The 68138-nt window shown below is 58.6% G+C and overlaps 1 protein-coding gene across 2 annotated transcripts; it reads left to right on the top strand.

Moving 5' to 3' along the window:
* The first annotated feature begins 8060 nt into the window (after positions 1-8060).
* Positions 8061-52716, top strand: GRM4 (glutamate metabotropic receptor 4). Of its 2 annotated transcripts, none has more exons than XM_064173860.1 (11): positions 8061-8298; positions 16154-16916; positions 24532-24748; positions 33001-33136; positions 35875-36029; positions 36307-36447; positions 41138-41338; positions 42136-42272; positions 42922-43857; positions 49594-49840; positions 51768-52716. In XM_064173860.1, exons 2-11 carry the CDS (start codon positions 16398-16400, stop codon positions 51815-51817), a joined length of 2739 nt encoding a protein of 912 aa, XP_064029930.1. In that variant the 5' UTR covers positions 8061-8298; positions 16154-16397; the 3' UTR covers positions 51818-52716. The 2 variants fall into 2 exon arrangements, with proteins under 2 accessions (XP_064029930.1, XP_064029932.1); XM_064173862.1 differs by lacking the exon at positions 8061-8298 and adding an exon at positions 10257-10575.
* The last annotated feature ends 15422 nt before the right edge of the window (positions 52717-68138 follow it).

The following is a 68138-nucleotide window of genomic DNA, read 5'->3' as shown; positions in this document are numbered from 1 at the left end:
AGTCCTGTCCCAGCTTGGCTTTTGATCCTTGCTGCACACACTTCTCCAGATCAGTTTTCTCATCAGCCAGTGCTAAGCCCCCTCCTCATAACCCCATCCCCAGATGCTGGCTTCCCCTTTCCCCCCAGGGTCCTGCAGCCCCCTTCTCTCCTTCCCACTACCAATCCCCCTCAGAGCTGAGCCACCCTCACCTTCCCACCTTGGCCTAGGGCAAGGGGGCATTGCTGGACTTGGTACAGCCAGCACACAGGAGAACCCCCCTGAGACCCCTTCCCTGGGGTGCAGGGAGCTGTGCCCCCCAGCATGGCTCGGGGTGAGCTGTGGCTGCTGCGGGGCCCTGCTGCAGTGTGTGTCCCCATCTGCCCCAGCACAGCCTGCCAGTGGCTGGGGAGGTGTCCCTCCTGCACCAGAAGGGACCTGTCCCAGAGGTTTGGTGCTTAGTGGTTGCTGAGCGCATCTGGGTGCACATCTGGGTGCCAGAGCCTCCAGCAGGAGCCTGGTCTGAGGCAGTGCTGGGGGTGTGGGTGAGGACTGTTTGTTAATTTGGACAGCCAGGTCAGAGCAGCTCCTCTGGGGGAAGCTGTCACCAACAGCACCTCCAGCTGATGGTGCCAGCCTGAAATTCCCCAGTGGAAAGGGCTGTGGCTGCTGTGGCTTCAGCAAAGCCATTGACAGCAGCTCCTGCTGGGCTGAGGCAGCAAAGGACAGAAGTGCTGCCATAGGGAGACTGCTGCCAGGCTGAGCACCAGGACCAGGGGGAGATGATGCCACTGCTATGAGCAGGGTACTGGGCTGGGGATGTGGGACCCTCACTGCCCCAGAATGGTGCTCCGAACCCTCTGTAACATGGCCCCACCACACTGTGCCCTCCTGGGGTCTTGTAAGCAGAGCTTGTGGTGCTGCCCATGCTAGGAAAGAGCAGAGGCAAGCAAAAGTTATTCTTAATAGTAGTGATGGGAATAAGTTGTTGCATATCGGACAGCCAAATGGGGCCAAGGCCCCCAGCTGAGCTCTGCCCATGGTGTGAAATCCAAAAGAGGCTTTATCCAAATTGTGAGTAGAAAGAAGCTGGGGGGGGGCTGCTGGTGGCAGGTATGGGACTGAGTGTCTGACAGGGATGGTGGGCACAGCTGGCATGGGGCTGGATTGGATCTGAGGTGATGCTGAGTGAGGTGGTTCCCCCTGGGGTGGCTTTGCTGGTGCAAAGGGATGCAGCCACGAGGCTGAGAAGCCTCTTGGGATGATGCTTCCTGGTGCAGGACCCACCCCACATCTTCTCAAGCCCTTTCATGCTCCTTTTGAAGTGTAATTTCTTGCATGGGGGGGCACCCCCTGGTACCTGCCCAGTGCAGCCCCTCTGCTCACAGCACCGATCAATGAGGGACATCATTACTCCTGCAAAGGCAAATCTGTGCTGGCCTTGGCTGCTTGGTCACGCTCCGGGGAAGGCAGAGTTTCCCTGCAAAGGATGAGGCCATGAATGTTTTATGTCCAAGGAGGATATTTCTTTCAGGAGGTTGTTGCATGAATTATGGAGCAGTCAGGAGGAGATGCTGCTGCCGTGGGGTCGGCTCCGTGCCGCAGCCTGCCCTGGCACCGCAGGGCTCTGCTTGCCCTGGGTCCCTTTTGCCTGGGTGGAGGACGAGGTCTGCCCCACCACAGCAGCAAGTAGAGGGTGCTGGAGGAGCCCTTGGTGTAAATCCATCCCAGTTTGGGGCAGTTCAGTGCACGCAGAGTGAATGGGGGTGGGTGCAAGATGGGTGCTGGGGGCTGTCAGAGCTGTGCTGGCTCCGCTTGGTGCTCGGAGCGGAGCAGCGAGGCGATGGCAGCTTCACTGCCCTGCTGCAGGCTCTCCTTCCTGCATCTCCTGTGCACTGCCTGGCTCGAGGTGCTGCTGCCCATCCAGAATCCCACAGCTTTACGGTGCTGCTCCTGGCTCCCTGGGGCTGGGAGCTCACAGGATGTTAAGGGTTGGAAGGGACCCAAGGAGCTCATCCAGTCCAACCCCCTGCCAGAGCAGGACCATCCAGTCTAGCTCAGGTCACACAGGAACACATCCAGACAGTCCTGGAAAGGCTCCAGAGAAGGAGACTCCACAGCCTCTCTGGGCAGCCTGTGCCAGAGCTTTGGGACCCTTCCAGTCAAGAAGTTCCCCCTTGTGCTGAGCTGGAACCTCCTGTGCTGCAGCTTCCATCCATTGCTGCTTTCCTGTCCCAGGGAGCAGTGAGCAGAGCCTGTCCCCCCCCTGCTGACCCCCAGCCCTCAGATATCGATAATGATGCTCTTCTCCAGGCTAATTAGCCCCAGGGCTCTCAGCTGTTCCTCCTCAGTCCCTTTGTCACCCTGGTACCCTCTGTTGGACTCTCTCCAGTATGTCCCTGTCCCTCTTGATCTGGGGACCCCAGAACTAGAACCAAAGCCACACCCCCAGAACTTCTAAACCTGTTCTGCATCTCCAGTGCTGTGCTGAGGGATGTGGGGTGACCTGAGCACGGGCATGAGGAGCTTGAACCACCTCTTTGCCAGTCTAGAGGAAGGTCCTGTGCATTCTGGAGCATCAGCAACAAAAAGATGCTGAAGATGCACAAGAAGAGATTGGCAATGTGCTGCTGCTGCTCAGCTCTCCCTGTTCTCTATTGTTTAGACCCAAAATCCAGAGTAATCTCTTGCCCAAAATAGCCTCCCCTGGCTCCACGTGAGCCCCTGTGCTCCCACACAGAGCAGCTCCCCCAGCGCTGAGCCTGCCACGGCTATTTTGGGTTTAAAGAGTGGTGGGAAGGGTTTTAGTGTTGAGGAGGGATGGCTGGAGATGAGTGGGAGGGGAGAGAAGGAAGGTGCTGCAGGGCATCAGCTGGAGAAGCTTCAAGGCTGCTTCATGCCAGGCTGGATCCTGCTGGAGGGAGCTGCTCGCGGGACAGGAAGCCTGCTCCTGCCTTTGCTCCATCGTCTTCCTCAGGGGGATGGGAGAAGCTTGGCAGGGGGGGCTGGGCTCACCTCCAGTTTTCCTTGTCTTCAGGTGTCTCATTCAGCCACAGATCCTGGCAGGGAGGTGGGGAAAATTAAATCAGTCATTAAGATTGGAGAAGACCTCCGATGTCAAGGCCACAAGGCAGAGGCAGTCCTGAGGGCAGAGGTCCGAACTCCACCAGTGCACGGAGCTGTGTTGGCCTCTGCGCGGTGCCTCTGTGGGGTGAGTGGTCCTAGTGCTGGTGGTCCTGGTGCTGGCGGCTGCCTCCGCTGCCTCTCCTGCCGTTAGGTGGAAGTGTTGTAGAGGAGAAGATGCTCAGTGCCGTGCGGCGGAAGGCAGGAGTGAATTCTTTGTCCCTGCATACGGAAGCAGTGAGGTAAAAGGGGGAATTTTAAGGCTGGATTCACCAGGAAAAAGGGATAAATCCTAGACAGGAGGCTCTGGTGTTGCAGCTGGAGGAGGTTTGGTCCGGGATGGGTATTGCCATGAAGCAGAGGGATTTGCTGCTGCCCTTGGCTGCTCCTGGGGAAGCAGGGCTGGATCCTCAGCTGCATCCCCTCATTGATTCACAGGATCACAGGATATTAGGGGTTGGAAGGGACCCAAGGAGATCATCCAGTCCAACCTCCCTGCCAGAGCAGGACAGCACTATCTGACACAGATCACAGAGGAACACATCCAGACAGGCCTTGAAAGGCTCCAGAGAAGGAGACTCCACAGCCTCTGGAGACTCCACAGCCAGTGCTGTGACCCATGCAGTAAAGAAGTTCCTCCTTGTGTTGAGGCAGAACCTCTTTTGCTGCAATTTACACCCATTGCTCCTTGTCCTGTCCCAGGGAGCAGTGAGCAGAGCCTGCCCCCCCCCCCCCCTCCCCCGCTCCTGGCAGCCTTCAGATACTTATAAACATTGCTCAAATCCCCTCCCAGTCTTCTCCAGACTAAGCAGCCCCAGGGCCCTCAGCCTCTCCTCACCAGGCACTGCTCCAGTCCCCTCATCACCCTCATAGCCCTCCACTGGACCCTCTCCAGCAGATCCCTGTCCCTCTTCAACTGGGGACCCCCAAACTGAACACAGTGCTCAAGATGAGGTCTCAGCAGGGCAGAGTAGAGAGGGAGGAGAACCTCCCTGGATCTGCTGGACACACTCCATTGTCCTTCTTGACCCCAGGGGCACATTGCTGTGCCATGGCTAACCTTCCCTCAGGGAAAAGCCCACACCAGGAAAGCTCAGCTGCTACCCCTCTCCCTGGTGGCCTCCAAGAGGCAGATCTGGCTGCTGGGTCTCAGTCAGGGCTTTGCTAGGGATCCTGCAGCAGCCAAGTGGATGTGGGTGCCAGGCAGGACTCAAAGCTGCAGGAAAGGCACTGGTGGGGGCTTGACAGCCCCAACATAGAGCCATAAAGGTTGGAAAGGACCTCCAAGGTCCTCAGGTCCAACCATCAACTCAAGACCACCGTGTGCTAGAGAACACAACCAAGCAGCAAGGGTCATCCTGCTCCACACCCAGCCTGCAGCACCCTGCGAGCTTCCAGCAGAGACCTTTCCCATTCCACATCCTGCTGAGGCTCTTCTCCACCTTCTGGTGGAGTGAAAACCTTCCCTCTGCTGCAGAGGAACCCGAGGAGCTGGGCAGAAGTGTCCACATGCTCCTCTCTCCTTCTTTATCCCTCTTAAATCCTTTTCCTCCTCTTCTCTTTTGCTTCCCCTGAGTCACCAGCACTGGTCAGGAGCCCTTGACCCGCTGGAGCCTGTGTCCCTTTGCTGCTCTTGCTCCTGGCCACCTTTCTCCCTGAGACAAGTGGGACACCAGAGAAAACCATCCCCAGCTCCCCCCTCCCCTGCAAACTGATTTCTTCCCTTTAAATACACATGAAAATGGCTCTTGCTGGGACTCTGCTTTTTAATTGTGTGGATATTACAGCTAATTGCAGTGCTATTAATATTTCACTTTGAATTAAAGGTTGGTTCTCCCCACCCTTCCATCGAGAGGGAATTACATCCACACCCAAGGCAACTGCAAGAGCAGACAAGGAAACCCAGAGAGGAAAAGGACCATTCGTGAGCTGTGAGTGACCCAAGAAGAGGAAGGAGGAGGAGGAGGCCATAAATTATTCAAAGCCCTTTTGCAGATGCGAGCTGCAAAGTCCAGTCCCTGAGATACAGTTTGGTGTTTTGCTGTGTTATAAACCCCCCAGGCTGCAGGCAGCACAGCTCCACCGTGGGGCTTCAGCAGTGGATGTGGTGACCTTCCTCACTGGAGCAGGCCAGAGCAGTGGGATGCTGGGTCTGGATGTGAAACAGCTGGAGCTGTATTGGGCTGAGGCGGTCTGGGATGTGCCAGAGCCTCCTGCCCGGGGGTCTGCATGCCCTGGAGGTTCAGGAAGAGGCCCTGGGGGCCCCAGAGTTGCTGGAGCACCCTGGATGGACATGAACACAGGGCTGGAAATAGACTCGAGGTGCAGCCATGCCTCTGGGGTGGGAGAAGCAGAGACTTGGTCAGTTCCTCCTGTCTGGAGCCTGCTGAAGCTGTATCGATCCTGGGGAGGATGCTGCTGTTTCCATTTGCTGATGGTATCGAACCCTCCCAGAGTGTTTGGCCAGCTCCTGGCCCACGTGCTGACGAGCAGTGCTGCCCACAGCAGCAGTGACCTTCCTGGGATGTGCTGAACTGCACTTGGGATAACCACGTGCAGGAGCTGCTTGCTGCCATCGCTGGGGCACCTCCTGCCCATGCCCGTCCCTGTGCCCTCCCACCTGTCCTGCTCAGCTGCCACCGTGGGGCCTTTCCTGTCTCACTGTGGGCATCAGCCTGAGCTGGGCTTCTGAGTGCCAGTTGTGCTTTGACCTTCTTGATGTTGGCAGAAGTGTGGTGATGATATCCTGGTGTCTGGCTGGTGACAGGGAGAGGAGCAGGAGTAGAGATGTGGGACCTGATTCACAACAGAGAGCTTGGCCTTGGGGTGCCTCTGAGAGCTGCCTTTGGCCAAGGGATCTGTGCCCAGCTTACCCTGTGGAGTCTCCTCAGTCTTGGCTTGTGGGTGACCCATCAGCGTGGGGCACTGGCTGGTGCCCCTGGTGTGCCCTAAGGCTTTTGGGGGCTTGGGGCACACAGAGGAGCTCCTCTGCTCCCAGGGTCTTGGTGGCACAGATCCTCCTGCCTCCCCTGCCCATGACTTTCTGCCCTGCATCATGCCAACCCAAACAGCCCCTTTGAGTCAGCAGATGTTCCCAGATATGGGTCCAGAGCTGGGTTCTGGGGAGCTCTCCCAACCCTGTTGCTGCCCATGGTGGGGATGAGGCAGCCCCTTGACATTTGGATGCCCAGCAGCTGCTCTGCTCTCTGTGCAGAAGGCCCAGGTGAGTCCTCACACCCTGAGAGCCTTCTGGAAACAAACCATAAACCCTGAGACAGTCAGAACTGGGTAGAAGCTGCTGCCCTGGAGCCCTCCCTGGGGACAGGGCTGCTCCTCGTGAGGCAGATGGCATTTAAGAGCTGGGCTGTCACCATCACACATCCTTGTGCCCCTCCCCACAGTGCAGAGCTCCTTTTGCTTCGCTCCCTGGCGTGGATGGGTCATGGCAGGGGGGGTGCTGGACGAGGCTGTGTTCCCCCACCCTGGGGCCTACCTTCCCCTGCAGCAGAGCAGGATAACAAGGGGAGCAGTCCTGGCTCTGGCTGTAAATGGAGTCACTGCAGCAGTGCCCTGGGTGTGATCCTGTGAGCATCTCAATCCATGGAATGCTGCTGCTCTCCTCTCAGTGGCAGGAGGGCTGCTGGGCAGCTGCTGGATGGAGCTTGCAGCCCCTTCAAAGGCCTGGATGGGGCGTGTGCTGCAGCTGAACCATCCCGAGTGCCTCTGGAAAACCAGCTCGTCCCCAGGGTCTGAGAGACAGGGCTGGGATCACCAGCGCCAAGCCCCTGGCAGCAGCACCACCCTGCTGGCACTTCAGCGGCTCCACAGCGGTGTTGGCATTTTGCTGCTCCAAGCAAGAGAAGTCAGCCCTCAGAGGAGAGCCCTTAGGAAGGCGAGGCTGGAAATGTGTGTTGGAAGGGCTGGGCTCTGTTTTTGGGGCTCGGAGGGGTAGGGAGAGGTGCAGAGAGCTCTCCCCACGGCCAGGCCCCTGCTTGGTGTGCGTGGGACTGGGGTCCTGGCGCGGGCTCGGTGTTCGGTGGCAGGCGGCTGGGGCCGGCTCCGGTGGCAGATATCTCCGAGCCATTACCGTGATGGATCGGAGCAGTTAAAGTGTCAATGGCCGCTCCTGGGGGCTGTGTTTTCTCTGGATTAATGAATCGACACATCTGAGCCGCTGCGGCCCTGGGGGGTGGCTTGGCGGCTAAGGGAGGTGGCGCAGAAGCCATGCGCTGAGGGCACGTGTGCGGAGCAGGCTGCGGGCACCGCTCCGTGGGACGCTGCGGAGATGGGCAACGGTTTGGGGCAGCGTGGCTCTGGAGAGGGGAAGTTTGGGGATGGCTCTTACTGGGAACTGGGCTCTCAGCAGCCTGGTGTGGGGGACCCTTCCTGTGCCCCTGCCATGCACCACGCTCCTTGCAGGGCTTGGCAGAGGCTGGTGCACTGGCACCCGTGGGAGCCGTGGGGAGCCTCTGCTTCTGCAGATGGCGAAAGTGGGGGATGAGAGCTGTGGGAAGCTCTTTAGCACCGAGGGGGCTGGAGGCCTGGACTGGTATCAGTCCTGCTGCTGTGCTCATGGCCGCGGTGGTGGCAGGGACAGAAGGGCAAGTAGGAGCAAAACACAACCAGGAGGGGAGAGGTGCTGGGGGGGGAGGCATGAGAGGGACCATGCCCATCCCTCCTCCCACCCACTGGGGCTTTTGCAGCCCTTCGTGCCCGGTGTCGCTCGGCCTGGGGAGCGGGGATTGGGGGTGTGTGTCTTACGGGCCCGCGGCCGTGCTCCCGCAGACGAGAGCCGGGGTGGGGAGGGCGCGGGGGTTCCCCGCCGCGATGCTCTGGTGCTTTAAAAGGCTGGAAAAGCCTGCGGCGGGCTTCCCAGCGCCTCTTCATGCAAAACTTCCCCAGTCCCAGCCCTCCTCCTCCTCTTCCTCCTCCTTCTTCTCCTCCTCCTCCTCCTCCTCCTCCTCCTCCTCCTCCTCCTTCTCGTCGCGGTTGCGGAGCGCGGCAGGTCCCGCCCGGCTGCGGCTCGCTCGGCTCCCCGGGCCGGGGCCGGGGCTGGGGGGGCTGGTGGGCAGCCCCCACCAGATGCCGCAGGGCCCCCCCGGGGTGCCCGAGCCCCCCCGGGACCGGAGACGGATCGTGGCACCGAGCACCGGCTGGAGACGAGGACCGCCGCCGCCAACTTCGCGCTGCCCGCGGGTAAGTGCGGAAAAGCGCGGAAAGGGTGCGGAGCATCCCCGGGACCCCCTGCGACGAAAATCCTTCCCCGAGGGGCCGGGGAGCCCCTTCCTCTTCCTCCTCGCTGCAGCCCCACTGTTCTCCGCTGCCCCTCCCCAGCTCCAGCCAATTTTCCACCTTTCCTCCTTTTTATTAGGGGGGCTGCGACAGGGGAGGCTGCAGCATGGACCCCTCCCCGATCCCGAGCCTCAGCCTGTGTCGTCCCCCCCGCGGCAGCTCCCCCCGCCGCCTTTTCCCACTCATTGCATTATTCACAGTTGTGGATCTGCGGAACCCTCCCGTGGGGAGCGGACACGGAGAGGGTGGCACGACGTGACACCTCCTGCCCCAGCCCCCAGGCTTGACACCTTTGTCCCCAGAGGTGCCCATCACCCTGGTGTGGGCTAGGGGAGGGGAGCTGGAGGGGGGGCCTTGTCTTGCGGGAGGGGGCTGGGAAGGCATTTGGGGGCAGAAGGCGGCAGGCAGGGGCTGAGGGGGGTGCCGTGGGCTCGCCAACCTGAAGCGGGCAGTGCCCGCACAGCCCGCCGCAGGGCAGGGGCACAGGGAGCTGGGAGCTAGAAATGGGCTGCCCCTTAGAGCTCGGACGGGTTTTGAGGGGTAGGAACCTCGCCCGGAGCTGCGGGGGTGTTCCTGGTCTGGGGCAGGCCGATTCCGGTTTGTTCTTCTCTCGGGGGAGTTCGGGAGAGCGGATCCGGGAGCCTTCGGGAGCTGCCGGGGAAGTTGGCAGCCGTGGGGAAAAAACGGAGAAGTCTCCCACCAGCTGCCGGGGAGCAGCCCCACTTCATCCGTCCTTCCTCCTCCTCCTTCCGATCCTCCTCCTGCTGCTGTGACGAGCTGCCCATGCTCTGCCAGCCAGGTTATTTTCCCGTGGGCTGCTTCAGGTTTGGTGGGGGGATGCCCGCTGTCTTCAGCGGCGGCTGCGACGGAGGAGCTGTGGCGTGAGTCACTGGCACCGTTTGCTGCTGGGCGACCCATGGCTTGGGGCTTGATGGGGAGAAGGACGGCGTGAAGCAGGGCTGGGGTGACTGGAGGAACTCGGCAGCAGCGGCCACTCTCCCGGGAGGGAAGAGGCTGAGCAGATCTGTTGAATGCAGTGAGGAGCTGGGGGGAATGCCAAGAGAGGCGCCAGCAGAGCAAGCTCCCCTCCTTCCTTTCTTTCTCTCGCTGTAAGATCGGCTTTATGCATGGGCGAGGAGGATGTGCTGGGCACGGCTGCAGTTGTGGGGAGAGCTGGGAAAAGCGCCCCCCGCCCCCGACCTGCCGCTCCGTGCCGAGGGCTGGGGTCCGATGGGATGTGCAGGGAGCCTGGCCGAGCTGAAGGGATGCAGTGCTGGGGCCGTGGCGAAGATGTTTCATCTTTGTGAGGGTGCTGGGTTCCTGTGTGCAGCACGGGGCTCTGGCTGCCCTGGGCTGGCGGGGCACAGGCAAGGCCGTTTTGGGGATAGCAGCAGATACAGGGCTGGTGGTGCTGACCTGCAGCCTAGGGTGTGGAGGCAGCTGAGGGGCGAGATTCAGGGCGATTTTACAGCAGGACCTGAAGCTTGGATGCAGCCACAGCCATGGCCCAGCCCCGCGTCCCGGGGGACTGACATCGCCTGGCAGAGGAGCCTACTGGCTCCCCAAAAAAGAGCATCACGTTTCAACTTTGGCACCAGGCAGGAGGGGGATGGATTTGTCAGCTCAGCCACCCCCTCCCAGCTCTTCCCAGAAAGGCTGGAAGATGTGGCAGGTCTTAATTATAACACACGCAAACCTGCTCCTGCTGCCCGCCCCGGCTCCTGCGCCCGCTGCGGGCACCGTCTCGTCCTCTCGGGCTTTGCATCCAGTGGAGGAGTTTCCTTCGGGGGTAGGGGCCCAATTGCCTAAGCCCCTGTGCTGTGGATGGCCCCGCGCAAAGCCTGGCTCAGGATGGGGGTTCTCAGCCCCGACTGGGGCTTTCCCGTGCTGGGCACGGACAGGGGCTCACACTGCTGGATCCCAGTCTCAGGGCGCAGATGTGATGGGAGCAGAAGCACCGGGCAGTGCCGCAGGCACCGCTGGGCACCGGCACTCAGGCTGCGCTCCTGCTCCGAGCCGGCGCCGTCCCAGTTTGCAGAAGGTGATCAAAAATTAATTGTTGGATTGTGCTGCACACGGCAGGAGCGGGGCTGAGCGTCGGCTCCTTCCCTGCCTCCGGCCTCTCCCGGCTGGAGCTCTGAGCGCGTCTGCCAGCAGAATCCCGGCGCTGCCTCCCGCAAGGTGAGCTGCTGCCAGCCAGCTCCGCTCGCTCCGCGGCCGCATCCTTGCTCCCTTCCCCTCCCCGCACCTTCCGGTCCTTCAAAGTGAGGAATTAGCCCTGGCCTGCCTGGCAGCGGGGAGGGGAGGGGGAAGGAGGGAGCCTGCCTGCAGTTCAGGATGTGTGCGTCTATCTATAGCATGATAAATATTCCCTGGCTCTGGTCCATGCCTGGTGGGAGCATTTTTTCCTTGGGTTTAGCATCCTTCGGGGGCTGCTCTGGGACAGCGAGGAGGGTGGTGGCACTCGGCTTTGCCCCCATGGGGCTCCGAGCTGGGTGGCTGCAGAGAGGTCGAGCTGGCACCGTGGGGATGGGCTTCAGCTTATGCAAACGCTGTGATATGGCCTCGTGCGTCCATAAGAGGGACTGCCGGGGGGGGAGCTGCATCTCGGAGTGGGTTTCGATGGTAGAATCCGGGGTCTGCTGCCCGCTGAGCCGTGGCCCTGCGCTTCCTCCGAGCGAGCGCTCGGGTACTTGACCTGAATACTTAAGGTTTCGGCTGTGGAGAGAGAACTTAACCTGGCGTCCCCCCCTCCCCGGCTGAACTCCGCTGTACTTCAGGAGCAAAGCGAAGCTCCCTGATGACCGCTGGCGAGCAGGGGAGGGAGCTTGAGCACTGACTGGGACGTTGTGCTGACCGCTTGGCCCCACACGCCGAGGGAAGAGCAGGTGGAGAAAGAAATGGCCTGAGTGTGCAGAAAGCTGCTGCTGAGCTGGTGGCAGGAGCTGGCAGAGCCCTCCCAGTGCTGGGGCTGGACTGGGAAGGTCTTACAGAATCATAGGATTGCTTTGGTTGAAAAAGCCCTCTAAGATCATGGGGTTCAACCATCAGCCTAGCACCACCATGGCCACTAAACCATGTCCCCAGGTGCCATGTTTCTTGGATGCCCTCAGGGATGGTGGCTCCATCAGCTCAGCCTTTGCCTGGTTTAAACAAGCCCTGATGCAATGGGATAGGCTCAGTGCAAAACCAGAAAGTGCCTTGGCTCTGAACTGGGAGCAAACAGGTCCTGCACAGCTGAAGGACCTGCAGGCATGAGAGTGGATCAGCTGGGAGAGGGGTGGGATGCTCAGGCTGCCCTGTCTGAGATCCAGAGACCTCACCTCTCGGCTTCACCTGCTGCCAGTGCTGGTGATGGTGCAGTGAACAGCACTTAGCCAGTGCCTGGGTGGTGGCATATGAGATGGGAATGTGCCTGCCAGTAGTGGCTTGAGCTCCAAGGAGCTAAGGGCAGCCAAAGGACTTGGTTTTGACTGTGAATCCTGCAGGGAGTGGAGTGAGGGAGAGAAATGGGCCATTGTTCCTGATTGATTTATCTCCCCTTCCTGAAGGAGCTTTTTCACAGCTGCAGAATCCCTTCAGCAAGGGACAGGCTCTGGGGGGTTGTCCAGCAAAGAGCATCGCTGTGCTGTGCAGCTGAGATGGGCCAAGGGTCCTCTGGCCTCAGTTGTTGGGGTAGGTTCATACAACTCAGGGCTCCCTCTGGACTATTCCTGGGGCTTTGGCAGTGCTAGGCTGGGGAAGGGAAATGGTTTGGACAAGCCCCAGGTGACGAGTGCAGGGAGTCCTGCTGTCTCTCCTGGAGATGTACCAGCCTCTAGGAGTGAGCACAACTGCTTTCCTTGGCTCCAAAGCCCTGGGGTGCAGACCCCCATGGTGGGATGGAGCATGTGTCCAGCAGTGCAGCTGGGGATGTGTCCCGGTGCCCACCAGCATCTCTGGGCTCTGTGGAATGTGGTGAGTCCAGATTGTGTCTCACTGCAGCCCCATGGGCACTGGTGCAGCCCTTGCAGGAATGCATGGAGAAAGAGCTGTGAGAAGATGCTGCAGAGGTGAAGCTTGGGGTGGTCTCTTCTCCAGACATGGGGTCTCCTCTGGGACAGGAGAAGGCTTTGCCTTTTGGATGGGAATTTTCAACTGGCGCTGGATGTCTCCTGCCCAGAGACCTTCCTGGATGGTGAGGATGGAGTCCAGAGGATGGGGATGGTGCTGGCCGATGACTCAGTGGCACTGCCACCGCTAGAGGGCGACAGGATGCCACAGTGCAGCACCAGCCCGGGGTGCTGGGGAGCGTCAGGGCGGGAGCACAGCCTGGGAGCTGACTGCTGCCCATGACCCCGCAGGTTCCTCCTGCCCCTGGGCAGCAGCAGCCTCACTGTGCACTTCTGCAGCTTCTGACATTCCTTAGATCGGTCTGGCTCTGGCTGGGCAATAACCTGTGTCCAGGGTCTGGAGATCGACTTGGTTTGGTAGTCCTTGCATTGCTTTCCAGATGTTGGATCCAGCTGTGGCATAGCTGGGATGAACGTGGTGGAAAGGTTTGATCCTCATCAAAGCCCTGCCTGTGGGGAATGGAAGGAAGCAGCATTGCTCCTTCCACAGGTGCTGTGATAACTGCCATACTGGGCAAGATGCCACCCATTTATCACCACCCTCGGGGGTAGGTACCTGTTCCTGGCTTGCTGATTTCCTCCCAGGCTGTGGCAATGGGGCAAGAAGGTGACTCAATGCCTGCAGTATGAGGGTAAAGCTGTTCCCAGCTCCACAAGCACATGCTGTAGGCAGGCATCTCCCTCCAGATGTGCAGAACCAGCCTCATGGTGGAAAGGCTGCTCTGGGGAGGTGCAGGATCTGGGCTCCCTGGGGCTGCAGAGGCTGGTCCTACACCTTGCAGGAAGGACGGGTTTGCCTCCTTCCCCTTAAGCTGAGGGCCTGGGCTCCTGCCTGCTGGTGCAGCCCTGCATGCTGCCCACCCCTCCTGGCAGTACCCCCGGCAGGGCTGGGGACATGATTTGGGCTGTGTGGGAAGCAGCAGCTTGCATATGGCCCTGGGGGTGCTTGAGGCAGGTGGAGGGGGACGGAGGGAAGGGGATGCTCATCCCCTACTCCTTCCTGGGGATCACTTGGGCCCTTGGCAGCAGAGGGTAACTCGGACTGCCTGTCCCCGATGATTCAGCAAGGGATTCAAACCAGCTCCCTGCTCCCCTCCCTGCTATTTGCGCTTTCTTCTCGCCTGCCGTGATATTTTTACCTTCAGCTGGTTCAGATTGTGTGATCAAAGCAGGCACAAAGGGGAGAGAACAGAGGAAAAGGCTTCAGTGAAGAAAGGGAGAGGCTGTGGGCTCCGGGGGCACTGCCAGCTCTGCGGGAGCTGCTGTGGAGCGGCTCTGTGTGCTGACCCCATGGCGCCTTCTCTGCTGGGAGCAAATGTGGTAGCTCCAGGGGTGAGGGTGTGAGAAGTGACCTGATTTCGGCGGGCGTGGGGCTGCGTGGGGGGTTCTGCAGTGTTTGAGCATCTCTGGGGCTCCTCATCACCTGCCTCCTGGCTCTAGGCAGAGCCTGACCTGCTTCCAGGCTGGAGCAGGAGCTGCTTTCCCCTGCTCTCCTCCCGCAGCGGCTGGGATGGTTCTTGCAAGGGAGACAGGACCATGCAGGGGATTTGATCCCTGTCCTTGACTGCTGCCCTTGATCCCATCCGAGCAGGGCTGTGTTCCTGGGGGCCCTCCCGGCAGCGGGTCAGGGTGAGGGGGGTGGGTGTCATGCCGCAGCGCTCCCAAGCTCCTGCCTTTGGAAGCAAAGAGCTCGGCGCTGGGTAATTCTGGTTGTTTAAAAGCTCTGCCTGTCAGAAAGGCTTTGGAGATCGCCCTTCAAGTGGCTCCGACGGGCAGGGACGTGCATAATTTATGGAGCTGAGTTGAGGCGAGGGCCATCCTGGCTGGGGCGGCTGCGGAGCTGGGGATCTCCTCCGTGGTGTAAAGCGACTCAGCATGGCTGGCTCCGGCAGGCACCAGCCCTCGGGGCAGGCTCAGGATCTGGCCCAGCAGGTGCAGACTTGGATGCTGGGCTCTGGGCTGGAGTGAAATTAATTGAAGCTGTTTCTTTGGTCTGGTTGCTGCAGTTTGCCCTGCCTGGGGAATGCATTTGCCTGCCTGACTCTGCTCTGCTTTTTGGTGCCTTGCATTAATCATGCACTGCCCTTGCAGCATCCATCAGCAATGGGCTGCAGGGGAGAACTTTATCCCAGAGGGGAAACTGAGGCAGGGAGCTGAGCTGCAGGGCAGCTCCAAGGCATGGGGAGGGGGACAAAGGGCTGTCCTGCAGTGACCTCACAGCCAAAACGATGGCAGCACCCAGTTCCCACCCGAGCGGCTCTGTGGTGAAAGAGAAAGAAATGAGGGCACAGGGGTTTGTGAGAGGGTGGTGAGAGCTAAGAATGCCCTGGGCTCCCCTCTAGGTGTGGGTCAGAAGGCTCCCACAAGGATGTGGGGCTGAGATGGAGGGACTGGGATGGGCTGATCCCTCTCTGCCAGCTCCAGTGTTGGTTCTGGGGGAGATGGCACTTCTGAGGTACAGAGTGGGCACTGGTGTGCTGGGCAGCAGGGCAGTTAGCAAGATCAAGTGGGTGCTTCTAACTTGGTGAGAGGAGCAAGTCTCACCCTGTGCTGTCTGATGGTTAATCAGGACCCAAGGGTGCTTTGTCCTCCTCATGCCATGCTGCAGGACATGCCGTGCTCTTCCGTTGCTGCTCCTCAGGGCAGGGCAGCTGGTGATGCCAAAACTCTCCCCCAGGGCTGTGTTTGGTGCTGGGGCTGCTGATGGGGAGGTCTTGGGATGAAGGTCAGGATGCAGCATGTGTCTGTGGGCACAGCCTGGGCATCACCCAGGCACCACTCCCAGTGCTTTCACCACCAGTTGTGCTCCCAGTTTCCCTCCTTCCTTCCCCATGGGCACATGGCTGGGGGGGCTGATGGATTCTGCAGCCTGATGCTCCTGGCACAGACCTGTTGCTTTTCATTTGAGAGGCCCCCCAGGTTGCTGACAGACAGAAAGCCACAGAAGGCCAACATCCCCCCCCGCCCCCATGACTCAGACAAGCCCTGGGTGCTGTCGATATTTGCTGCTGGAAGCTGTCAATAGCAGATGCTTGAGAGAAAGCAGCTGCTGGGCCAGGAGTCAGTGGCCCGGAGGAAGTGCAGCAGAGCAGCACTGCTCAGGGTGGTGATGCAGATCCACGGCACTCTGGGCTTGGGCAACGCCTGGTCGTGTCAGCTCCCGCTTCAGACACAGATCAGCTCCCAGCCCCCTCGGTTTGCAGCACTCGGGACATGGAGACTGGTGACAGGCGATTGAAGGCCCTTGGGAAGCAGCCCCAGCTCCTTGCTTGAGCTTGGTGCAGCAGGGGATGGGGGACAGCTCTGATCCCTGACGAGGGCATGTGCCTGGCAGACCTGGGAACAGGCTTAGGGAAACCTTCAGCCCAGGGTGCCAGGGCTTCCCTCCAGCCTTTGAGTCAGCCACTGACCTGGTTCTGCTCTCTGGGGCAGAGCGACCACGGGGGTCCTACACTGGCCCCTCTGCTGGATGTGGCATGGCTGAGCCAGAGCTTCTGATGTCAGATATCAGGTGAACCCCAAATCTGTTTTGTGCAGAACCCCCAGCGCCAGTCCCCATCGGGCTCCCTGCTCAAGGCTCGGAGTAGCTGATGTCCTTTTCATGCTTCTTAACCTCCTCTCTCTCTCCTTCCCTCCTGTCCTCTCAGGGGCTCCAGAGGAAGCATCTGACACTTCGCTTGGGCTGGTGTCTCCACAGTTACCTCTTCTCCCTGGCGTAGCCATGCAGACCCCGGTGCCCTGCTGCAGCCTGGCCACACGCAGCTCCCCAGGGGCTGGCACCAGCGGTGGGAGCCGCTGACGGGATCTCGCCGGAGCCATGCCGCCCAGCCTCGCTCCCTGAGCAGCGCCGCCGGGATTCGGCTGCCGGCTCTGCCCCGGCACGGTTCGGCGATGAGCGGGGGGCGCTTCTGCATGGAGCGGTTCTCCTTCTGCCTCCTCCTGAGTGCCTGCAGCTGGGGGTGGGCGCCCGGGGGCGCCGCCAAGCCCAAGGGCCAGGGCTACCCGCACATGAACTCCATCCGCATCGACGGGGACATCACCCTCGGGGGGCTCTTCCCCGTGCACGCTCGGGGGGCGGAGGGCAAGGCCTGCGGCGAGCTGAAGAAGGAGAAGGGCATCCACCGGCTGGAGGCCATGCTCTTCGCCCTGGACCGCATCAACAACGACCCCGACCTGCTGCCCAACATCACCCTGGGTGCCCGCATCCTGGACACGTGCTCGCGGGACACGCACGCGCTGGAGCAGTCGCTGACCTTCGTGCAGGCTCTGATCGAGAAGGACAGCACCGAGGTGCGCTGCGTCAGCGGGGGGCCCCCCATCATCACCCGCCCCGAGCGCGTCGTCGGCGTCATCGGCGCCTCGGCCAGCTCCGTCTCCATCATGGTGGCAAACATCCTCAGGCTCTTCAAGGTAGGGCTCGGGAAGGGTAAAAATAACCCCCGGGTGAAGCCCCCGCGGGCGTTTTGTGCCAGTTTCTCCGTGCGTGCCTCTTCCTCCACTCCGGGGGCAGGCAGGAGCCAGTGTCTTAAAAACCCTTCTCCTGCCTCCCCCGGGTCCCTGGAGATCCTTTCCTCCTTCCCACTCCGCTGCTGACACGTTTAGCAGTAGGATTTTCATCTCTTCTCTTCTTTCTCCCCCAGCTCCGCAGTGAGGGGGGGATGTTGATGCTCCTGGTGTCAGCAGGGCTGCGGGAGAGAGTTCGCCGTGAGGGAGGTGGGCTGAGGATGGGCGTGGGATGGGATAATGGCTGGGAGGGACCTTGGGGGCTCAGCCCAACAGCCGTGTCCCATGCAGGCATCTCGGAGTTCAGACTGGGTCGCTCGCAGCTTGGTCCTAGTGGATCTTGGAGACCTCTGAGAACGGGGAGGGTCCACCCTCCCTGGCTGCTCCCTGACGGTTTCTGGAGTGCAGCCCTCACCCTGCCTCCATGCCTGTTAATTGAAGGGGCTTGACTGTGGGACTGTGGCTCACCCAGGGTCTGTGGGAATGGTGCCACCCAGGAGAGTCAATCTGGGGGCACCCTGGGTGTGTGATACCCTTTACCACCATACAAGACCGTGGCTGTCATGCATGCACTAACATTCTCCACTTGCTTGCCTGCAAGCAGCTGACAGTTGGGAGCTCTTCGATGCATGCCCCCCTGGCACCAGCTGTGAGGCGTGGTTGGGCCAGGGGGTGTGGATTATACTCCCAAAATTTAAGGCCACGCTGTAACCAGGGAGCCCTGGGGGTGCTGTGTTCTCTGCTGGAGTGGAGGCAGCTATCAGCGACAGAATGCAGAGATGGCTCTGATCACTCTCTGCTCCATCCCAGTCGGGCTGGGAGCGCTTGTCCTGTGCCGGTGTGCCCGCGGGGTGCTCAGGGCTGGGGGGGGACAAGGTGTGGCTCTCTCTCAGCTTTCCATGCCACAGGAAAGCCGAGGAGTTTCTTACCACTTTCCCCCTTCCTGTGCCTTTGTCCGCAGCGACGTCCCAGGGCTACAGAGTGTTTGGAGAGGAGCAAATGGCAGGGATAAAACAAACACACCCTGCAGTGAAGTCCCAGCTCTGCCTCCCATCCCAGCACCCCTAGCCCTCTCAGTTCTGCCGGGCTGGTGCTGTTTTCCTCCTCCTCGCTCCCCCTCCCCTCCTTTTCCTCTGCTTGCCCAACGTGCCAAGATCCCTGGGTGCCCTCCTGGGAGGGATGGAAGCTGTTAGTGAAGAGAGCAAACCCTGCTGGCTGATGGAGTTTGATTTTTCTGGGTCCCGTTCTAAGAGAATGTGTTAATGTTGCAGGCGACGGTGAGCAGGCTGCTCAATAATTAAAACAACAGAAATTAGAAGGAGCAGGAGGAACTTTAAAAGCTATTTGCAGAGACAAAAAGGATTGAATGCTTGCCTGGGTGAGGAGGAGGGAGGCAGGCAGCGGGGAAGGAGCGTGACAGTTGGAGCAGTGGGGGTACCTACAGCCTTTCCGGGATGGGGGTTTTTGTTTCTCTCCCTTCTCCTCCAGTTTTGGTTCTTGGGCAAAGCAGCTGTGACTTGTGCAGGGAGGATGTCACCAAACCCAGGTGCAGCCTTGCTCCAGCTTTGCATCGGGAAGCTGGTGCTGCTGGTGGCTTCCTGAGGGCACGGCTGAAGCCCAGAGCTGACCTTGGTTCATGACTGGGTTGAGGATGGAGACCTGAAAATCCTGGCGAGAGGATGCTGCAGGACAAGCTCAGCCCTTCAGAGAGAGTGGCGAGTCCCTGGGGGGGTGGGGGAGGAGGGGTCTCATGGAATGTGGAGCCTCACTCCACCTTGCCGTGCACAGCAAGAGGCGCCTGAGGAGCTCCTTCCCGCGCTGTGCCAGGGGCTGCTGCTGCTCTTCGCTATTGGGGCCGCGGGTCCGAGGCAGGGCCGACCTCGGATGGCAATCAGACACCTCCGCTCTGCGCCGCCGCCGCCCTTTACGCGCCGCCGGCTCCGCTCCGGGGTTCAGCAAAGCCTTCCTGGGCACCGCTCCGCAGCTCGTTGCCTTTGCCCATTCCCTTGGGAGTGACATTTGGCCAAGCTGTGGCTCCGTGCCAGCCGGCTGGGGGGAAACACGGAGGTATTTCAGGTGCCCTCCGAGTACTTTGGTGTTTCAAACGGCTGAAGTGGTTCTCTAAGAGGGTTGCAGCACATCCAGCCGGCAGCACAGGCACAAAATCGGTCAGAAGGTCCAACACGGTGAGGAGAAAGCCTCTGTCTGCCCCGGAGCCTAGGTGTGCACCCACACACCTGTGCCCATCAGACTGCAGGCAGGGGCCATCCTCTCCCTTTGCCAGGCCACGAGGACTCCCCTTGCACTGCTCCAGCATCCCACCTCCCTGTGAGGAGGTCACAACAACCCCCTAAGTTTGCCCCAGGAGCTTGGAGCAGCTGTTCCTGCCCAGGATGATGCTGTCCCCCTCCGTGGCCTCTCACCCTATCCCATGCTCCCCTCCTGTGCTCTCCATCCCCAGCCCTGCCCCTCCCTGCCAGAGGCTTTGTCACTCCTGTGCCACATAAATAACTAAGGTGTCCTTCGTGAGGTGCCAGCACCTAATTAAAGCTGTACATCAGTGCAACAACTTGCAGAGGCAGCACCCTCTGTCCGACCTGGTTTCACCACCCCTCATAGCTCAACCCACAGGAAAGCCTTCCTCCAGCTCCCTGGTCTCAGCTCCCCACGATAACATCTCTCTGGCATCTCTGCAAGAGCTTTCTGGCAGGCTCTAGCTCCTTCCCACCCATTTCCTCTGGCTTTCCAGCCCCAGCTCTACCCACTTTCTCCTGAACCCCCACAGCAGTGATGGTGTGAAAGGAACCAGATCCACCTCCTGCAAATCTGATCCTGAAATGCTGCATCAGGAGCTTTTTTTCAACCCTGTCTGGAAAGAGCTGGGACATGATGAGGCTCAGCCCTGGGGAGAGGATGGGCTCAGCACATGCTGGACGCTTTGAGCTGCCTGCTTCTGTCCTGGTAGCAGCTCCCCTGGGCCCAGGGGTGTGCTACAACAGGAGTGATTCGCCTGACGTGGGGCTGGGGGTGCTCAGCACCTGCAGACATGTGAGGTTTTGCTGTCTGGGGCTGGGTTGCTGGATCGGGTCCGTGGTGCTGAGAACTGGGCATGCCCCAAGGCCCTGGGGGCAGTGCGAGGGGAGGCTCACTCAGCACCACACTTCCCTGCTTAGTGGGGAGATAACCTTCACCAGGACGGGAAGGTGGAAAGCGGCCGCGGGACGCTCTGATTCATCACCCAACGCTGCCACTTCCCTGCCTCCTCTTTCCCGGGCTTCATTCAAACCAATGGCAGCTGCCTGCTGCCCCGCCCCGGGCTGCCCAGCGGCAGAGCTGCCTGACTCGCAGGCTGCCTTTCACAGGACGAGGCAGAGGGCTGGGCGGGTCAGGGACTCCGCTGCGCCCTGGCTGTCCTGTGTCACCTTGGAGCAGCTGAGCAGCCCCAGGGCTCTCAGCCTTTGCTCTTCACAGAGCATCTTCAGAGCCTTCCCTGGACTCTATCCAGCAGTTCCCTGCCTCTCCTGAACCAGAGGGTCCAGGACTGGACCCAGAACTCCAGATGTACCCTGGCTAGGGCAGAGTGGAGGGAGAGAAGAACCTCCTTGACCCCAGGAGACCACTGTGGCTTCCCAGCAGCTTTTGTTCTGCTGAGGGAAACTGAGGCACAGAGGACCTGGTCAGCAGCATCAGGGCTCTGAGGTGCTGGATCCTTCTGGCTCTGTGAGGAGATGCTGAGGGATAGATCCTGCCTTGGTGCTGGGCCCTTGCAGCCCTGGGGAAGAGGCAGTGGGATGGGGGCTGCAGCTTGCTGTGTTCTAACCATCTCTGCTCATCCTCTGAAGGGCTTTATGCTCTCCCTAATTAAAAGCTGCCCTGCAAATGGCTCAATGATGGAAATGCTAATTAAATCAATTCCAGGGCCTTGCACAAGATATTCATGAACTTAATCGTTCTGGTGAGGGAATTAGCTGCTCCCACCCCTGCTTCTGGTGTGGGGATGCCCCTGTCCAGTGTGTGTGGCTCTGGCTGTGCAATGGCCTCTCTGGTTTTCAGCTCCTCCCCTCCTGGCTGTTTGGTACCAGGTTGAGGTTCAGGCAATTGCTCTGAGTCACAGAATCCCAGCATGGTTGGACCTCTGGAGATCATCCAGTCCATGCCTCTGCTAAAGCAGGGTGAGCCAGGGCAGGCTGCCCAGGGTGCTGTCCAGAGTGGTTCTGAGTGGCTCCAGAGATGGAGACTACACCAAGACTCCACCACCTCTGTGGGCAGCCTGTTACAGTGTTCCATCACCCTTAAAGAAGTTCTTCCTCATGTTGGAGTGGAACTTCCTATGTCCCAGTTTGTGCCTGTCACCACTTGTCCTGTCGCTGGGCAGCACTGAAAGCAGCCTGCCTCCATTCCCCCGACACTCACCCTCTAAGTACTGATCAGCAATGATCACATCCCCTCGGCCTTCTCTTCCCCTGGCTTTACTCTCCACCACTGCACTGACCCAGAGGGCTCTGGGGAGCAGCATGGCAGCCCCAAACCCATCTGCCCTGTGCTCTTTTACCCTGAGGGACACTTCTGCAGGTTCGAGTGCTTCTGGGTGATGCTGATGCTCATAGTGGAGCAAAGGAGCCTTGGGTGCAGGAGAGCTGGTCCCACTGATTCCCCCCCACCACTGTGGTACTTAGGCCAAGCTGGAGAAAAGCCAGTCAAGGTATTACCACTGCCCAAACATGCATCTGTGACACACTTCCAGCTCCCCCTCCTCACCACATTCTTCTTTCTAAGAAGCTTGAATTCCCTGCCCACATTTCACTTTGATGCACCTGAAAGGACTTTTGTCTTTGATCCGAGCACAGAAGTGGTGCCAGGAGTTTGGCTATTGTAGACCAGGGGATCCAAGAGGCAGAGAGGGAAAGAGGCAGCACAAGTCTCTGAAATGGTCATTTGGGAGCTGCTGTTTTATTTTCACTTCCATTCAGAGCAGAGGAGTGAGACAGAAAAGCTCTCTCCATTTGTTTGTTAAAATGCAGCTTCCAGTTTGCAGCCTGCAGACCAACAGGTGTCTTCCAGGAGGGATCTGATCAGGGTGGGCAGTCTGGGACTCAAAACCAGATGTGTCCTGGCCACCTGAGCTTGGCTGGAGCTTGGGGGGTGTGTGGTGCACAGGGAAGTCTCCATCTGCAGAGGCAGAGATCTGCTTAAAGTAAATCCCTGTGCAGAGAGCAATGTCACTGGGAAGGGATCCTCTGGAAAGCTTCCTTGGGTCCTCACTCCAAGGCGCTGGAGCAGGTACAGAGAGGAGCAATGAAGCTGTTGAAAGGTCTGGAGCACAGGAGCTGAGGGAACTGGGGTTGGTGGGCCTGGAGAAGAGGAGGCTGAGAGGAGACCTCATCACTCTCTACAACTCTCTGCAAGGAGGTTGGAGTCAGGTGGGATTGGGCTCTTCTGCCAAGGAACAAGTGGCAGGGTGAGAGGAAACAGCCTCGACCTACACCAAGGCAGGCTCAGGTTGGCCATGAGGAACAATTTCTGCCCCTGGAGGGCTGGTAAGGCCTGGCCCAGGCTGCCCAGGGCAGTGGTGGAGTCCCCATCCCTGAGGGCCTTCAAAGCCGTGGAGATGTGAGGCTGAGAGCTATGGCTTGGTGCTGCCCTGGCAGAGCAGGGACTTAAAAGTCTCTTCTGACCAGATCAGCTCTATGATCCTAGGAAGGGCAGGGCTTCATTCTTGCCCCCAGTCCCTCCTTTGATGGGCACTGTTCGCTCCTGTGCCTGCTTGCTCTCATCACCTGGGCATGCTGCATGCAGTGCCTCCAGCCCAAGCCCCCATGTCCATCCTCCGGCCAGGCAAGGCAGGGAAGAGAGAAGGAGAGCAGCAAGGAGCAGCCCCTCCTGCTCCCCCCAGGATGAGTGATTGCCAGGCAGCACCTTGCCTGCTGAGCAGAATTTTAATGGAGCCTCCTGTAGCAGCTCCTGGTCACAGCTACCCAAGGAGCAGATCACAGCCCCTTGGAAAGGAGCACAAAGCAGATTGTCACAGAGAGTAATCCTATTTGTGCCTTGATAAAGATTCCTTCCCTTCCCTCTCCCACTCTGTCTCCATCTCTCCTCTTTTCATCTCCTGCTCTCAGGTAGCAGAAGGGTGGCTGCTCCTCTCTGGGAGCCTTTTAGCATGCAGGTGGAGTCGTGGGTTTATAACACCAGGATCGCATTTAATGGAGAGAGAGGGAGCTGGGAGTGGGGAAGGGGAAAATAACAGAGAAACAAAGGGAAGTCTGTGAGGTGCAGCCTGGCAGGGGGAGCGGAGGAGGAGGGGTGGGTTGGAGGGGATGGGAGTCCTGGGAGGGTCTTGGGGTGGCTCCAGTAAGTGTCCCCACCCTGCAGGTGCTGGTACCCAGCTGAGCTCCAGGCAAGACCACAGAACAGAATCAGAGAATCGGTTTGGTTGCAGCAGATCTGGAGCTCATCTGGTTCCATCACTGACCCAGCACCACCGTGGCACTAAACCCTGTCCCAGGTGCCATGGCCACGTTTTGTGAACACCTCCAGGGATGGTGACACCAGCACCTCCCTGGGCAGCCTGTTCCAACCCCTGACCACTCTTGCAGAGAAGAATTTTTAACTCATATCCAACCCAAACCTCCCCTGACACAATTTCGGGTCCAGAGAGGTTGTGGAGCCTGCTCTGGAGAGATTTCAACCCCCTCTGGCCACTGTGATCCTGAGCAAGCTGCTGTGGGTAGCAGGGAATTGGACTGGACGACCTCCAGAGGTCCCTCTGACCCTCACCGTGCTGGGATTCTTCCTCTCTTTGCTTTGTCCAGGCATCTGAAGGAAGGTGAGAGGGCAGCTGGTGGCCAGACCTCCCTTGGGCTCTGCTGGCTCCAGGCAGGGCTGTCACCACCTCTGCAGCCACAATGAGGCTGTTCCGTGGCTGAGCTCCAGCCCCTGCCATGTGCCAGGCTGCATCCAGGACTGGTCCTGCTGGGTGTGGGCTGGCGATGATGGATGAGGCTCTGTGGGGATTCAGTGCATCTTTGGTAGGGAGCTGCAGGCTGCTGGGGAGAGCCTGGGCCTGATAATTTAATAATCCTTTTCCATCTTTAAGATAAATTAACCTCTGTGGTGGTGTTTGGAGGTGTAAAGTGCTGTGTAAGTGTCGAGTGTTGCAGTGTCCTTGGCTGCTAAATCATCCTTGGGGAGTGCAGCAGCTCTGATTAATGCAGAGACCTTATTTACAGCTGGGGTGGGCAGCACTTGCTGGGATGGGGTCAGGTCTGTCCTCCCCGGGGCAGGAAGCCAAGGGGAGATCTCAGCGATGCTCTGAGAAGTTTTCTCTTTGCCTCCCCCCTTCTGGGTGCATCCCACGCTTGGCTCCTGGGTGCTGTGGAGCATCTCATGCCCATCTGCTGACAGACCTCACCCATGGGATGCCTTGATTTTCACCTCCCCAAGGCAGGACCTGGGGGGCACAGGCAAGCCGAGGGCATGGCAGTGGTATGCAGCTCTCTCCTGACGCTTTGTCTGTCTCCAGATCCCCCAGATCAGCTACGCCTCCACCGCGCCAGACCTGAGTGACAACAGCCGCTACGACTTCTTCTCCCGCGTGGTCCCATCCGACACCTACCAGGCCCAAGCCATGGTGGACATTGTCAAAGCCCTCAAGTGGAATTATGTCTCCACCTTGGCCTCCGAGGGCAGCTATGGCGAAAGTGGGGTGGAGGCCTTCATCCAGAAGTCCAGGGAGGACGGTGAGTAGGTTTCTCCTGGGCTTTGGATCGTCTGGAGGATGGGAATGGAGAGGTGGATGTCTTTTGGTGGGCTGCTTGGCCTGAGCTGGCTGTGGCTGCAGTGCAGGAGCAGGGGTGGATGGCAGGATCTGGGGGACGGTCCCATGGTGATGTGAATTTTGGGGCTGTTCTGCTGATTGCAAGGACAATGTCACAGCCAGGAAGGGTCCAAGCAAGGATTGGGAGCAGCAACCCCAAGCTCTCTCTGCTCTTCAGGGCAGGCTGCTGGCTGCATTTGGGAAGCACCTTGAGTCCCACTCTGTGCTTAGCAGGAGAGCTCAGATCCTCTGGGCTGGTCTAACCCCCTGCCTGCAGAGCTGTGCCACGGGGCTGGGTTCATTCCAGAAGAAAAGGCTTCTACAACTGCTGCCAGGTTTTAACGGCAAATAAAGCTGGCAGGGGCGTGTGCCTTGCCCAGCACCGGTGGCATTATCCCTGAAGGCAGGGCCTGGAACGTGTCTGCAGGCTTTGGGCAGGCAGAAAGTCCCTGCTCAGCAGAACTCTTTGGGAGGATTTGTCTGGAGCAGGCAGCGTTCTGCTGACAGGAGCAGTGCTGTGCTTAGGGGGATTAGCAGCCTCGCAGCCGCCGAGGAGCCTGCAGGGACCTGCGGGTGGCCGAGCATCAGTGCTAGCAGTGTCTGGGGTGGTGAGGACCCCTGGGTGCTGCTGGCATGGGGTTGGTATTGCTATGGGTTGGTGTTATTACCAAAAAGCAAACCATGTTCTGGGCTGCAGCAAAAGATGCATGGTCAAAGGAGAGGATTCTGCCCCTCTGTTCTGCTGAAACCCCTCCTGGAGCACTGCACATGGACTTGGAGAGGGTTCAGAGGAGGCCATGAAGATGCTCAGAGGGATGGAGACCCTCCCCTGTGGGGATAGGCTGGGAGAGTTGGGTCTGCTCAGCCTGGAGAAGAGAAGAGAGACCTTAGAGCAGCCTTCCAGTACTTGAAGGGGCTCCAGTAGAGCTGGGGAGGGACCTGTGTCAAGGGCTGGGAGTGCCAGGACAGGGACAATGGCTTTGAGCTGGGAGAGGGGAGAGTGAGCGTGGAGGAAGAAATTCTTGAGAGCGAGGGTGAGGAGACCCTGGCACAGGTTGCCCAGGGAGGCTGTGGATGCCCCCTCCCTGGAGGTGATCAAGGCCAGGCTGGATGAGGCTGTGAGCAACCTGGGCTGGTGGGAGGTGTCCCTGCCCGTGGCAGGAGGTTGGCATTGGATGATCTTTCAGGTCCTTTCTAACCCAAACCAGTCTATGATTCTATGAGCTCGAAGCCACCTCAAAACCCCATGGAGGGGCTGGCACACCACTGGGGTCCCTTCTGCCTTTGGCATTGCTTTGTGCCCAGAGTGGGGCAGGAGCTGAGGGATGTTTCCTGAGGCAGTTGCAATCCTGCAGTGCTCAGGCTGCTGCCTGTGACTGGCTCGGCTGTGTCTGAGCAGCACAGCTGGCAGAGGCAGTGGGGCAGCAGCCTGTCTGCAGCGAGTCACACTGCGCTGTGGCCTCACAACAGCATAAAGGGAATCAGAAGCTCGAGGTGAGGAGCTCCTGATCAAAGCCCTATAAATAGGAGCAGCCTCAATGCCGCCTGGAACGCCCTGGCACGGGCACCGGCTGTGCTTTTAATATGCAGAGAAACCCATCTGGGATTCAGCCTGGAGGCTGCTCTTCAGGATCTGAGCTTGGAAAGCAGAATGTTTGCAGAGGCTGTGGTATTGCCAGGAGGAGCCTGTGGGGATGCTGCAGAGCAGGTGGGTGCAACGGTGGGCACAGGGTGTGCTGCCTGTGTGCCCGCTGATGGGTGGGCACTGAGCTGGGCCGCTGTCCGTGCTGAGGTGGGCTCCTGTCTGTCTGCACATGGCTGGCTGTGATGGTGAGCTGCTGCAAGGGGCTTGTGGATCTGTGGATGGGAAGGTGCTTGTCAAGTGTGTGTGGTGCCCAGAGGGTCTAGAGGAGCTCTCTGGAGAGGGCGTGCCATGGGGTGGGTCAGCAGTGTGTCCTTGTAGCCAAAAAGGCCAGTGATGTCCTGGGGAGCATGAAGAGGAGTGTGGGCAGCAGGTCAGGGGAGGTTCTCCTCCCCCTTCTCTCTTCCCTAGCCAGGCCACATCTGGAGTTCTGGGTCCAGCTCTGGGCTTTCCAGTGCAAGAAAGACAGGGAACTGCAGGAGACAGTCCAGTGGAGGCTCTGAAGCTGCTGAGGAGCCTGGTGCAGCTCTGTGAAGAGCAAGGCTGAGCGCCCTGGGGTTGAGCCTGAACAAGAGCAGCCTCAGAGAGGATCTGAGCAGTGCTCAGCAAGAGCTAAAGGTGGGGGGCAAGAGGCTGGGGCCAGACTCCCCTCAGTGCTGCCCAGCGATTCTAAGAGGCACAGAACGACTTGAACCTCCACTGCTCCTCCACCACGCACCAGTAAGGAGCAATTGCCGTGACTGGAGGTCCCACTGCAGCAGGAGCACTTCTCTGAGGTACCTGTGGGTACCGCGGGCTCCTCCGAGCAGATGCTTAACGACGTGACAGAGTAATTGCAGAGTAAACGAGCGCGCACGGAGCCGACATGCAGCAGCACTAATCCGGGGCTGAGGCAGTCCTGTAATTTGTGTATCCACATAACCCAGCCATTATCTGCATTAGTGGTAATTTAGTGATCAAAAAGCAGCGTTCGGCTCTAACTGCGCTGCAGCGGCGGTGGCAGCGTGGCCCCGGCCCCGGCGGTGCCGCTTCCCTGCGCCGGCTGCAGCAAGGTGCCGGTGTGCAAGAGCCCTTCTGTGCCAGCCCCTGCCTGGGACCTGCGGCAGCAGCACTTTCTCGGGTGTCTGGGTGAGCTCTGAGCAGCTTCCAAAGCCATCCTGCAGAATCCCAGCATGGTGTAGTTGGAAGGTACCTCTGGAGATCATCCAGCCCAACCCCCCTGCTGCAGCAGGGCACCCACAGCAGCTTGCCCAGGGACACAATGGCCAGCGGGGGTCGGAAGCTCTCCAGAGGAGACTCCACAGCCTCTTTGGGCAGCCTGCTCCAGGCTCCAGCACCCTCATACCAAGCAAGTTTCTCCTCCCGTTCAGGTGGAACCTCCTGGGGTCCTGTTTGTTTCCATTGCTCCTTGTCCTGCCCCTGGGCACCACTCAGCAGAGTCTGGCCCCATCCTTTACCCTGCCCACTGGGAATGGGTGAGGGATCCATTCCCTCTTCCACAGCCTGCCTGTATCTACCTCTCCTCTGCACCTCTCCAGTGTAAAGGCTCCATTGCTGCTGCAAGGTGCCTCCAGCCTCTCCAAGTGGTGTAAAAGGGCTGCTGGCTGACTGAGGATCCAACCTCTGCTGAGGGCTCTCCAGTATGTTGTCAGACAGTGGAGTTTACTCCTGGGGTTGGTACTTACAGTGCAGGAAGGATCCAAACCCTGCCCTGCTGGCTCTGCCAGGGGGGTCTCTCACCCGACTGGGATCAGGGGAGCATCTCCTCGCTCTTCTCCCCAGCAGCTTCATTTTTCATGCTGAGCCTGAGCCTTCAGAGTCAGGTTCTATTTCCATCAGGCAATAATGCTCATTGCTGTGGTTAGCAGTTAGCATTCAAGCTGTTTGCTTTCTGATGCATTATCAGCTTGACCTTCACTTTCAATTTTTAGCAGAGCTGGCGTTAAAGCCTGGCCTGGCGCAGAGGAGAGCAGCTTCTGCCGAGGGCACAGGCCGACCCCCTCGCCCTGGGGACAGGATTTCCTCGCAGCTGGGGCTGGCCCTGGGCTACCCAGACAAAGTGACCTGGATTGGGTCATTGTATCTTCTGTGCTGCAATTACTCTGGCAATTAGGCTGTTGGCTCAGTGATTGCTGCTGGCTGCACCCATGCCTGCATGGTCCTTGTGGACTCAAGTGATGGCTTTTTGGGTGCTGCCCCCACAGAGATGTGGACTCTGCCAAGGGTGAGCTTTCCTTGGCTACTTTAAAGTGCTTTAAGTACTTCCCCAAAGCACCCTGCAAAGCTCCGTGGTGCCAGCTATATTTCCATGTGGCACCACGGTGCAAGGAATCCCAGCATGTTGGGAGTTGGAAGGGACCTCTGGAGATCATCCAGAACAACCTCCCCCGGCTAAATCAGGGCACCCCCAGCAGCTTGCCCAGGATCACAATGGCCAGCGTGGGGTTGGAGCCTCTCCAGAGAAGGACACTTCACAGCCTCTGGTGTGAGGGTGCTGGAGCTCTGGGGCAGGCTGCCCAAAGAAGTTTCTCCTCCTGTTGAGATGGAAGCTCCTGGGTCCCAGTCTGTACCCATTGGCCCTCGTCCCAGAGGACTCATTTCCTGAGCACCGAACCGGCTGTTAGTAGAAACAGCTCAGCAGTAGACACAACAAGCCCTCAAGTCAAAATTGTTTTGGCAACACTGGCAGTGAAAAACTCCAGCTCTATATTCCACTTGACTGTGTGAATAACCGTGGAGAATTAACGTCAGAGAGAAGAATTCTGACCTGGGCATTAAGAAATGTCCCAATGTCCCCACCTCCAGCCTCTCCCCGTCACCCCACTCCGGGGCATCACTTCAGTGGCCAGACGGAGCCCTCTGCAGCCCTGCCCGCCCTGACAGCAGCGCTGTGGAGCTCAGAGGCTGGGTGGGGGTTGCTGTAGCCGGGGCGCCGAGCGCCGCGCTGGCTCTGCTGCAGAGGGCGAGAGCTGCGGGCCCGCACTCGGCTTCTCGCTCTGTCTGGGGCCATTTCACACTGTCAGCTCCACCCCTCCGCTGCGTTATCCTCCGCTGAGTTTCCTGTCTGCAGCGGAGAGGCTGATCGCTATTTGGATGCGCTCCCTCATCGCCACCTGACAGCCCTGCTGCCGCCGCCGGCTCCTCGCAGCCCTCGCTGCCTTGGGGCGATGCATCAGGATGTCACTCCCGAACCCTAAGGCGTCAGCGAACACCAGGCAGGACTGCATGGTGGATCTGTTAAGCACCGTGGGGGTTGGAAGAGACCTCTGGAGATCATCCAGTCCAGCCCCCTGCCAGGACAGGGTTAACTCGAGCAGGTGGCAGAGGATGGTGTCCAGGAGGGTTTAGAATTTCTCCAGAGATGGAGGTTCCACCACCTCGTGGCCAGACCAAAGTGAACCAGTCTCGTGATGGCTCAGGAGCTTTCCCTCCACGAGGGCACAGAGCCGTGTCCCTAATGACTTCTCCTTTAATGAGTTGGTTCGTGGAGGCTTTGAAGTGACGTGAATAATGAATCCCGGGGCAGGGGAGCAGCCTGCTGCTTGCCAATTAAGACTCTGGGCTTGGGATTCTCATTTAAATGGCTGGGGTCAGGAAGCAGAGGCCAGGAGCACGCAGGGAAGCTGCGCAGGTGCTGCTTGCAGAAGGCCACCGATGCGGTGCTGCGCGGAGGTTGGATCTCCTCCTCGGGGTGCCCAGAGCTGCTTGGCGAGCACATCAGGGTGGCAGTGGGGACGTGCATGTGGCCGTGCCCAGCCCGTGAGCCCCCAGCCCTTGGCAGGCAGCTCTGCGGGGGGCCCCAGCGGAGCTGCTGATTGATGGTGCAGCTAGCGGCAGCCAGAGCTGATTATCCACCTGCAATCAAGAGGCCACTTCAGCGCCGCGCGTCTCGGAGCGGCTGCGCTCCCACCGAGCCCATAATGGCGGAGATTAAACCCTGACCCGTGTTTGACAACACGAGTTAACCCCCCCCGGCAATGAGGAGAGGCCCAGCGGGCCCCGGCGAGCGCCGGTGGAGCCGCAGGGCTGCTGCGATCCCACCAGCGGAGAGGAGATGCTGAGGGACGGACGCGTAGAGGTTTGCCGCTGCAGGTGCCAAGAGGCTGGGCTGCGGAGGGCAGCGGGGATGCCCCAGGCAGGCAGCTGTGCCCACTCCCCGACACCACCACCTCTGATTTTTCAACATTGAGGTATGTTTTGGGCCCCCATCCCCTCTTGCACCTGCCGCTGGCCTGGCCTCGTTCCCCGTGTGCTCTGCACTCTCCAGCCACCAAGTTAATCAGATCCTCGTTAAGTCCTAATTGCCCATCTCCCTTTTTTGTTACGTTCCTCGTTAGTTTGATTAAGGGAGCTGCTGAGCAGCAGTAATGTGGCCGTTTTAGAGCTGTCATTGATTTAGTTTCTTTTCTTATTTATTTATGAGCCCTTCTCCTCTAGCTTCCTCTCTGCCACAAGTGCAAGTTCACCCAAGGCCAATTTGATGCCCTTGCAAGTGCCACGGGATCCACAGGTGACACTTAAAGCTTCTGCCAGGGCAGTAAAACAACGGCCGAGGGGAGATGCTGGGATCTCTCCAAAGAAGGAGACTCCACAGCCTCTCTGGGCAGCCTGCTCCAGGCCTCCAGCACCCTCACACCTCCTGGGTTCCAGTTTGTGCCCATTGCCCCTTGTCCTGTCCCTGGGCACCACTCAGCAGAGTCTGACTCCATCCTCTTGCCCCCCACACTTTAGCTCTTGCTGAGCATTTCTCAGATCCCCTCTGGGGCTGCTCTTCTGCAGGCTCTCAGCCCCAGGGCTCAGCTTTCGCTCCCACAGTGCTGCTCCAGGCCCCTCAGCATCTTCACAGCCTCTACTGGACTCTCTTCAGCACTTCCCTGTCACTCTTCCACTGGGAAGCCCAGAACTGGACCCAGTGCTCCAGATGTGACCTCATTAGGGTAGAGGAGGAGGAGAACCTCCCCTGGCCTGCTGCCCACACTCCTCTTGATGCACCCAAGGACACCACTGGCTCTGGGCTGCAAGGAAGGTTTCTGTGTTTGCAAACTGCTGCTTTGGTTGGACTTTCTCATCTGATTGCCATGGAAACTGTAATTAAGCTGCACTGGCTCCTTAGCCAGAGTTCTGTCTCTGGTGGCACAGCCTGTGTCACCCTGGCCTGGCTGGGGGCTCGGTGGTCACCAGGGCTGAGTGCCCTCTGGGCAGAGACATGCCCATCCTGCTGGCACTGCCTGCTGCTGCCTGTCTTGCCTGGCTGATCTGTCTGTCCTGGAGTCTGTTTATCCAACTCCCTCCCCTCCATCCATCTGGCTCCCCAGATGGAAGCAAGCAGCATCTTGGCCCCGTTTCTGATTACAGGGAAAAGAGGAGCTGAGAAGCCCTCTCCACGTCTGGACCACGTGGGTGGTGCTGCCCCAGGCAGGGGGCATCTGCTGAGGGAGTGCTGTTAGCCCATCCCTGCCTCCTCCCTTGCTCAGCACCCATTAGCCCCCTCCACTCTCTGTCCTTTGGCTTCAAGGGGCCAAATGACCTCAACTTTAGAATCACAGAATGGTGGGGGTCAGAAGGGCCCCCCAGAGGTCATGGACTCCAACACCCCTGTCAAAGCAGCACCACCTAGGGCAGGTCGTGGTCCTCTGGCTCTGTGGGAAGGAGAAGACTCTCCTGTCCTGGAGGGGGAGGGACAGGCCTTGGTGCCTGTCCCCATCCTATTCTCCCCCTGCTTGTCTCCAGGGCCCCAGACAGGGAAATCTCTCCCTGCCACCCTGTGCTAATTACTTTGACCTTTGCTTAAGTGGGGATCTTTTAGTGGCAGGAGAGGTATCAGCCGTGTCATTTACTATGCAAATTGAGACCATCAATTACAGCCAGAAGGTCCCACAATGTTTAATTTTCTCTCCCATCTCTCTTTCTATTGGCATCTGCAGAAAGGCAGGAGCAGGAGGGCTCTGGCTTGGCGCAGCAGCCGTGTGGGGACGCTGCCAGCTGCCAGCTTCCCCTCGTCTCCTTTAATTTTAATTAGCTGCTTCTGCAGTCACCCTGTGGCAGACTGGGCTGGGAGCTCAGCTGCTGCCGCGAGGATGGAAGTGAATCCCTTGGCAGGGCCAGGCTGCTGTCTTGAGGGCAGAAGGCTCCTGTCATGGCTACAGCTCATCTCAGAATCGTGGAGTTGTTGAGGATGGAAGAGACCTTGGAGACCACCAGCTCCAGCTGCTTCCCTGGAGCTCACACTCCCACCACTGCCACCAACCCACAGCCCTCAGCACCACATCAATTTGGCTTTTAAATAGCCCCAGGGACGGGGAGTCCACCACCTCCCTGGGCAGCCTGTGCCAGTGCCTGGGAAAACCCTGGCTGGGGAGAAATTGTTCCTAAGAGCCAACCTGAGCTTCCCCTGGCACAGGCTGGGGTCGTTCCCTCTGGCCCTGTCACTTCTGCCTCTTCTCCCCAGCTGTTTTCACCCCTGTACAACCATGGTTGGGCTCTGTGGTCTTGGAGCTCTCTTCCAGCCCCAGTGACTCTGTGATGTGTTGCAGGGGGAGTGTGTGTGGCCCAGTCTGTGAAGATCCCACGGGAGCCCAAGCCGGGAGAGTTTGACAAGATCATCCGGCGGCTGCTGGAGACCTCCCACGCGCGCGCGGTCATCATCTTCGCCAACGAGGACGACATCAGGTGTGGGGGCTGGTCTGGCTGGGGGGAAGTGCTGCAGGGCACCCACACCATGCCCAGGGCATGCTCTGTGTCTGCTGCTGCCTGGGCTCTGGGGTGCGGGATGCCAATGGCAGCAGCTGGGCACTGCCCACTGTGTCTGCAGCGTGGTGTGGTTGTGCCTGCACCTCTGCAGCTGCCTCTGCAGCTTGGCCCACAGAGGTCTGCACCGAGGAGAGGATGCACCTGGCAGTGTGGCAGGGACATGTCTGCAACAGGGAGAGGATGCACCTTGCAGCAGGCACCCACCAGAGCTGGCTGAGTTACAACCTGGCAGGCTGCTGCCATTGAGGCACAGCAGCACAGAGCTCAAGGGAGGACAAATCAGGGTTTTTGGCTTTGGAGATTCCTGTCTGAGCTCAGCTGCTTCCCACCACTCGCAGGCTGGGTCAGAGCTGGCATGGGAGCAGGAGTCATGTGAAGAAGACAAAGGGTGCTGGGGACAGGATGCTCCTGGGGAGATTTCAGCTGGACTTCAGAAGGAAATCTATCCCCATGAGCACAGTTTGGCACTGGAGCCACCTCCCTGGGAAGCTGTGGATTCCCCTGCCCTGGTCAGTTTGAAGACTCAGCTTGGCAGGGTGATGGGCCAGGTCAGTTCAACTGCACCATCAGCTGGAAGGGTTGGAGCAGATCAGCTTTGGAGTCCTTTCCCATCTGGCATTCTGTGGTTCACTGAGTGCTTCCCACAGAAGGACCCAGGTGCTGGCTCTGCCTTGCTGTGCAGCCTCAGCCTGCAGTGTGGAAGAGGAGCAGACCCAGGGGGGCCTTATGGGGACCCCCTCCTTGCCACCTTGCCTGGGGACAGAGACCTGCTTGGAGGTGCTGAGCTGCTCTGCAGGCGCTGCCACATCTTGCAGCTCCTCTTGTTTATGGAGCAGAAGGACTCTTGTGGCACTCCTCCTGATTTGCTAAGGAGCTAATTAATTAATTAATCAGCAAACATGATGCAAATGTGAGCACACTGCGAGTCCAAACCAGTCACATCAGATCTGCAACCCCTCCCAGGCCTGTTTTGCTTCCTTGATAGAAACGTTTGCAAACCTGGCATTTGGACTGGCACGTGGGGGGGAGCAGGGGATTTACCTGCCTGTGGAAATGGCAAACCCCACAAGCTGTAAACATTTACCCTTCCAAACAGGATCCCCTCCCGTGGGCACTGCTCTGCACACCCCCGCCTCGTGCTGGGAAAAGGTGGGGTCAGCCCAGGCAGGGGGGCTGCCTTGATCCCCACCCTTGTGCCAGTCTGGGCTGTGGGGCCTGCCACTCCCAGAAGATGCAGGGCAGTGCTGCTGGGCAGGATGCCCCAGGGATGTCTGTGGCCCGAATTCGTGCCTGGCTCAGATCAGGCAGGAACTGGGAGGAGGCTGAGGGGAGCCTCACTGCTCTCGACAGCTCCCTGAAGGAGGCTGCAGCGAGGTGGAGTTGGTCTCTTCTCCCTAGGATGAAATGACAGAAGGAGAGGAACTGTCCTGAAGTTGTGCCAGGGGAGGGTTAGGTTGGAGATGAGGACAAATTTCTTTGCTGCAGGAGTGGTCAGGGACTGGCACAGGCTACCCAGGGAGGTGGTGGAGTGCCCATCCCTGGAGGTGTGCAAAGAAATGTGTGGCCATGGCACCTGGGGACAGGGTTTGGTGGCTGTGGTGGTGCTGGCTTGGTGCTGGACTGGATGATCTCGGAGGGCTTTGCCAACCCACTCCAGGTTTCTGAGCATCAGTCCCAGGATCGTCCTGGATTTGCCCTGCACGGACAGACACTGCTGTGCTCGGGTCCTGCCTCTCGCTGCCTGCTCTCCACTTGCTGCTCCCTTTGCACGGGGCTGGGTTTCTGCTCCTCGTTCCGTGTCTCAGACACCATCTGGGCTGGGCTCTGCCGCTGGGGCTGACTCACAGCCCTGCTGCTCGCTGCGCTGCCAGACCCAGACGAAGCCGCCCTGGGCTCTGCTCCCGCGGGGACCCACGCAAGCTCCCGAGGGGATGCGGAGCCCTGGGAAAAGAGAGAGCCTGGAGCGTTGGATCCAGGATCCAGGCACGCTCCCATCCACCCACTAAGATGTTCTGAGCTGGCTGGGGATGGAGCGTGCCAGTGTCTGCTGAGTGTCTGCCTGTACCCGCTGGTGCTCGGCAGGCTGAATGGCATCTCCTGCCCCCCACTGCTGCCCTCCTGCCCAGCCGAGCCCAGCAGGACCCAGTTTAACTCTTGCCTGGGCACTGGTGGCTCTCTCCCACAGCCTGCAGTGCCGAGTGGGGCTGGGAGTGTGCTCTGCAGTGCTGCTGCTTTTCATGCCTGCTGTGGCATAACCTGTTTTTTTTCTTAACTAATGTTGGGTAATTAAGGGGGAAATTCAATTACCAGTCAGCAAATATGCAAATGAGGTGGGAGAAGCAGCCTGTGTGCCCAGGCTGGGGAGGGTGGAGGCTGTGGGAGCTGAGCAGCGCAGTTTGCTCTAGTGTATGTCTATGACCCCTCTCTAGGTGACCCTGCTCTGGCAGGGGGATTGGACTGGATGATCTCCAGAGGTCTCCAGGGGATCTTCCAGCCCCTATCATTCTGCATGCTGTGTGAACTGGGTCATGCCTGCTGCCAGCTGAGGGCCAGAGCAGGAGATGTAAAGAGCTCTGAGTGGTCCTGCTGCTGTGGGGCTGGGCATGAAGCTAGTGCCCCAGCCCCACGGTGCCAGTCCCTGTTGTTTCTCCCCACAGGAGGGTGCTGGAGGCGGCCAAGAGGGCAAACCAGACAGGACACTTCATCTGGATGGGCTCTGACAGTTGGGGCTCCAAGATCTCCCCGGTCCTGCACCTGGAGGAGGTGGCCGAGGGCTCTGTCACCATCCTGCCCAAGCGGGTGTCTGTCAGAGGTAGGCTGTGCCCAGCGGCTTCCCCTGGCTGCTCTCCCCTTGGAGGCATCCCCTCAGCGCAGGGGTCTGGCTGTGGAGTCTTCCCGGGGGGGGGCTTCCAGCCCACAGCTCTGCCCGGGTAGTAACTTGGGCACAAACCCAACCACACTCCTGTGTGCCCCTAGACCCCAGCACCTACCAGCCTGCCCCTTCCCCTCTGCCTGGGGTGCCTGGGGCCCTGTCAAACCTTCCTCTGCCGCCCCAGAGACTTAACCCTTTCGCCTCCTCTCCCCGGCAGGCTTCGACCGCTACTTCTCCAGCAGGACGCTGGACAACAACCGCAGGAACATTTGGTTCGCCGAGTTCTGGGAGGAGAACTTCCACTGCAAGCTGAGCAGGCACGCCCTGCGCAGGGGCAGCAGCGTCAAGAAGTGCACCAGTAAGGGCTGGGGGCATGCAGGGCTCGGGGCGTGCGGCTCTCTTGGCCCCTTAGGAGCTCTCAGCTCGGCCGGGGCCCAGCTGCCCTGCAGCTGCCAGCCCAGCGAGGGGCAGCTGTGTTTCACCTCCTGCTCCATGTGGGGTGCACCTGGCTGCCAGTGGAGCTTTTCTGGGCCAAGCAAAAGGCCAGGTGGGGATGTGGGGAGCGCTGGGGACTACTGGGGACTGCTGGGGAGCTCTGGGGACTGCTGGGGAGCATTGGCAGTTCTGCAGCGTGAGGAGCGTGGGCGATGCAGAGCTGCTCACCTGCATGGGCACTTGGGTATCCTCTGGGCTGGTGGTGCTGGTGGCTCACTCAGAAGTGGCTGGAGTGCAGGAGAAAAGTGCTTTAGTGCATCCCAAAGTGTGTGTGGGAGCCAGGGAAGTGTGGAGCCTGCTGCTGTGTGTGAGGGCTGCGTCCCTGTGCAGAGCTCCCAGGGCTGCTGCTCCTCCTTCAGGCCTCTTGCACATCTCCTTCTCTTGGCCCCACCTTCTGTGGACCCCACCCAGACGTGGGGGTCTTGGGGGAGAATTTTCATTGTTTTGCAGCATCTGGACCACTGCTCCTCTCCCAGTGTGTGCTTGGCACAAGCACCGCTGTCCTGTGGAAGGGCACAGACTTCCTTGCTTCCTCTCCAGCAGCTCCTCCCTCACCTGGTTGGACAAGAAGCCAAGGTGGTAGCAGAGAAATGAGGGCATCTGATAGTGTGGGGCCAGGACCTGAGGCTGTACCCCCAATGTGCCCCTGCCCATTGGGATGGTGTTACTGAGCATCCCGTGGGATGGTGCCCGGGTGCCCAGGGAGGAGGTGATCACCCTGGGGCATCTGCTTGAGTGGCATTTGCTGGCGTCTCCATGCAAAGTGCTTTGCTGCTGTGCCCCAGTGCCACTCCAGACTGGATTCCTCATGCCAGCAGAGCCCAATCCCAGGTGCCCAACCCCCTCCTCACTGCCCACTGTCCATTTTTAGCTGTTTCCAGCTGGAAGAGGCTGGCAGGGATGAAGGCAGTAAACAAGGCAAGCAGGGGCTCTGTGCTGCTGACAGCTCTGCTGCCGAGGTGACACCTGGAGGCTGAGGGAGGTGACATGGCCAGAGCAGGGAGTAGCTTCACCGCCTGCCTGCTACCGCCTGCAGAGATAAGGGTGGCAGCGCCGTGGCAGCTCTTGGGGACACCTGCATGCCCTTGCTGTCCCCGAGGGAGGATGTCTGTGGAAGCTGTGCCAGAGGCTGCATGGGCCTGACTGTGTCTGGCAAATTGGTAAGGGTTTTTTGGAAGGGTTTCAGTTCTTTTCACCACTGAGGATGAGGATGAGGATGATGTTTCTATGTCCTCTCCTCTGCAGGCATTCTCCAGTTCATAGATTCATGGAGTGGTTTGGGCTGGAAGGGACCTTAAAGATCATCCAGTGCCAACCCCCCTGCCAGGGCAGGGACACCTATTTAGAGCAGGCAGTGGGATGAGAAATATCCCAGGCTGCTCCAGACCTTATCCATCCTGGCTTCAAGACCCTCCAGGGAGGGGGCATCCACAGCCTCCCTGGGCAGCCTGTGCCACTGTCTCCCCACCCCATTCTGTCTCCTCCACTTCATTCTGCCCTCCTCAAGCTTCAGTCCATTCCCTCTCCTCCTGTCACCACAAGCCCTTGTCAGAAGTCCCTCCTCAGCTCCCCATGGCCTAGGGTAGCTGAGAGCTCCTTCTCTGTCCCCATGGCATCCAGCAATCCCCAGCACCAGCTCCTGCCAACTGCTGATCTCTGTCTTCATTATCATGTAGCATTTAAACCAGCAATATTTCAGGCCCAAGGTATTAGTTGAGGCAGCTGAAACCACAACATGGCAAATGTCCTAAGAACTGTCTCTAAATTATCTGAGTTTGTCAGCAAATAAATTATCTGCTGGAGGTTTGCTGGCAGCTAAATGGAGAGGGGAAGGCAAGCAGGAGCAGATAAAGCTGCCTGTGCAGATCCAGCTGCTCCTCACTCAGAGCATCCTCTCTGGGGCTGTTTTCCTCAGGGCATTGCATTGCCCTTCCCCATCAGCTTCAGCTTTCGGTCAGGCCTCACATGCCCAGGGCAGTGCTGGCTTTGCCTGGGTTTTGCATCCCAGGAACCAGACCCTGGCGTGGGCAGGACAGTTTGTGGCTCTCGTTCGTGTATGGGAGAGCTGGGAGGAAGGTGAGGGCTGGAATGGGCACCAGGGTCTGCCCAGGACCCATCTTCCAGCAGCTTTTGCAGTCAGATCTCCACAGCTTCTTTTCCCACCTCCCAGCTGCCTCCCCCAGGCTGTGTCCTGGCCCTCCTGGGTGTCAGCTTCCGCTCATGCCCTGCCAGTCTCTGTCTCATTGGTAACTCCTACACCTGTGGATGCAGATGGGGAGGTGCTGGGCTGAGAGGAACTGGTGGCAGCAGCAGGTGTGCCAGGCTGATGGTCTGGCAAGGACAGGAAGACAAGAGCTGGCTTGGGGAGACATCTCTCCTCTGGCACTCTTATAGGGACTGCAGGATGCTCCCAGACCCTGTGGGCTCCTCTTTCTCCATGAGAGCTAATTAACAGCCTTCGTTAAGCAGGGCTGGATGGAAACTCTGCTTTGAAGCAGGGCTGGGAATGTCTCTGCAGGCTCACCTCTGCCTGACCAGACTGTGGCTGCAGAGCAGCAGCGTGGGCAGGGCTGGGGGCAGAGAAGCTCTGATTGGATTTTCCTTCTCTATTGGTGGCTCCTCAGAGTCTTTCCTCTTTCTGTTTCGCTTCTCTTCAGTCTCTTCTTAATATGTGGTTGGGTATTTTTTGGTGGCATTAGCTGTTTTCAGCATAGCTTCCCCCAGCCAGGCCAGGAAGGGAGGATCTGCAGTGCTCACCTGGGAGCTAAGGTGACAAAAGAGGACCTAGGCTGGGTCCGAGTGGGCAGAGATGTCCCAGAGATGCCTCTGCTCAGCTTTCCTTCAGATCCTGTGAGGGCAGCTCAAGTCCACACTGCAGGAGGAAGTTTGCATTCCTTGGAGGAGATGATCCCAGCCCCCCCGGATGGACTCATCCAGCCCAGAATCACTGCGATGGGCACTGGGGGCTGCTGCCGGCAGCAGGAGCGTGGGAGACTCCAAGGAGATGCCATTCCCCAGCTCTCTGGAGCAGCTCTGGGGCGATTCCGACTAGCTCCTGCTGAAAGGCAGAGCTGGGCATTGCTGCCAATCCCCTCTCATCCAGCGGGGGAGATCTCGGTGTCCGCGCTCCCAGCGCTGCCTGCGGAGGCTCAGCACACACTGGGAAATTAATTAGCAGCCCTGGAGCACCGCCCCTGACCCTGCCATTCTAATCAGCAGGGTCGCAGCCTGCTTGCAGCCCTCATCTCCTGCATGCTTGGCCAGATTTGTTGTCTCCACGTGGGAACAAGCCTCACCTTTCCCCTCCCTGGAAGGAGAAGCCTCTGGAGATCATCCAGCCCAACGCCTGCTCCCACAGCAGCTTGCCCAGGGACACAGTGGCCAGGGGGGTGGAAGTTCTGCAGAGGAGGAGAATCCACACCCTCTCTGGACAGCCTGCTCCAGGCTCCAGCACCCTCATACCAGAGAATTTTCTTCTGTTCAGGTGGAGCCTCTTGGGGTCCACTTTGTGCCCATTGACCCTTGTGCTGTTCCTGGGCACCACTGAGCAGAACCTGTCCCCATCCTTTTGTCCCTCACAGCTCCTTCAGCTCTTGCTGAGAGTTGCTCAGCTCCCCTCTGGGGCTGCTCTTGTGCAGGTTCAGCCCCAGGGCTCTCAGTCTTTGCTCCTCAAATCCTTTGTAGGATTTCAAGTCCCTGCTAGGAAGAGTTCTGAGTGCTGCATGTGCCATGGGCAGCAGGATGGTGCTGGGGCTGGCAGCAGAATGGGGACGCCCCCAAGTGCTCATCTCTGCTGGGCAGTCTATTAGAGCCCTTTTTAATGGGCAATTATCTTGACAGGACAGAGTGGCTGAGAGCCTCTGGGGAGATGGCCGTGGGGAAGGGCCTGCAGCGGGGGGCTGCTGTTAGGGATGTGGAAGGAGGGGGAAGGTGACAGGTTCTGCGGGAGGAAGTTCTGCCTGCTCCAGAAGGGGTCTTATAACTTTGAAGCTGGGCTATAAATCCACCTCCTGCTGTCATCTTTCCTCGGTGCTCAGCTCATGTCAATTGCCTTCAGTCCCCTGTCAGTGCCACGTGTCCTCTGTCCCGGCACGGGGACCTCTGTCTGTGCAGCTCCTGGGGCTGTCCCTGCTCTCAGGTTTACTGGCCTCATGCCACCTTCCCACGGCAGGGAGGGAGAAGCTCAGCCAGCACAGCTTGCCTGTGCCCTCTCTGTCCCCGTGCTCTGTGCCCTGGACCCCATAGATCCCCTCCTCGCATCAGGGGGCATCCACGCACGATGGAGCCAGCATCAGTTCTGGACACCCTTGGGTGGCTTTCTGGGGTGCCTGTGGCTCTGCAGAGGGCAAAGGCCATGCTGCCTGAGGAGCTTCTGCCTGCTGCTGAAGGAGCTGTGGCCTGGCAGGGTGCCCGGCGGTGCCGCTCCCTCGCAGCCTGGCCCCGTGGGAGATGCTCTCAGCAGCCTGCTCGCTAGCGGCTGTCTCTCCGCGGGCGATCAACGCGCGGCCCCGGCCCGTCCTGTCCCCTCCCAGCCCTGCTTTGTGTGCCCGCAGACCGGGAGCGCATCGGGCAGGACTCCTCCTACGAGCAGGAGGGCAAAGTCCAGTTTGTCATCGACGCCGTCTATGCCATGGGCCACGCTCTGCACAACATGCACAAGAACCTCTGCCCTGGCAAGGTGGGGCTGTGCCCCAGGATGGACCCGGTGGACGGCGTGGAGCTGCTCAAGTACATCCGCAGCGTCAACTTCTCAGGTCTGCCGGTCCCTGGGAGGCTGGGGGAGGGGCACCCCCGCGGGGCTGGGTGTCTGAGGGTGTCCCCTGCATGGGCCAGAGGGCAGTACCCACAACTCGCTCCTGTAGCCATTTGGCACCCGTGGCGCTGCGAGCGCTGGGTGCAAGGATGGGGTGGTTTGGCGGCAGACCTCCAGGAAAGGAGTTTTGAGTTTTCACATTTCCTGGGGGCCTTTGGAGAGTAACCCAGCCGCAACCCTGCCCTCAGCCTGCTTCCCGCTGCCACCCTCACATCACAGCTGGCAGAGCTCCGCCTTGATTCATGCTGCTGTGTCCTTGTTTGTCTTCATATCTCCTCTGGAAATGCATCGTTTTGTCTGCTCTATCTCCTTAATAAACATTTTCTGTCTTGTCCTCCTTATTACTCCTATTTATCTCCACCCTCTGCTGTCTCTTTCATTTATTTCCCTCCCTTGCTTGATTTTTTTCTCCCTCCCTTTCCTTGGGGTTTCTCTGCACAATTCACTTCAGCTGAGTTGAAAGCAACTTCTCCCCCTGCCCTTTCTTAAGAGAAGCAGAAACCCAGCTGGGGTCTGGCCAAGGGGCCAAGACAAAAAAAGTCTCTGCACCAGGCTGGGGCTGGGTTTGGGTTTCCTTTCCCCCATTGCATCCTATACCCTATGCCCATTTGGCATCATCCTGGCACTGCCAGCAGCAAGAAACCCCACGGCAAGGGGGAACATCAACCCAGAGCCCCCTCTGACACTCTCACCCAAGACATGCCGTGCTGTGGGTGCTGAGCCCTGCTCCTCTTGCAGGCATCGCCGGCACCCCTGTGACGTTCAACGAGAACGGGGACGCGCCAGGGCGCTACGACATCTACCAGTACCAGATCAGGAACTCCACCCCGGAGTACAAAGTCATTGGGCAGTGGACTGACCACCTGCACCTAAAGGTAAGGCTCTGTGGTGTGGCTGTGCACGGCCCACGCCAAGGGGAATGTCCAAATCTCCTCCCTTTCCTTTGGAAGCCTTCACCCAGGGTGCCATCGGCACACGTCCTTGCATCAAGTCCCTCTTCAGCTCTTCTGCAGCCCCCTTTAAGTACTGAGAGGCTGCAATGAGTTCTCCCTGGAGCCTTCTCTTCTCCAGGCTGAACAATCCAAGCTCTCTCAGCCTGGCCTCATGGCAGAGGTGCACAGAACCCAGCTGGGTGCCAGGGAGCCCATGGCTGTGAAGTCAGGCAGCCCAGTCTAGGGAAGGTCAGAGGGGAGGGTGTCCCCTGGGGACCCACCAGCAGCAGCTGTGGCTGCATGCTCTGGCTCTGGGCTTCTGACTCTGCAGCTCTGCCAAGGGAAGCAGAAGCCAGAAGAGAGTGGAGACTACTTCATTTGGGGTTTCAGTGTTCAGTCAGCCCAGAAGCAGTGGAGAGCTTCACTGATGCTGGGCAGGGCTGGGGTCCTCCATGGGATGTGTGGATGGGGGGGAGGGGATGGATCTGGGAACACTGCTGCAAGCGGAGCTGCGGCATCTCCCCGTGCCCCAGGGCTGCTTGTCAGATCCCCAGCTCCAGCACCGGTGGGACCGCTGCCATCTCACCCACAGGTGGAGAACATGCTGTGGCCAGGGGGAGGGAGCCAGCTCCCCAGCTCCATCTGCAGCTTGCCCTGCAAGCCGGGCGAGAGGAAGAAGCTGGTGAAGGGCATTCCCTGCTGCTGGCACTGCGAGCGCTGCGACGGCTACCAGTACCAGCTGGACGAGTTCCACTGCAAGCGCTGCCACTTCAACGAGCGGCCCAACGAGAACCACACCAGCTGCACCCCCATCCCCATCATCAAGCTGGAGTGGAGCTCGCCCTGGGCCGTGGTGCCCGTGTTCGTTGCCATCGTGGGCATCATCGCCACGCTCTTCGTGGTGGTCACCTTCGTGCGCTACAACGACACGCCCATCGTCAAGGCGTCGGGGCGGGAGCTCAGCTATGTGCTGCTGACTGGCATCTTCCTCTGCTACGCCACCACCTTCCTGATGATCGCTGAGCCCGACCTCAGCACCTGCTCCCTGCGCCGCATCTTCCTGGGGCTGGGCATGAGCATCAGCTACGCTGCCCTGCTCACCAAGACCAACCGCATCTACCGCATCTTCGAGCAGGGCAAGAAGTCGGTCAGCGCCCCCCGCTTCATCAGCCCTGCCTCCCAGCTCGTCATCACCTTCAGCCTCATCTCGCTGCAGCTCGTGGGCGTCTGCATCTGGTTCATCGTGGACCCCTCCCACTCGGTCATCGACTACGAGGACCAGCGGACTACAAACCCCCACTTTGCCAGGGGCATCCTCAAGTGTGACATCTCGGACCTGTCGCTCATCTGCCTGCTGGGCTACAGCATGCTGCTGATGGTCACCTGCACTGTCTATGCCATTAAGACCCGGGGGGTGCCAGAGACCTTTAACGAAGCCAAGCCCATCGGCTTCACCATGTACACCACCTGCATCGTCTGGTTGGCCTTCATCCCCATCTTCTTCGGCACCTCCCAGTCGGCGGAAAAGGTAAGGGAGGAAGGGAGAGGTCCAGCTGCTGGCCCTGGGGGCTGCAAGGAGAGGGGCTGAGAGAGGCTGCTGTGTCCTGAGTGAGGAGGGACAGTCCTGATGGCTTGGTGGGAAGAGTTGGTTTGCAGAGCAGACTCCAGCCCCATTCTCCTGTCCCTGCGTTTGGACTTCTTCACTCTTCCCTTCCTGTCCCTCTGGTTTTTGGTGCCCTATTGGCCTCACTGCTGCTCTCCAGACAGGGGAGCTGTGGGCAGCACAAGCTGCTGCTCTGCAGGCTGGGAGAGGATGGATCCCCGGGGCAGGTCTCCAGATCCTCAGTGTGGGGAGTACCATTCCTGCATGGAAAGGGGTCCCAGTGCTGACTCCTTTTCCAGTGCTGAGTCGGTGATTGAGGCTGGAGTGGTGGAGCTGCCCTCTGCAATCCCCGCGGGCTGGAGGCAGTGGAGGACACGGGTACAGGAGAGGGAGCAGACCAGCTCCTTGGGGGGTGTCCCTTCTCACGCTGAGCCACACGCAGCTTGTGGCTTCTCACTCGGGCACCATTCTGCTGTGATTTTCATCCATTCCTGAAGTTGGGCAGCTTGGCACCAGCACCTTGGTGCTCAGCTGCAGCTACGGTGGGCAGAGTGGCCCAGACCAGCTCCAGCTCTCTGAGAGGCTTGGGGAACAGGCATGCCCTGAGGCTCCCAAGGTGATTTTGCACAGGGGATGGATAAGGCTAGGTCAGAGAATCGCAGAGGAGGGGTTGTGCTGTGAAACAACCTCTCTGTCTCCTCCCCTGCTGAGGGTGGTCCTGGTGCCAGCACCCGTGGGAATGAGGCCAGGCTGGATGAAGCTCTGTGCTTAAGTGAGAGGGAGTGAGAACAAAGAAGAAAAATCTCATGAAAGGGACCCAAATCCCCTCTGCCTGCCAGCCAAAACAGGAGCTGCGCTGCTGCTCAGTGCAAACAGCTCACCCCTGCCAGCCTGCCGCTGCCTTTGGCAGATAAACCTCCAGGATGCTCCTCCCTGGAAATCCCCAGGGTGGCCCAAAGCCCGAATTCCCTCTCTGGACCCATCAGAGATGGGATAATTTCCCTCAAGCGTGCCCCTCTGACGCTGAGCTGCTGAATTCACAGCTTGTGAAGACATCTATTGAGGACATGGCCTCAAGTTGTGCCTGAGGGGGTTAGGTTGGCTATTGGGAAAAACTCCTTCACCGAGAGAGCAGTCAGGGACTGGCACAGGCTGCACAGGGAGGTGGAGGAGTCTCCATCCCTGGAGGTGTGCAAGAAAGAATAGGGTTTGGTGGTTTAGTGTGGGACATGGGTGGTGACCTCAGAGGCTTTTCTGACTGGAACAGTTCTATGGCTCTGTGGAACACCCTGGAGGTGGTGAAGAAGGGGCTGGATGTGGCACTTAGTGCCGCGGTCTGGCTGACTGAATAGGGCTGGGGGATAGGTTGGGCTGGAGGAGCTTGGAGGTCTCTGCCAACCTTCTTGATTCTGGGATTCTGTCATCTGAGAGGTCTTTCACTGTGGACACCAGAGGATGAGATGTGTCCTGCAGAGCTGCTCAGAGCTGGAGGAGGCCAGGTCTGCCCCGGCACCTTTCACCTCAACTCAGCCAAAAGGTCTCTGCCAAGCCAACTGGCAGGGGCTGGCAGTGCGCAGGAGAATTAAAGGAGCTAAATGGAGCCCTTCGCAGCATTTCCATGCTGATGAGATGGCAGGGGAGATGCTAACAAGAAAGCAGGGCTTTTTAAAAAAGAAATTATTGTGAAACAAAAGCTCCCTTAAAGCCTCCTTAATGTGCTCTGCACACTGTGGGTAATAAAGATGGAGATGATAATGACTGTAGATTATGCGCAAGGTTGCTCACCTCTCCACTGCAGCTTGTCACCGGATAATTTAGGGCTGCCGAACGCTGGCTGGCAGCAGCAGCTCCACAATAGGCTCTGCCTCACTTCGGGGGCTTGTAACGTGCAGGGCTGCTCTGTTATTAGGCTGCTAACAAGCTGATTAGAGGCAGGGAAAGTGATGTTCCCAACTCCCCCTGGACGCAGCGCTGGTTCTCGGAGCCTGCCGCTGCCTGCCTAGCAGTCCCAGGGAAGGCTCTGTGGTGTTTGGGCTCAGCTGTGCCACTCTGGGAAGTCAATCTGAGAATTCCAGAATGGTTTGGGTGGGAAGGACCTTTAAAGCTCGCCCAGACCAAGCCCCCTACAGTCAGCAGCAGGTTGCTCAGAGCCCCAGACAGCCTGACCTGCAATGGTGCCAGGGATGGGGCATCTCCCACCTCTTTGGGCAACCTGGGCTGGGCTCTCACTGCCCTCACTGAGCAGAACTTTCTCCTGATGCCCAACCTAACTCTGCCCTGCTCCAGTTTCAAGCCATTGTCCTGTTCCTATCCCCACAGGCCCTTCTGAGCAACCCCTCTTGAGCCTTGCTGTAGGTCCCCTAGAATGCTCACCCTGTAGAGCACGGTTGGAGTTTCACTTGAGGATGCCGTGGGGCAAACCCACACCTCCAAAGGCCACCCAGAACCTCTGCCCGACGCCATCTGAGCCTGCACCCAGCCTGCCTCCTGTGCCAGGGGAGCGGCAGGCACATCTCCGGCTCTGTTTCACTCTGCTCTCCTGTGCCAACCGCTCTGCACGGAGGTGCCACGTTGTTCTAACAAGTCCCCCAAGCCCTTTCTCCAAAGCACCTCTTATCCCTGCCGATCCCAGCGGATTACAGAAATAGCAGGAACAGAGGATCTAAAGAGAGAGACAATTTCCTGCGCTGATAAGGCAGCAGCTGAGCAGCAGAGTCATTGTCTGGCTCTGTTTGCTTTCAGTGAGGGAAAAGAGGGAGAGAAGAAGGAATGAGGAGGACTGGGCAAGGGTTTGTTTAGCAGACGTGGATGAGGCTTAAGCAGGTTTTCCCTTCCCCAGCACCCATGGTGATGCCAAATCCCCCCTAGCTGGGCCAGGCATGGATTTAGAGAGATGTTGCTAATTAGTGGCTTTGGGACCACACAAGCTGTGCAAGGCTGTGCCTTGAGCCTGGGCTGCTTCCCCGGGGCAGGATCCCTGAGCAGAGCACTGGCCTCGGGGGCTTGTACTGGGTCATTTCAGGTTGTGGCAGTCCCTCGATGCAGCAGCAGCAGCTTGAGTCTTGCTCTTTGATCCTACCCACCGAGCAGCAGTGCTGCTGGGCCAGGCACTGGGACTGCTTTGTTAACTGCAGCAGGCTCCTCAGAGGGCTCTGGAGGAAGCTCAGGCGTTGTGAACAGAGCAGGGGGCAAGTGAGGTCCTGGGCTGCAAACCAATTAGGAGAGTAGGAAGCAAAATGGTGAGGAATGGTCACTCTTTGGAAATGGCAGGAGGTTAACTGTGCCCTGCTGGCTGTGTTTGGGCCCCAGGGGCTTGGCTGCAGAGCTGCAGAGGTCAGTGTGGGCTGCAGAAATGGAGCTGTTCCTGCCCAATATGTCAGGAGGGTCCTTCTGGTAGCCACTGCGGCCCTGTGAGCCCCCCAGAGTGCTGAGGAGGGCTACAGGATGGAGGAGAGCATGGGGAGCCTGGAGCCAGTTCCAGGCAAGGCCTTGGTGGGGCAGAGCCCCTGGCAGCACCGGGAGATGGAGCCTTGGCCCTGGCACCTCAGGAGGATGTGCATGGAGATGCCCGAGCTGGAGCTCAGCTGCTCGCTGCCTGTGCGCTGAAACGCCCCCAAGTCCTGGGGCTGCGGTGGGAGGCAGCAAAGGTGAAACTACTGGAATGCAGTGAGGCTCCTGCAGGAGGCATCTGCTGAGGCCCAGGAAGGTGGGCAGCTGGGGGAGACAGGGAAGGGAAGGGCTGGGGAGCCTCAGCCCTGCCAAAGTGGTGTGGAGCAGAGCTGTGCCAGTCCCTGGAGTTGGCATGCCAGTGCTGCCCTCGTTCCCAGTGAGTCTGGTCCTCGCTGTGCTGGACTCCTGCAGCAGTGTCTGGAGGATCTCAGTAAAAACACAGGAAAAAGAAAGAAAAAAAAGGGGGGAAACCAGCCCCAACCCCTCAGGTCTCTGGCACTGAGCCTTGGTTTGACTTCTCCTGAGGAGATTTTTACTTCCAAAGCTGCCTGGCTTCGCCCTGCCTGCAGACAGGGGAGCAGACAAAGCAGAGCCTGTGGCAGTGGCAGATATTCTGGGGGCAAACCAAACTTCTGCCTTGACTCAGAGCAAACCTCAGGGCTTCTTCGTTGGAGTTTTCCCTTTTAGGCTGCTCTGAGCTGTTCTTGGGCCTCTGTGCTTGTGTCTGAGGCAGAAGAGAGCCAAATGTCTCTTGGCACAGTCCCAGCTGGAACCTGCAGGTCCTAGGGTAGGAGCTGGTGTCCCCTACCTGCTGTCGCCATGCATCTTCTCTCCAGGGAGTGTGGAGCTTTGGGGCTCAGCTTCCCTCCTCAACCACCTCTTTCCTCTCTTGACTCCAGAAAATCAGCCCCCAGGTTGTGTGTGCAGACGGGGAGCTGAGGACCCTCTGCCCTCACCCATGCTGCTGCGTCCAGGCTTTCCCTGGCTCCTCCAGGTCCTGCCACCTTGCAGGGCACTAAGTCCCACACAGACTCCCCCGGGCAACTGTGACTGAGCAAAGGCTAAAGCTCAGAAACTGCCTTGAACCTCCTAAAGCCTTTGGGGCAGCTGCAAACAGCCTCAGAGAAGAAAGCAAGGCCCTGAAGGACCAGAGCCCTCCTCCTGCTCCACCTGTAGAGGCACACAGCTTGGGCTGGAAGGAGAGGATGGTGGAGAGGATGCAGCCTTGGGCTGTGAGCAGGGATGCTGCTGGAGCAGGGCTGCTGGTGGTGCAAGGATCCTGTTGGAACAGGGATGCTCACAGACCAGGGATGTTGCTGGAGCAGAGATGCTGTTGGTGCAAGGATCCTGTTGGAGCAGGGATGCTCAAGGGTTCGTCTGCCTGCACAGCCTCCTGTGTTAGAGGTGAGAGGTGGGGATGGGCGGAGGGAAGGGCTCTCCTTGCCTCCTGCTTCAGATGCCCCTGGCTTGTGAGGAGCCTGCCAAAGGCTTTCCATAGGAAAATGGATTATTCTCCAGTCAGATTAATGGGCTTTCATTTTGCAAAACATCTGTCACTGTTAGTCCTGGACAGTGAGCGTGAAATTAGTTTTGACTGCAGAAAGGCAGCGTCGGTGTGCAAGATGTGACTTACATGACAACGGCTCAGGAAGGCAGCTGGGAAGCAGCAAGCACCTGTTGAAGTGAGCTGGGAGTGCCCTGTCCCAGCCCTGGGAGTGGGTGTCCTGCTGTGCCCACCACTGCAGTGTCAGAGCTCCCACCCTGTACCTGGTGGAGCATGCTTCAGGTGCTGGGGAGGAGAGAGGCAGGATGGAGAGGGCACGAAGGCTCCACCTGTGGAGATGTGTGTGAGCTGGGGTGCCAGCAGGTCGCTGCTGGAGCAAGTATGGGTGCTGGGAGGCCTTGGCATGGGGATGCCATGTCGGGGCCCTGCAGTGTGGGTCAGGGCACTGGCACAGCCCCTTCATGTTTGCAGGTAGGGAAACAGCAAAAGGGAGCTGAAGTGCTCCCCAGGTGTACTCAGCCCATGCCAAGGTTAGGCTGATGTTTAAGATCCAGGTCTGCCACCACCCCCAGCCCTGGCTGCCCACCTCTGCATTGTTTAACCACCGCAATTCCGTGCTCCTCTCTTCCCTCTCCCCCTTCCCCAGCCCACCCTGCCTGGGTGTTGAGGGCCATGCCGGGGCTGAGCTGCACCCTTGTGTCTTGCAGATGTACATCCAGACCACGACGCTGACCATCTCGGTGAGCCTGAGTGCCTCAGTGTCCCTGGGCATGCTCTACATGCCCAAGGTCTACATCATCCTCTTCCACCCGGAGCAGAACGTGCCCAAGCGCAAGCGCAGCCTCAAGGCGGTGGTGACTGCGGCCACCATGTCCAACAAGTTCTCGCAGAAGGGAGGCTTCCGCCCCAACGGGGAGGCCAAGTCAGAGCTCTGTGACAACCTGGAGACACAAGGTGAGGGGGGAGCTGCCCCTGCCAGGGGCCAGCATGGTGCTGCGAGCCCAGAGCCTGGGCTGTAGCTGTGCTGTGCTCCGTGGCTGCAGTGCTGCTCCTTGGCAGAGGGACACCTGGAGTGGCTGGAGCTGGGGGAGGTATTCAGGGCCTGCCGGGACTGTTCCCAGGGCCAGGCTGGAGCTGAGACTGGCACAGTGGCAGCCAGCAGTCTCCCCTGGGAGGAGAGGTGTGTGCCAGTTCTGTCTTTGGCTTTCCAAAGCCAGAGGCTTGAAGGAGGAAGGGAGTGTTGGAGGCAGCGCTGCTGGGGTCCCTTGGGGGGGGATGGAGACAGTGGAGACAGGTGGGGGTTGGACTTTTCTCCCTAGGATGAAATGACAGAAGGAGAGCAAATGGCCTTAAATTGTGCCAGGGGAGAGTTAGGTTGGAGATGAGGACAAATTTCTTTGCTGCAGGAGTGATCAGGGACTGGCACAGGCTGCCCGGGGAGGTGGTGGAGTCCCCATCCCTGGAGGTGTGCAAGAAAGGTGTGGCCATGGCAGCTGGGGACATGGTTTAGTGGCCATGGTGGTGCTGGGCTGAAGGCTAGACCCAAGGTTCTTAGAGGGTGATTCTAGGACTCCATGATTCCCATTGCTCTCAGCCATGCTGAGCATCCTACCCCCCACCAGAACTCGCAGCAGGACCCCCTGAGGATGGCCTGTGCCTGGAGCAGAGGGAGCTGAGCTCCATCTGCCATGTCCCCAGCTCCGCTGTGCCTCGCGTGGGGAGCACAGGAGCTCGCTGTGACCAGGGCTGGCAGCGTGCTCCAGGGCATGCCAAGGCAGGGAGCATGGCACAGCAGCAGTGCTGGGGGCTGGTGGGGCTGTCAGTGCAGGTCTGAGGGGCCGTTTGTCTCTCTGTCACTGGCAGGGGCACATAGCCTTAAATAAACAACAGGATAGATAACTCCCAGGGCTCTGGTGTGGGCAGCCTGGCTCTGAGAGCATCCTGCCTAACAAATAGCTCTGTCAGCTCCCATTGCTTCTGGCCTATCTCATTGTTATCTGGGAGAAGCAGCCTGGAAGCTGCAGCAAGGTTCATTTGTCAGCGAGGCACCGAGACAGGAGGAGAGCTGCTGGATGTGCCCTCTGCATGGTGCCAGGCTCTGCAGGGGACATGTCTGCGCTGCCTCTGGTATCTTGGGCTTTGCTCTGTGCCCTAACCATCCTGTGTCCTTGGCTGGAGGGTGCCTGTGGGTCTGCTGAGCACCACAGTACCTGGGCAGCTCATGGTGGGATCTGCACCGAGCTGGGACATTGCAAGGTGCCACCTCCATCTCTCCCGGAGCTGTGGTGCTGTTTAATGCCAGAGACCTGCTGCAGCCTGAGGCAGCAGGCAGAGCCTGCAGGGCAGGAGGATTTGTTCCTGTCTGGTGTTTTCCTAGCGCTGGGCTCTGCTGAAGGCTCTGGAGAGCAAATCCTGTGAGCAGCAGTTGAGGCAGCTGGAGGGGTTCAGCCTGGAGAGGAGGAGGCAGAGAGGAGACCTCATTGCTGTCTGCAGCTCACTGGGAGGAGGCTGCAGCCAGCTGGGGTTGGGCTCTGCTGCCAAAGAACAAGCCATAGAAGAGAAGAAATGGCCTCAAGGTGCACCAAGGGAGGTTCAGATTGGGCATCGGAAGAAACCTCTTCCCTGCACGGGCTCTCAGAGCCTGGCACAGGCTGCCCAGGAGGTGGCCGAGTTTGCACTGCTGGAGGTGTCTCAGAGCCGCAGAGAGGCAGTGCTGAGGGCCAGGGCTCAGCCCCAGACTTGGCAGAGCTGGGGAGGGGTTGGACTGGGATCTCGAAGGGCTTTTCCAAGCCAGGTGATTCTCTGGTGGTCGGGGGGGCGATGGGATGGGAAGCGAAGCAGAGGGAGGGCTCCACTAACCTCCGCCTTTGCCTCCCCCCAGCGCTGGCCACCAAGCAGACCTACGTCAGCTACAGCAACCATGCCCTGTAGCTCCGCCCGCCTGGCACAGAGCCCGAGGGTGCCCCACGCAGCCACAGCGCTCCCCGCGGAGCCACCCGGGACAGGGAGGTGGCCGCAGGGGCTGGGGGGGGACACGCTCCCGGCGGGCAGAGCTCCTGCAGCAGATGGAGATCAACAGCGGCAAAAAAAAAACAGCCAACATGAAAGGGAGAGAAGCAACAAACCCAAAGCAGCAGGCAGGGGACAGGGCATGTGTGCCACGGGGCAGCAGGGGCAGCCTGTGGGGGAGCAGGGCACAGGCTCCAGCAAGTCTTTGGGGTATTTCTTGTCTCCCCCCCTGTATCCTGGCAAAAACAAAGAAGCAAACAAACTGAGACCCAACATTTCCCCTCCTCTGCAACTCGTGAGGTCGTTTGTGGTTGTGCAGATCCTTCTGTTTGCTCTTACTTGAGGGTCTTTGAGCCCCTCTGTTTTCTTCCGTTCCTGTCTGCCTCTGTCCCTCTTCACTCTCTCCCCCACGCCCCTCCAGATCCTCTGTGTTGCAAACAAGCAAAATGCAAACAAACAAACAAAAAACAGGAAAAAAAAAACATAAAATCGAAATAATTCAACTAAAAAATAACAAAAGGACAACAAAATAAAAGAAAATCAAACCCAGACTGTGTCCCCAGTGCTGATTTCTGTAGGTGGTTTGATTCATGTATGTGATGACCTTTTGGATTGCAACCTCTCTGCTCTCTGTGCTGACCAGAGAACCACACACACAAAACCCCCACAAAGTTCAGTGCCTGGATGTTTGTGTCTGGATCCTGGGAGTCCCTGGATCCTGGGGGTCCCTGGATCCTGGGGGTCCCTGGGTGACTGTGTAGAGCATGAATATTTGGACGTTTTTATACAGCCAATTTCTAATAAAAGACCTTGGTTTTGCACTCAGTGTTTGCTGTCTCTTGGTGACTCTGCCAGGCTGTGGGGAAGGTTTGGGGTGCTCAAGCACCCAGGATGCCATGGAATGGTTTGGGTTGGAAGGGACCTCCGAAGGTCAGTTGGTTCAACCCCTCTGCTCCGCTAGGTGAGGCTGCTCAGCCCCAGGGCTCTCAGCCCTTGCTCCTCCCAGAGGTGTTCCAGGGCCTTCCACTGGACTCTCTCCAGCTTTTCCCTGTCCCTCCTGAGCTGGACCCAGAACTCCAGATGTAGCCTGACTAGGGCAGAGTAGAGGGGGAGGAGAACCTCCCTCAACCTGCTGGTCATGCTCTTCTGAGTGCCCCCCAGGATAGCTTTGGCCTTCTTGGCCACGAGGGCACTTTGCTGGCTCCTGGGGAATTGTTGCCCCCCAGTACCCCCAGGTCCTCTTCAGAGCTGCTCTCCAGCAGGACCCCCCTCAACTATGCTGCTACAGGAGGTTGCTCCTCCCCAGGGGCAGGACCCTGCTTGGCCCTTGTTGAACTTCTTCTCCAGAGGCAGGGCCAGCTCCACCCTCCTCATTAGGACCAGCCTCTGCTAATTGGGCATTTAATAAAAGCAGCTCTGCCCTTTCTCTGGGGAGGCTTCACCTTGCTTGGCTCCAGCCTGTTCTTCTGGGCAGGTTGTGGGTTTAGGTGCCCAGCCAAAGCACTGGAGCTGGCAGCAACGTCCTGGCCTCGCCAAGGCAATGAGGACCCTGGGATGTGCCCCTGTCCATGCCTGGAGGGGCCCAGGTATTCCCCTCTCTTAGCTGGGGAGAAGCTGCTGCTGTGCTTTGCCTGTTCCCAGACCTATTTGTGTATCCTCTGCAGCTCTGCTCTTGCCCTGCTGAGCTGCCAGGGCTGCATGCTGGGGAGGGCAGAGCTTGGTGCTGCTCTGGGCACCGCGGGGAGCTTCAGCTACTGATCAGAGCAAGCAGAGAGATGCAACCGTTCTGTGCCGGCACGGAGAGGGCAGAGCCTGGCTTGAAGGCAGGAGTTAAAAAAAGCAGGCAGCAACGTAATGAAAAGCTCAGGACTTTGATAAGATCAAACTTGTCAAAGGAGCTGCTCGGCAGGAAAATCTGCTCCCTTCCCACCGCATCCATCACTGTCGGATCGGATGTGAAGTGCTGTCTGCTTCAGAGGGCTCCCAGAAAACCTGAGCTGATGGCTCCGGTGCTGTTCCTAGCTCGGAGATGCTGCCCTGCTGCTTTCACAGGCAGCTTTCACCCAGGCTCTGCCTGATAACGTCTGGAAGGGCTGAAGCTGCTCCTCCTGCCCTCGCCCTGTCTGCCTGGAGGGCTGGGCCAAGCCCTGCAGGGAGGCTGTGGCTGGGGACGGGACTGGTGTCGCTCCCAGCGCCGGGAGGGTGCCAGCGGTGCAGGCAGGGACCCGCCAGCAGGGCTGCCTCGGCAGACAGCAGCTCCCGATGCGGGGCTGGGTAATCCTAGGCACTTATTTGATTATGAGAGCTAATTAAAAGGGAGCAGTCTGCAAGCAATTGAGATGATGGAGAGTGATGTGGAGCTGGCCAGGCTCTGGTGCTGCTGTCTGCAGAGAGCTGCTGCTGGGGCAGCCTGGGGAGCTGGGAGCTGCCAGGAGGGTTCTTAGGATCTGGAGGAGCTCTGGGAGGAGCAGAGGCTGCCAGGTCTGGGGCTGTGGAATCTGGAGAACGATCAGATCCTCTCTGGGGCTGCTCTGTGCTCAGTAAGAGCTAAAGGGTAGGGGGCAAGAGGCTGGGGTTGGGCTCTTCTCAGAGGTGCTCAGGGACAGGGCAAGGGGCACAAACCCAGGAGGTTCCACTTCAATTTAAAGAGAAACTTGTGAGGGTGCTGGAGACTTGCAGCAGGCTGCCCAGAGAGGCTATGGAGTCTCCTCTGCAGACTTCCAAAACCTGTCTGGATGTGCTCCTGGGCAACCTGATCCAGGCAAACCTGCACAAGCAGGAACTTGGGCTGGATGATCTCCAGAGCTCCCTACCAGTCTGGGATTCTAGAGAGTGGATTCAGCTCCTAGTCAGTAGATTCCCAAGTTCTGGTTCTTTCTTTGGTGCTGGACAAGGCCCTGGTCCTGGGGTCTGTGCTGCTGTCTCTCATCCTCTCCTCCACTGCAGCTTGGAAGCCCTTGGCTGATTTCCCCTTGTTTCTGTGAAGAGCTGTTGAGTTTCCACAGCAGTAATTGCCTGAGACCTCCGAGTGGGTGACCTCTGTGGCTTTCGCTGGCTCTGGATATCTAAGAAGTGTGAAGGGAGGTCTGGGCTGGTGCAGTCATCTCCTCCACCACCTGCTGCTATCTCCCCACTCCTCCAACCACCACAGAATGCTGTGGGCAGGGGTGGCCTCTGGGGATCACCCAGCCCAACCCCCTGCTAAAGCAGGGCACCCACAGCAGCTTGCCCAGGATCACAGTGGCATCCACTAGACCTTCTGTTGGCCTTGGCTGTCATTCCCAGCCCCCAGCTTTTCTCCTGATTTCCCTTCTCCAGAGACAAGCAGGAACTTTTGGGGTCTTGCTGCCCTCTCCATGGCATGCCTGGGTGCAGGAGTGGGGAGCTGTGTGCAGGACCTTCTCCCCAGCACAGAGCAGCAGCAGCATGGAACCTGTCATTAGCTCTCTCCTGAGAGAGGTAAATTACAGACTGCAGTGGCACAATTAGGGCAACTCCATAGGAAATGGAAAACCAAAATCGTTTCCTTGCTGATTTCTTGGCCTGGCTGCCATCTGCCCCCTGCTTCTGCACTTGTGGGGACAGCTGCCCTGGCACCCAGGCCTGCAGAGCTCCCGTTGAAGGCACAGCAGAGCTCCTCAGGAAGCAGAGCTGAGGAAGGAGATGGAAAGAGCAGGATGTGACTTGTTTCTTGCTCTGTAACAGGTCTCCATCCAGCTCCTCTCCCACAGGTAGAGCCACAGAGTCCTGCTGTGGCCCCTGGCAAGCTGAGTGCTGCTTGGAGCAAGGTGGCAGTGGCAGTGGGAGCAGCAGGCAGTGGCAGATGTCGTGGCTCACCGCCCGGCGCGGGCACAGCTCCGCACACAGCGAGCTGAGCTCTTTGCTACCACACAGTGCTCCGGGCACTTGCTGCCAGCTGAAGCCTTTGTCCTGCAGCGTCAGGCCCTTGTTGGGCCGCGGGGAGCTTTGGGGATGCAAATGGAGACCTTGAACTTCATTTTCCTGGGCTGTGGGAAGCCAGCAAGGAGGGTGGAGAGCTGCAATGAGCATGGCAGAGCTGCGGAGCAGCTGCTGGTGATGGCTGGGAGTGCGCTCAGGAAGGCTCCCAGCTGGGGAAGGAGCAGCAGCAGGCTGGAGATGGGCATGCCAGGGGTCTGGCTTGTCCTCAGTGAGGTGGTCCCCGGGGCTGGGGGGTATGCAGGGGTCTCCCCAGCCCTGCTGCTCTCCTGGACAGTGGAGTGAGGCAGTGGCAGCCTGTGCTGAGCTCTCACTTGAGCGTCAAGAGCTGCAATTAGCATTTAATGAAGCTTCTTGCTTTTATTTTTAGGTAACCTCTGATTCCCTGACTGTGTAATTTAGTCCTCCATTGCTTGGAGATAATTAAAGTATGTCACTATAATTTGCTTTTTTAAAAAGCCTGTAATTATGTTTTTATTGAGAATGAAAAAAAAAGGGGGGGGGAGGGGAATGACAACAATGTTAGGGGAGGATAAAGCTTTGGATGGGCACGAGGTGGGGGGGGGCTGCTTCCAGCCTGGAGGCTGAGGAGATCTTTCCAAGGTGCTGGGTAGACTGGAGGCAGAGGAAGGGCTCCTGTCCCCTGGTGTGGGCAATAGTGAGGTGCAAGAGCTCGGTGTGTCCACAAGCCCTGCTCACTCCTGCAGATGCATGAGCTGCAGGGCAGCTGCTGTGTGTGGGGGCTGCAGGGAGCACCAACACTGCTGCCTTCTGCTCCTCAGCTTCCTTCTCCTTCCAGCACCCTGGGAGAGGGGATCAGCCCTGCTCCATCTGCACCCTAACCTGCAGGCCCAGGAGCAGAACAGCTGAGGTCTCATCCTTGCAGCTTCCCACCCCTTGGACTGCTCTGCCAAACCTGGCAAACACCTGCTGCAGGCTGGGTCTTGGTGTTTCAACTGCAGGCATCTGGTCTCCAGCACAGAAGATGCTTTGCTGATGCAGGACTGCCCTGCTCACGCTCCCTGCGCTCCCTGCACAGCAGCACATGCATGGGGAGGGATTCAAGGTCTCTTCCCAGGCCTGGCAGGACCAAGCAGCCTTTGGAGGATGCTCCCTGCAGCCTGGGCTGTATCTGCATCCCTAAGCACTGCTGCTGGATGCCAAAGAGGATGTGTCCCTCCAAACCCCCCAGCACTGTCTGCTGCTGACCGTGCCAGCCAGAGCATCCTGCCTGGCTCCAGCCCCTGTGATGCTGTGCATGGCCTTGGGCCAAGTGGTTCCATTGCTTCTGGGCAGCCCAGCAAAGCTGCTTCCCTGCAAACTGCTCTGAGATGAGAGCGTGGCTGAGGCAGGAGCTGCTCACCTACAATTCACAGCCTGGAAATTGGCTGTTGGAGGGAAGTTGAATAAGGAATAAATTCCAGATAATTGATTGGCCTGAAGCCAGTTCACAGCCAGGAGAGCTGGAGGGAGGTGGAGTGTAGCTTTCGCTTGCAGTTAGTCTCCTCACGCCGCTTTTGGAGTGCTAAGAGGTTACATTTAGTTTAGAATGTATTTAATTCATTAAAAGGTTGAACTTCCCTCTGCAGAGCTCAGATCTGATCCCAGACTGGTGCCTTATCTAAATGCAAAGGTTTCTTGTCAGAAATGCAACGCAGAAGAGCTCTTGGTGCTGAGGAAATGTGACTTGGTGGAAGGAGCACAGTGCTGGACTGCAGTCCGGTGCTGGGGACCTGCTGCCGCTGATGTCCTCACTGGTGCCTGCCCAGTGCTTCTTGGGCGGCCTGGGATGCAGTCCGTAGGGGCTACCACCCAGATCCACAGGGCTTGATGTGTTCTGGGGGCTGCAAACAGCAGCCTGGAGGTCCTGCAGCCAGCCGTTACTGCAGGGTGCTTGCATGCTGTGGATTTTGGTGCAGTCCTCTGCCAAGACCTCTCTGGAGCTGCCACAGAACCGTAGAATTGTTTTGGTTGGAAGAGACCTCCAAGACTGAGACCCTGAGCCCAACCCAAGGCCTGTCCCTAGGCTGTGCATCCTCCCCCAGAGTGCCTGAGCTGGATGGCAGCAGGAGCAGGATCTGTATCTGCAGCAGGCTCCTGCTCCTCCTGGCTCGGCAGAGATCCCTCTCCTGAGGCAGGTGTCAGGGCCCCATCCTCCCCGAGCCTTTGTTATCTGCTGGGGATAACAAAGGGAAGGAACAGCACTTACAGCCCAATAAAACCCACACACCATCAGCAGCTTTTATCCTGGTTGCTATGGGAACCCCATACATGCACCGGAAACGCTGGAGTATGCAGATGAGCTGCTTAATTAGTTCTCTTCAGCCTTTCATGCTCCTGGTGCAGCAATCTGATCATTAGATGAACATGCCACTTAATTATTGGTAGCTTAACCAGACACAAGCCGGGGTGACCTTTGGGGAGGGCAGGCTGCTCCGGGAGCTGGCTGAGGGCAGAGGAAAGATGGGGGCAGCAGCTGCCCGGAGCTGGGACTCTCCTCTAGCAGCTTTCGTCCTGGCAGCAGCTGCTGCTGTGCTTTCTGCTGCGTTTGGAGAGCAGCAGCAGGTGAGGGTGGGTCTGTGTCTGCAGGCTGCCCGGGTGCTGGGGACCAAGCTCCCTGGCTGGCTGCCTGCAGCGACCAAGCCCGGAGCCTCTCGGAGCTGCGAGGCAGGCTGCAGCTCTGACGGCATCAGGGACTGGCCTTGGACTTGCTGCCTGCAGCCCAGCCTGCTGGTTTTGCAGAGCCAGCTGCCAGCTGGGTGCCTGTGTGAGCTCTTGCTGTAAATGCGATGAGTTTTATACCAAACAAGCTTCATTAATCGTCTAATAACCGGATTAATTAAGGACACTGAAAGTAAACAGCGAGAATGTAATTTGCCTCTGATTGCCATGTAATTGCAGGAGTCTGCTCCTATTTACACATGCAGAAAGTGCTGTTGACAGAGGCGGTGGGACCAAGAATAACAATTTGTGGAGGGCAAACGTGCCCTTGGGGTGTCCAGACCCCTCCAGCCATCCTCTTTGCTGCCTTTGGTGCCGCCTGCGTCTGTTTTCTCTCCGCGCTGCTCTGCCTCCCAATTAGCCAACTCGCCTGCTATTTGCAGAGCTCTCCAAGCTGTTTGCTTAGGCAAACATTGCTGCTCCAAACAGGCTGCAGCTCGGCCTGGGAGCACTCTGCCTGCGCCCTGCAAGACGGCAGAGGCGGCCGAGAGGAAACCTCTCGGTCTCTCGGGACTATCCTGCCCGGGCTTGGGAGCAGCTCTGCCTTTGACCCTGTTTGCTTGGGACTTGGGGATTCTGGCTGTGTTTGCAGGAACTTCCTCTTGCAAGCCCCAGAGAGCTTCCAGTGCTCCAAGAGGAGACAGAGCCCAAGCGGTGAGCTGGGGGCATGCGGAGAGGGAAGCAGATGCGGTGTGGATTGGAAGCAGAGCCAGGGACTGAGCGCCGCTCTCACAGCATCCCGCATCTCGTGTCCTCCACCCCTCATCTGCTTCTCCCCGCCCCTGCAAACACAGACAGCTGCCTGGTGACTAATCCTCCAGCCCTGCCTCCCCTAGCCCTGGGTGAGCTTTCTTCTTGCGTCTGACCTTGCCAGCACGGGGTCTGGGCTGCATTCCTGACTGGAGCTGCTTCCATGCCTCCTGGTGGTGGGGAGGTCTCGCTGGCGATCCCAGCCTGTGCTTCACTCGCTGCTGGCCTCGGCTGGAAGCAGCCTGTGGTGCTTGAGGAATGAGCAGCAGGTGTCTGTGTGTCCTCACACTCCAGCAGGATCAGCAGCAGTGGCTGCAGTGCTCAGAGCTTGCTGGCACAGGGGCTGGGGCAGTCTGCCAGCAGAACGCTGGCAATGAATACCTGTGAAGGAGAAGGGGACTTGGGACCCCCCCGAGCCTCTGCGTGGGCATTTTTCCCATCAACTGCTTTGTTTCCTTGCAGCATCTGAAGGTTCTGGGCCAGGTTCCCACAGCTTTAAGTGCTATACCTGTCCCAAACAGCTGCCAAACTCCATTCAGCACAGGCAGCCTTTGTGTGCCTCTTCTGGAAACTTGTGCTGGTTAGGAAGAAGTCAACTCGTCCCTGGGAACCGGGGGGGGAGAGGGGTGGGAGGCAGGCAGGCACCTTCTGTTTGTTGTGCACTTGCCTCTCCAGGCTGCTCTACACAACCTGTCAGCAGTGAAGCAGCTGAGCAGGCTCCCCAGGTGCCTGTTTGGTTCCTTGCCACGCAAGGTCTCGTCAGAGGTGGTGTTTGTTACTGGTTAGCCACAGTCTCCCCTTGAGCTCCGAGTGCAAGACAAGGAAATGGCAGCAGTGGTGATTAAGGCTTTATCTGGAACTTCTCAGGTCTTTATCTCCTGCAGAGAACAGCATCCAGGAGCTGCCGGAGGCTGCACCCCACTACTTTCACAGCGAAAGCTTTAGAGAGATAAACAAGGGAGGCAATCAGCCCCTCCTGCATCCCGGGGGTGTGGGTGGGCTGCCTGCTGTGCCTTTGAGACCTCTCCTGTTGGCAGCATGCTTGCATCAGGCATCGAGGCCAACCTGAGGGCTCTGCCACTGCTGTTGCCTGCTTTGAGCTGTATCTGAACTCCTTCAGACCTTCCCTCCCAGCTGGGTGTCCTTCTGGAGCTGCAGGATCGCTGCCTCTGGCTGGGGCAAGCCAGCGGCTCCCAGCTCTGAGGGAGCCTTTGGTCTCTGTGCGTGGTGGCTCCTGAAGGTCAGGGCTGCTCTTGGTTGAAACTTGTGCACATAAGTCAGGCACTGCTGCTGCTCTCACAGGGCTCAGTTTGCCCCAGCACCATTCCTCCCTCCATCAAGCAACATTCCTCCTTTCCTCCTACACTGCAGGAGGTGTGAGAGATCTGCAAGGACCTGGCCACGTTGGTGGGCCCAGGAGGCTGGGCAGGGGGAACTTAGGGCTGCTTCCTGGCTTGAGTGGTCTTCGGCTTTAAGGATGCTGAGAGACGCAGCTGATTCCCAAGTGACCTTGGCGTGAGGAACTGATCCTTCCCTGGTCCCACCCTTTGCAGCCTCTCCCTTTCCCGCTGGGCTCTGCACTCTGCTGCTGTTCCTCAGGGCTGGTGAGGAAGCTGCCTCTGGACTGATTGTCAGAGCTGTTGCTTCCTCACTATGTTTCAGCTGCCTCCTGTTTGGGGGGGTGAAAAATTCCCAAACTCTGCTCAGTGATTTTTCTCTTCTCTGTAATTAGATGTAGCAGTGATCAAAATATGTACCAGTGCACTGCAAGCTCTGCAGGCAGATGTTTCATCACCAGAGGAGAGATTACTTCATCCCCTACACTAGGGAAAATTAAAACAGAGGGGAGAAGGCAAAGGAGAATGAATTTCCTGCTGTGTGAGTGCATCTCACCAGGCTTCGGGGGGGCTCCATGGGAGAAGAACCAGGGCCAGACGAGAGGGAGGGCAGGTTGCTCTGGCTGTGATGGCTTTCAGATCCTGAGGAACACCTCCCTTGGTCCTTCCTTTGCTGCAAAACCTGGGGATGGTGGCTGGGATCCCCCTGCTGCCTCCCCTGGAGAAGGTTTTGGCACAGAGCAGGCTCCTAGCTTTGTGTTTTGACTTTCTGGGGGGCACAGAACCCCTTGGCTGCTGCCACACCTCTGCAGCTTGCATGGGAGCTCTCAGAGTGGCTGGGCAGGCTGAAGAGGTGGCATAAAACCCACCCCTTGCCCTCTGGCATCTGGAGGGCTTTGGTGCATGGCGCTTAGTGTCACTGTGTGGATGAGATCCACAAGCATCACAGGGTTACAGGGCTTGGGAGGGACCTAGGAAGGTCCAAGCCCCATGGATCACCTAGGAAAGATCCCACAGGATCATGTCCAGGTGGGTCTGGAATCTCTCCAGAGATGGAGACTTCACAGCCTCTCTGGGCAGCATGGGGAACCAAGCTCAGCTCTCTGCCCAGCATCCCCACGGCCATTAGAGCTGTCCCCAGGTGCCACACATTCCTTGAGCATGAGAAGGCCTCCAGGAGCACTGAGCCCAGCCAGAGAGAAAGTTGTGACAAGGCCTGAAAATGCCCCTTTAGGGGGGCTTCCAGCACCAGCTCTGGAGCAGAGACTTGGGGTTGGCTGAGGAGAGGGGGGGAATGTTTTCCATGCTGAGAACAGCAAGCAGAGCTGCTCCAGCCGCAGCTGGATGAGGAAGGCATTCAAAGGAACAATGGCAGCAGTTCTGCAGGCAATGGAGTGTGGCTGCAGGTTAAAGAAGTGATGTTTGAATGGGAATGATTGCAGAATGAGACCCCCCAACCTCTGCTGAGGCTCTCATTAGCTGAAACCAGGAGCTTGCAGAGGCACAGGCAGCTCCTGGGAAGTGATCTCTTTGGATTATGCCTCTAGAGCAATTCCTGGACTGCTTCTGCAGCCATCTAAGAAATGCCTGGGGGAGATTTGCTGCCAGGATTGAGAGGACAAATAAGAAGAGCCCAAAGTGAAGCTGGGTTTGATTTATTCAGCTGGGCTCTGGGGTTTGAGGTAGCAGTTGTCACAGGATCTGCCCCAGGCTGTTGCCCTATGGTTTGGTCTTCTAATTAATGAAATCATCACTGAATTAACTTGTGAGTACAAAGAGACTGCCCAGTGGTGGAGTCCCCATCCCTGGAGGGGTTTCAAAGCCATGGAGTTGTGATGCTGAGGGCTGTGGTTTGGTGGTGAGCTGGCAGTGCTGGGTTAAGGGTTGCAGATGATGGTCTTAAAGGCTTCTTACCTAAACTGTTCTGTGATCCTGTAATTGGTGAACCACATTTGGGTCCTGGACCTGTGAAGAAAGCAAAATCCCTGTTCTGAGCTGGCTTTCCCCAGCTGCAGCTGAGTGTCCCCAGACAAAGCAGCCTCTGGGTTACTCTGCATTTGTGCAGCTTGGTCTAAACTTCAAGTTGTAGCAAAGAGTTTGATGTGTCCTGGTCTGCCACCACCTCCTCCACCATCACCTCTTGGCTGCTCTGACCCCACCCTGGAGCACACTGCCCTAGGCCCAGGGCTGGTGCTCAGCCTCTGGCTAGGGAAGGTGGAGTGCTCAGCACCTCTGCGGGCAGGGCTGAGTTCAGGCTCAGCTGCAGCATCAACCCCCACTGAAGAGAGTGCTGAGAATCTGCTTCCCTAAGCAGGGGGGGACAGAACTTACTTTCCATCTGCTGGAGGGAAAGAAGGGAGCTCTGCTCTGCTCCCACCTTGTCAGGGTGGTACGGAGTGGCTGGTGCTGGTTTGGCTTCACTTTGGTCATCTCAGTGTGGACAGGAGCCTGTCCTGGTCTCTTGGGCTCCACATCCTCATCTCCACTTCTCTTTCACACCCTGATCTTGGGGGACAGCATCCACCTGGCCCATCCTGAAGGCCCCTTATGAGCCCCATCCTGCTACCTTTGAACCACCAGGGCAGGTGATGGTTTTTCAGCCCTGCTTTGGGGCAGTGCCCATAGCAGCTCCTCAAAGCTCAGCTTTACACCTCCTCTTCCTCATCCAGAGGGTGAGAGGGTGAAAGGTCTTATTCACAGAGTCACAGAATGGTTTGGGCTGGAAGGGATCTCTCAAAGCTGATCTAGTTCCAATGACCTCACCATGGGCAGGGCCCAGGTTGCTCAGAGCCTCATCCAGCCTGGGCTTCAACACTTCCAGGCAGGAGGTGTCCACAGCTCCTCTGGGCAGCCTGTGCCAGTGTCTCACCACCCTCATACTGAACAACTTCCTCCTAATGTCCAACCTAAATCTACCTGCTCTAGTTTCAAGCCATTGCCTCCCAGCCCTTGTCAAAAGTCCCTCCCCAGCTCTCCTGGAGCCCCTTCAGGTTCTGGGAGGCTGTTCTAAGGTCTCCCTGGAGCCTTCTCCTCTCCAGACTGAAGAGCCCCAACTCTCCCAGCCTCTCGTTGTAGCGAAGCTGCTCCAGCCCTTTGATCGTCTTTGTGACCCTCCTCTGGATCCTCTCCAGCAGCTCCATGTCTTTCCTGTGCTGGGGGCACCAGACCTGGGCACAGTGCTGCACCAGGTATGGTCTCACGAGAGAGACCCTCCCCATTCCCAGCTTGGACCTCCCCAAAGGAGCAGGAGCAGCTTCTCCTCCCCAGGAGCGTCCCTGGGCCGGGTTGGCCGTGCCCGCCTGGCGAATTGTTTCTTGCTGGCTGCCTGGGTATGAGCGAACTCAATTTGCCTTTCAAAAGCAGCTAATAGTGGCATTAAAAAATCCATTTCGCTGGTGATTGAATTTGAGGGCAGCTCAATCAATAAGCCAATGGAGGGCTCCGGGCACCCAGGCGCTGTTACCGCGGCAACGCTGCAAGCCGGCACAGCCCAGTGCCTGCCCCCTCCAACTGGTGCCACCCAGCACTGCCACCTGGCCCCGCCAGGGGCTGCCCCAGGCTCTCCTGGTTCTTGTGGTAGCAGTGCTGGCCAAAGCTGTCTGTATTACCCTCTTTGGCACCTGGAGGGTGACAAATGCTTTGTCACCAGCCGGATACGGCCCGAGGGGACGTGGCCACTTTGTGGCAGAGCTGGCACCGAGGGTATGGCAGCCCGGAGCAGTGCTTGGCTGGGCACCTGCCCACGGCCAGATCTCCTAAGAGGAGATGCTGGCACAGGACGATGGCAGCCTGGTGCCCTCCTGGGGCTGGGAACGGTCCTGTCCCTGCACCTTTCCTTCCCGGATCGCGCAGCCTCAGGGAGCAGGCAGGAGGAAAACCAAAGCGGCTCTGGGCTGAGGCGGCAGGGCTGGGGAGGGAGCTGGCGAAGAGCTTTCCTCAGGGGGCAGTTTTGCTGTGGGGGAAAGGTAATGAAGGGAGGCAGTGGAGATTCTCTCTCTGTTTTTTGGTGTTTTAGCAGGGCTCATCCCCGTTTGATGCAAAGCGAAGGTGGCTCTTTGCTCCGCCACAATCAGAGGTTTCCTTTCAGCAGCTGTTTGCATTCCTGCCATTGTGGCACGGAATGGAAATGAAATGGCTCAGGCAGCAGCTCTGCAAGCCTGGTTTCTATCCTTTAATCCCCCCCCCCCCCCCAAGGCACTTTCCTGGGGGATTTTAATTAGAAGCTCTCCCTCTGCTTGCTCTGCAGCCGCCCAGTCTCTGCCTGGCAGCTCCGGGCTGCCTACCTGCCTGCTGACACTGCAGCCTTTGCAGCTGCCTGCTGCCCTCCTGGCCCATCTCCATCGCCTTCCTCCAGCCCGGGGGGGTCTGCACGGAGGGAGGGATCAGTTGCTCTCCAGCACCTTGGTGTTTGCTCCGCAGGGAGTTTGCTGGAGGCTCCGGGATGCTGTTGGCTGCCTCCTTGCCGCTGCGGAGCGCACACAAACACGTCCTGCTCATTTCCATACATTGATCTGCACTGGAGGAAGGAGGAAAAAAGAATCTGTGCTGAGTTTGAGTTAAAAGAAGAGGCAAGGCTGGCACCATGGGCTGCACCTGAGCTGGCAGCTGGACCTCTCCCCCACTGAGGGCTGAGAGGGGTTGAACTTTGCTTCTCACCTGAGTTAAATCCCAGCCCTTTGCCTCACCACCACCTCCTCAGCCATCCCTGCACCAGACCCAGATGGTTTCTCGGGGCTGCTCTGGCAGCACCATGGCATCACATTCACCTCTCTCTCCCTGGGGGCTGTGTGCTGGGTCCTGTGGGGATGTGGGGCTGGTGCTGTGTCAGCTCAGCCCCTTCTCTCCTCTCCCAGCATGATGGAGGTTGTGGCACTCTGGCTGGAGCAGGCAGCAGGCTCTGAGCTTCCAGCCCTTTTGCTGAAGGCTGCTCTGCTCCTGGCAGAGGCAAGATGCCATCCCCATTAGTTTCACAGGCTGTTTCCACCACGTCTGGCTTTGCTGCTGCTGGTGGCTGAGGATAATTCTCTCTTCCCACGTTTGTGAGGAGAAACAAAACCTTTAACAATGGTGCTTGAGCAATCTGCAGAGCTCTGGAGACAGCCTGGAGGGCCAAGGCTTTGTTTCCTGACAGGTACAGGGCTCCCCTAAACTGTAATTTCATTGTCACTGGGAGCTGACATCTCTTTGTTTTACATCCTGGAAGGAGCTGGCAGCAGAGCTGGTGCCGGCGTGCGGAGCAGAGCTGCTGTTGCTTCCGCCTGGGAGAGCAGCCCCAGAGCTCAGGGCAGCTGCTCTGGAGGGGCAGCCTGGGCTCGGCTCCTGCCCTGCTCACCCGAGGGCCAGGGAGGGACCCACTCCTGCTTCTGACTGCCCTGAGAGGGGCCTGAACCAAACTGCTGTGCCCAGCTTTGTTCCCCTTTTACCCCCTCCCAGGGCAGAGTCTCCCTTGGTGCCTGCACCTCCCCTGGACCAGGAACCTCAGGGGGGTCAGAAGCTGTTGAGGGGCAAAGCTGCCAAGAGTGAATGCAGAGAAGGAGCCCAAGTGAGGATGGTGGCTGCAGAGGGGAGCAGCTTGCATGGCTCTCTGGGTTGCCCCTGCTCAGCTCACTGATGGGCTGCCTGCCCTTGCTGCTGACAACTAAAACCTTCCAGAGGCTCTGCAGTGTCCCTGTGAAAAGCCAAAGGGGGTGGACCAGTGACTGCCCTGCCGAGACATGCGTGGGGTTCCTGTGCTGCTGCTGCCTGCAGCAGAGCTCTGGGGGGGCAAAGCATCCACTGGGCCCACAGGGAACCCTGCCCACGTCTACCTGAGATTTCCTTTTGCTTTCCAGGCTGTGCTGGGCCCTGATAGGGAGCTGGGAATGCTGTGAGGGCTCCTTCCCAGATGCAAAGCTGCCGAGGTGTGATGAGCAGAGCTGGGTCAGCTCCCTGTGCTGCAGCAGCTCGTGGCTGGCCTGAGCCTTCCGACCTGCATCTCCTGTAGCAGTCACAGGGAAAAGGATCTGCTGCTGGTTCAGCTCTGTAGGGTGATGCTGAGCTGGGCTTGGGATCAGGGAGAGCATTGAGTCACTATGGCAGCTGGGGCCCCTCTGCATGGCCAGAGACCCTTGGTACTGGGTGCTGTGCCTAGGGCTGGGGGTTGTCTTTAGCCCAGAAATGAAGCAGAGGAGAAATGATCCCTCAGAGGAAATGAGAGACCAAGATTAAATGGTGTGCTGGAGTCGTGCAGAAGATGCAGCAACGCTTGGGTGGCCTGCTCCAGGCGGTGCAGGATGCTCCAGTTTGAGGTTTACACTTTGTGATGAGGCTTAAACAAACATTGGCTGGAAGAGCTGAGAGGGAGGCAGCAGCAGTGCAGAGGGTGCCAGTGTGGAGCTCTGAACCAAATCTAGTCTGATTGGGTTGTGTCACGTTTCAGGCCAGGCCATCCCAGGCCAGAGGCTGTTAGAGCTGAGAGCCAAGCCCAGGTCTGCTGCTTCCACTTGAGGAAACTCTGCTCCTGGGTGTTGGTGCTCCCAGCGCTGCTGCCCAGCTCTGCGCAGGAGGGCCTGGTGTGACAAGGCACACATCTTGCCTGATGCCAGCTGGCATAGATCCATCAAAGTCAGTGAGGACAAGGGAGGTGTCCCCCAGCGTGGGGGCTGCAGGACCTATGACTGTGGGTCCTGAAGCTGTCTGAAACAGGAGTGGGACAGCCATTGTCCACCCGCGGTGCCAGCGCCGCCGCCCCTTGATCTGTGTGCACCTACAGCCCCGGATCAGAGTGGGCTCTGAGCCCTGCCAGGGGAAATGATTTCCTGTCTCACCTGGCTGTGCAATTACTTCCAGCTTTCCCTCCTTTACAGTCACACGTAGGAGAGTGAAGTCATGAGGCTGGCAGTGCTGCAGGCATAAATTAAAGAAATTAACATGGAAGGAGGGGAAGAAGTTCAGGGCTGGGCTGGCATTATGATTAATTACAGATTAGCTGCTCCCATGTCTGTGTGAGAGGGAAATTGTCCTCATTGCAGGGGGCTCTGTGTGTGTGTGCTGGTGTGGGAAAGCCTAGAGAAGGGCTGGGACAGGCTGCCAGGAGCAGGAAGGATTCAGCCCTGAAAGGCTTTTTCCTTCTGTCTTCCACTGCTACCCTTTGCTTTGGGCTTATCTGTGTGCAGAAGAGCTTCTGGGCTGTTAATAGAGCTTCTGAGAGAAACGAGCCCTGGTGACTGCATCCTGCCCATCTCCCCCAGCCTTTCTACCTCAGTAATCTTTCAAGCATTAGCCAGTTGGAACCACATTTAAGAGGAGAATCAGGGCCTCAGAGATGTGCTGTTTTGTAGCACGACTCAGGCTTCCTGCTGAGGATAGGAGAGGAGGATTCAGTCACTGAGGTCGCTGGGACAGGAGCAGTTCTGTGCTAGAGCTGTCCTGCAGCTAGTCTGAAGGAGCCCTGCCTGCTGCCCTTAGCTGCAGCTCTCATCAGCTGGAAATCAGGGCAC

This window comes from Pogoniulus pusillus, chromosome 39 (assembly GCF_015220805.1).
Source record: "Pogoniulus pusillus isolate bPogPus1 chromosome 39, bPogPus1.pri, whole genome shotgun sequence".
In the NCBI taxonomy this organism is placed as follows: domain Eukaryota; kingdom Metazoa; phylum Chordata; class Aves; order Piciformes; family Lybiidae; genus Pogoniulus; species Pogoniulus pusillus.
Note: the sequence above shows the minus strand (reverse complement) of the source record. Positions and strands in the feature narration are given on the sequence as shown.

Coding starts and splice junctions, on each gene's coding strand:
- GRM4 (XM_064173860.1), top strand. CDS start 16,398: ATGAGCGGGGGGCGCTTCTGCATGGAGCGGTTCTCCTTCTGCCTCCTC. Junction 24,749..33,000: donor CCAGAAGTCCAGGGAGGACG/GTGAGTAGGTTT, acceptor GATGTGTTGCAG/GGGGAGTGTGTGTGGCCCAG. Junction 36,030..36,306: donor CAAGCGGGTGTCTGTCAGAG/GTAGGCTGTGCC, acceptor TCTCCCCGGCAG/GCTTCGACCGCTACTTCTCC.